This window comes from Eulemur rufifrons, chromosome 1 (assembly GCF_041146395.1).
Source record: "Eulemur rufifrons isolate Redbay chromosome 1, OSU_ERuf_1, whole genome shotgun sequence".
NCBI classification, from domain to species: domain Eukaryota; kingdom Metazoa; phylum Chordata; class Mammalia; order Primates; family Lemuridae; genus Eulemur; species Eulemur rufifrons.
The window spans coordinates 19697972-19770060 of NC_090983.1; the positions used below are offsets into that span (position 1 = coordinate 19697972).

Consider the following 72089-nt stretch of genomic DNA (forward strand, 5'->3'; position numbering starts at 1 on the left):
CATGATGGATCCATATCGTGTCTCCTCAGCTAAGTCAGAGGCCACAGGGACCTTCTGGTATTTTCCCTTACCCCTCAGTAGCCTCCCAGTGAACATGCACTTGATGAGTCCCCTCAGCCTCGTACTGTAGCCAGAGCAGGACGTATCTATGTGAAGTGACACACTTTTAAAAATAATACACCGCCCATGAGAATCAACACTTCTGAAAATAGACTCTCTCTCTTCCTCCTCACCCCTCCAAATCCGCTCCTCCCACACCCCTCCACCTCAGTCAGTGGCGATTCAACCTTCACAGCTTGTAAACCCAAAACCTTCAAGTCACTCCCTTCTTCCTTTCACATCCTCCTTACGATGCTTTGTCGAATCCTGTTGGCTCTACCTTCAATCAAATTCCATCCAGAGTCCAGCCATTTATTACCATTTTGACTGCCACCACCCTGGTATAAACCATTGTCACGTCTCTCCTGAATCATCAGAGTGGCCTCCATATGCATCACCCTAAAACAGCCTTTGGCACCCAGTTTCTTGTCCAGACAGCAGCCAATGGATCCTATTGCCATCTGGGTCAGACTGTATCGCTCCCTCTACTCAAAAACCTTCAAAGGTTTGCTCAGCTCACGTGAAGTAAAACCCAGAGTCCTTGCAATGTCCTATAAGGGCCCATATTCCACCATCTCCTACAACTCTTTCCCAGGCCCATTCTCTCTAGGGCCCTTGGAGTCCATACTCTTTCTCAGGCACCCTATAGTTTATTCTCTCTCTTCTGTGGTTTTCCACATAATCTTCACTCTACCTGAAATACCCTTCCCCCGGTATCCTGGCTAGCTTGCTCATCTCTTTTAAATCTTTGCTTAAATGTCACAGTCTCAGGGAGGCCATCCCCCCCCCCACACCACTTAAAAGTGCAGGCACCATTCTTCCTCTCCCCTCCCCCCCCACACCCACCCTTTCCTGACACTTCTTATCCCCTCCCCTGCCTTATTTTTCTCCATAGTACACAGCATTTTCTCACGTACTAAATAATGAACTCAGGTTTTTGTTTCTTTATTTTTGTTTGTTTGTCTAATTCTTCCACTAGAATGTTTGCCTCACGAGAATAAGGATTTGTGTTTTGTTCATTGCTGTATCCCCAGCTCTCAGAACAGACCTGCTACAAAACAAATGCCTAATAAATATTTGTTGAATAAATCAGATTGGCAAAGACAAAAAATTAGATTGCACCTTGTATTAGTGAGGGTATAGGGATATTAATACTTTCGTACGTTGCGGGTCAGAGTATAAATTGGGATTATCTCTTTGGAGAGCAAAGATCCATCAAAATTGGCAAGTTCCATCAAGATTGAGTGCTATGACCAGCATTCAACTGCCAAGCATTTATTCAATGTCTCTTGCAGAAGTGTTCAGATACATTGGTTCAAGGATATTCATGGCAGCATCATCTTAATAACAAAAGGCTGGAGTCAACCTAAATGTCCATCAGTAGGGGTCTCATTAAATAACATGCAGGCATCCCAAGACTGTAGCATGCAACTGCTGAAAGGAAAGAGGAAGTACTGACATGGTACAGCCTCCGTGATATACCAAGCCAAACATTCCAGGTGCAGAATGTGTGGGGTATGACACTATTTGGGTAAAAAAGGAGGAAGATATGTACATATATTTACGAGTTTGTATAAGCACAAATAAATACATCTCTATATAAACAAACATATTGTGAACTAAAATAAAATTTTAAGGGTCACCCCCCCCCAACACCAGCTGACTGCAAGTACCCCCTCGTGGCCAAACGAATATCCTAAAACTAAATTGCCTGCCAGGAAGAGGGAGGTCAGACATGCCTCATCAAGTCCCCCTCCCATCTTGGAAACATCCTTTGTAACCCATTAACAAGCCTAAGGGTATGCAAGACAAACTACAGGTCCTCAATTTACACAACAAATCTCTGTCAGGTGGCTTGGCTCTGATAAACAGCAACTGTGTTAAAACATTCCAAGCCTTTAGACAAAGCTTCATGTCTTTAACCAATTACAAGCCAAAAAATCTTTAAACCCACCTATAACCTGTAAGCCCCTACTTCGAGATGGCCCACCTTTTTGGGCCAAACCAATGTATGATTCCCACGTATTGATTTATGACTTTACCTGTAACCCCTGTCTCCCCGAAATGTATAAAACCAAACTGTAACCCAGCCAAAGCCAGTCTGGGCGTGGCTCTGGGTCATGGTCCTCAAATTTGGCTCAGAATAGATCTCTTTAAAATTATTTTACAGAGTTTGGCTTTTTTCCATTGACAAGATAAACAAACACATAAATAGATCTGGAAATTCACAAGTGGTTACCTTTTTAGAGGGGGCTGGTTAAGGACTGGGAGGTTTGAAAACAATTTTTCAAATCATTGTGAATATATTACTTAAAAATAACCCCACCTCTATAACGCCTTAATCCATATTCTTTTGCTTTTACTCTGTGTGAACCTGACATGTCAAAACTATGCCTTAAACCCTGCTTTGAAGGCGTGTGGAGGCTAGGGAGGACCTTTTATTTCCTTGCGCAGGGAATCCCGTAAGAGGTATGAGTAGATTCAGCCCGACCTCGTGCTCTGTGGCCCGAGGGTTTTCCCCTCCCTGCCCGCTCGCCAGCCGTGGGTGCCCTGGGATTTTGCGGTCTGGCTGGAGTCCTCGCCTCCTCCTTAGAGGGCAGCAGCGGGGCGCCTCGGGGACGCATGCGCCCCAATTTGCGCTCCGGGAATTAAAAGGGGGGGGGGGAGCCCCAGGGAAACCCAAGCCCCAAACAAAACGCAAGCGAAAGGCGCGCGGCCTGCAACCCTCGCTCGCGTCCCCGGCCACAGCGGGATGCGCACGGACCGGCCGGCGACGCCCGGGCCGCCACTGTCCCCGCACCTGGACGCCGGCCCGGTGGCCGCGCCCCAGCCGCGATCGCCCACTGCCGCGGCTTGTTCCGAGGCTCCCGGCGCCGGTGGGGCCGCAACTCTCCATGGGGCTGAGGGACTGGCTGAGGATCGTGTGCTGCTGCTGCTGCCCCTGCAAGTGCCTGGAGGAGCCCGCCCTGCCCGAGAAGGAGCCCCTGGTCAGGTGGGTGCGCAGCGGGGCGGGATCCGGGGCCCCCTGGCCGTGGCCGAGCGTCGCGGAGGGCGGGTACCTGTGCCTGCCAGAGTTGGGGAGGTGACTTGCTGTAAGGGCACACTGAGGCGCCAGCTCAGCCCCTTGGTCCCTTACGTACAAGATATCGTGGGATTGTTCCTTGGGTAAGACTTTTGCTTCAAAGCACAAATCCTCAGGGGCACCTGAGACCCAGCTGGATGCCTGAGGACAGTGCCAAGAACTCAGTGCCAAGAACTTGCCTGGGCGGGGAAGTTCGGGAGAGAAGTTTCCGCGGGGGTCTAGTATATTCCTGTGGAATAGGCGACTGAGGATTTCTGTTTCACTCGGCAGAAAAGTTGGATACTTCTCATTCAATTGTATGACCAAAAGAAGCCTGTTTCGGTGACTGAGCACCAGGAAATCTTTTTCACACGATAAATGCCTATGTTATCAGGGGACAGCCTATCCACGAGGCTATGTTGATTCCGCTTAGGTTAAGCTATGAAGTGTGAGGAAATTGAATGCTCATTAAGCAATACGCTAGGAAGCTTTGTGAAGAGACCATAAAATACAGGTTTGTTGAGGGCTGTGATTTTAAGCAATGGTTTTATATCTCGAGTTTACTGAAATTAAGGTTTGACTAGGTTATGCCTCAGGGGTGGGTATGACAGAAATAGAATATTTAAAATGAGATTGGGAAACAGTATATAAGGCGAAATTCCAGGGTTGGGTAAGCAAATACTGAAGCCAGGGTTTCTTTCTTATGAACGTTCGCAACTTTTTCTAAAGAATGATTTACCTTTTCTTACTCTGTCAAGTCCAAACACTTCCCTTGACTTTGGAGATCTTACGTAACCCCTTCCTGCCTGTCCACTCTTATTTTCCAGCACATTCCACTCTGCACACTCCTTGCTGCTGCAGGAACAATCCACTCTTGTTCCCTCCAAGTAGCCTCGAGTGGTGACCTTTATCCTTAGTGCCCCTTCCTCAATGCTGTTTCTCAAGGCTTCTCAAGCAGGCTTCTTTGATTACTTTGCCCTTACTCATCATCCTGTCCTATGTTTTTTTAATCTCAAAATATTAATTAAAGGGGTAGGGGTACAAGTGTTTTCATTACATGAATATCTTGTATAATGCTGAAGTCAGGGCTTTTGGTGTGCCCATCACCAGAATAGTGTTCATGGGACCTAATAGGCTAGTTTTTATCCCACACCCCTCCCCCTTGCCTTCTCCCATTCTTGGTTTCTCTTGTCTTTTGTGTCACCTCGTGCCCATGTGTACCCATCTTTTAGCTCCACTTATTAGTGAGAACATATGGTGTTTGGCTTTCCATTCCTGAGATACGTCACTTAGCCTCTCCTGTGATTTTAAAAAGACTTAGAATTTACCAGCTGCTCCTCACTGTTTAGTGAGCACATGAGCATAAACATGTATGTCATTTGTATTATATGTATATAAACAGTCATACATACATACACAATGTTTTGATTGCTTTTGCTGATGGTAGTCCCACTTAGATTTGTAGATTATCATAGGCAGGGAGAAACCCAATTATCCCTCGTCTAAAAGGTAGTGGGAAACAGTCTAGAATTTTATGCTTGAGTTATTCTGTCAACTTGTCAGTGCTCTTAGTAACAGGAAGTACAGCCTTCAGCTTAGTCTCATCCTCAGAGCCCTGAGTATTTCCAATTTTCTGTCCAGGACTGATATTTCAGTTAATAGTTTTGTTGTTTTAAAATCTAGACCCTCTCCTCTCTTGGCTTATTTCCAGTGAATGTAATAAGTCAGTGAATTTTGCAAGTGATTTTAGGAAGACAGGGCCAGTTGGAGCAGAATAGCACAGTGCCCATGAATTAGATTGCCTGGGATGAATCAGTTCATCCAACTAGGTGACCTGACACGGTTATTAAAATTATTTGTGCCTCAATTTCCTCAACTGTAAATGGGGATAATAGTACATACCTCAAAGGGTTACAGTGAAAGATGAAAGGAGATAATACATATAAAGTGCTTAGTATAGTGTCTGACATGTAGTAAACACTCAATAAATTTTAGTTCTTAATTATCAGTGTTATTATTCTGAGCATGTGAATATGAGTGGACTGGGCTCATGTAGATTAGTGTCATTCTGGCACCATTTCAATATAACAATATTACGGAAGAGCAGCTTATTAATGGACATGTGGAACAGTGGTGGGGGTGTGTGTGTGTGTGTGTGTGTGTGTGTATAGGTACCTGCATGATATTTCCTACCCAAGTCATCCTAAGGTCAAGTGTGAAACTTTTTCTAAAATTTATTTTTAATTTTTTCAGAAGTGTGCAATTCAGTAGTTTTTAGTATCTTCACAAAGCTATGCAACCATCACCACTGTCTAAGTTTTCATCATCCGGGAGGGAAAGAAACAACATACCCATTAGCAGTCACTCTTCCCACTCCCCCTACCTCCTGCTCAGGCAACCTCTAATCTACTTTCTGGCTCTATTCTGGACATCTCATATAAATGGAATCATACATATGTGGCCTTTTGTGTCTGGCTTCTTTCACTTAGCATGATGTTGTCAAGGTTCGTTGTGTTTTAGCATGTATCAACACTTCATTCATTTTTATGGCTGAGTAATAAATATTCCATTGGATGAATACTTCACATTTTGTTTATCCACACAGCAGTTGGTGGACATTTGGGTTGTTTCCACTTTTTGGCTGTTATGAATAGTGCCAATTTGATCATTCACGTACACGTAGGTTTCTGTGTAGATGTCTGTTTTCAGTTTCCTTGGGTAAATACCTGGGAGTGGAATTGCTGGGTCATATGGTAACTGTATATTTAATTTTTTTGAGAAACTGCCATAATGTTTCCCAAAGTGACTGGTTTGAAATCTTAATGTGGTGAAATCATATGGGCAGATGGACTGAATTATTATTTTTATTTATCATCCTTTATGTCTTTGTTTTTAATCTATAAAAAAGTTTTGTTCATACATCTCTTTTTCCCAAGCCAAATTCTTTACTGTCCACAAGAATGGTTTTCAAGTTTTATTTTACTCCCCAAGGCAACTGTGCCTGGACGAGATAGGGTCAGGGGAGATGACATTTGTCCTCTGTGTGCATGATCATCTCCAATCCTTTTCCAAAACGCACCAGGGACTCTTGTTAGTTCAGGAAAAACAGCTCTTGGTCTCAGCTTGTTTGCTAGTCTGATAATGTTGCTTATGTCTTTGACCTTGGTCCTTTTGCTTTTCCCCGGGAACCTTGTGCCTGAAGGGGAATGCCTGTGCCTTCTCTGATTTGTATCTGTATGTTCTCTCTGTCCCACTAGTTTGTTTTCTTTCTTTCTCTCTCTCTCTCTCTTTCTCTCTCTCTTTCTTTCTTTCTTCTTTTTCCAGAAATCTGCTGAGTAAATCCCCTGACTAAAAATTCATCTTGATATTGCCATGCCCTTCAGCTGCTGTTCTCTGCTGTCCTTTGTGCCATGAACAAACATCTTTAAGGAATAGTCAACTGTACCCCCACCTCGTTCTTCACCATCGTTTTTTTGCCCTAGAATCACCTGTTGGACTTGCTTAAAATTCTGCTCTGGAGACCCCTTCCCAAATACTGTGACTCACTGGATCTGGGAAGGGGCCTCTCCTCATGCCAGGAGGTTTTGAGGCAGTTGGTGTGGGGACACCCTTTGAGAAGCACAGCTTTGAAAGCTTACATTTGAGATGGGATTGAGGGATTACTGATCTCTTTCTGGGGGCGAGCCCGTTTAGGTAACATCCATTTATTAAGAGAGTAGTTATTAGGCTCTTACTGTTTGCTAGGCACTGAAATCTGGTTTCTGCCCCCTTGTATAATCACATGAAAATTGTTCTCCTGAAAGTTACAAGAGAAAGAAATTGGATGTCCTTTTCTCGGTGGACATGGAGTACCTCTGTGCAGGCCATTCATCCTTTCTTTCCCATTTCCTCCTCCCCTGGCTTCTCAGATTTTGCATTCTCTAGTCACTTTGTCTGTGACCAACCTAATCATGCTGGTCTCTCTGGTGCCATAATTGTTAGTGGAGACACCTTTCTGTTTACTTCTGACACTTTAAAGACTCTGCTCAGTTTCAGTCGCCACTTTTCTGATGAAGACTTAGAAAGTCTAAGAAGTTAGGGTGTCTCTTTTCTTTCTTTTTACCCCTCAGGTCACTCACTGCATCCTGCCCGGCATTACAGTGAGAAGATGGGTGCTGTAATCCCAGTGAGACCAGAGGTTCTAGTCTGGATAGCTGGGGGTGGAATCTTACTCACTTTAGTTCTCCCTGTGGTGCCCAGCACAGTGCTTTGCATGGAATAAGAACTACTTTTTGATTAATAATAATTATAACAACTGTTCATTTATTAATTGCTTCCTATGTGTACATTTTTCAAACACATATGTAGACAAAACATTATGAAGAATAATAAAGCAAAAGCAGTATACCCAGCACCCACCTTAAGAAGGAAAATATTCACGATAGAGTGGAGCCCCGACATATCCCTCCATGGCTGCATCCTGTTCCCAGCACCAGAGGTGACCTCTATAGTGAATCTGTCCAGCATTCTTAAACATGGTGCATACTGCATGTCAGGTCTTGCATAAGTGAGATTTCTGTACATGCATTGTCATTTAATAGTCACTATGACCAAGTGAGATAGGTGTTATCTCCATTTATAGAGGAGGAACTCAGGGCTTAAAGAATTTAAGTAATTCAGGCTGGCTGCAGTGGCTCACGCCTACAATCCTAGCATTTTGGGAGGCCCAGGTGAGAGAATTGCTTGAGGCTAGGAGTTCAAGACCAGCCTATGCAACAAAGTGAGACCTTATCTCTATAAAAAATTAAAAAAAAAAAAAAGCTAGGTACGGTGGCTCATGCCTGTTGTTTCAAATACTGGAGAGGCTGAGGCAGGGGGATTGCTTGAGCCCAGGAGTTCAAGATTGCAGTGAGCTATGATTGCATCACGGCACTCCAGCCTGGGCAACAGAGTAAGACCCTGTCTCAAAAAAAAAAAAAAAAAATAGAATTTAAATAATTCAAAGCCACAACTAAAAGTAGGAGAATCAGAATTTGAATTAGTGTCTGTCTGACTTCAAAGTCCATGACTTGCATTGCAGAAAAGTCAGAAAAATACCAAATATTTTCCAAAAGTAACATATGCTAGAAATCACTGGATATCACTGGCCTTAGCCCTGCCCATTCTAACCCCTTTCTCCTTCCCTTTTTCCGTGTCTTTCCGTATTATTAATTCTTCCATCTAGATATGGAAGCAACCTGGCTCTGTAAGCCAAGTCCAGTGGGAGTTAGGAGACCAGAGTCCCAGCCCCAAGTATTATCCAGCTGTGAGATTCTGGGAAAATCTCTTAACTTCCTTGGACCTTAGTTAGTTCTTCTGTAAAATGGGGAGATCCGACTTTAACCGTGATCTTGGAGGGCCGTTCCAGACTCCCTCATCCTCTTCCTGTGGACTGTGTCAGCTGACATTCTGTTTGCCCTGCCATGGAATCCAGGCACGGTGGTGCTGTCTGCAGTACCGGGAAGGAGCCTGAAGACCCAAGAACAGTGAATCCTGAACTTTTGTCCAACTCTTCAGCTGCCCAGGGCTGCCTTACCAGCAAAAGGTTCCGTGGGCATTTTTGATGCAGGCAAGCTTCAGAACAAGTCTGGGCCTGGAGAAAGCACACAGGCCTGACCCTAACGCAGGCCTCCCATAGGAAGCCAAAGGTCTTGTTCAGCCTTTGAGTTGTATACTCACTGTTTTCTCTCCTTTATCCCTATTTTAGGGCTGAGTCATGTAAGAGTCACCTTATCAACCATCTCTGTAAGGTTTGGGGTTCTGTATGCCACTCTCCCCTGCACATTTCTCAAGTAGGGTAAATAGTGATCAGAACAACAACAAGAAGCCAGGATGCATTGAGAAGAGAATAATAGTGCTATGGATTGTTTTGGAATGGCCAGATCATTGATCATTCGCCTGTAAACTAGTGAGTGATTTTGTGTTCGAAGGTTTCATGTTACTCATTAAAAGAAACATTTAGGGTATGTATTGTTAGTTTCCTGGGGCTACCACCTCAAATCGGAATGCGAAGGAACCAGCTGCTCTGTGCGCGTCATGTGCCAAAGCATCTTTCACAAGAATTACTTTGAACTCTCTCAGGGATGTATAGTTGTTAATAATCTTTAATTTTTATGGGCTGTTAATTACTGATAAGCATCATCATGACTGTCTGGTTGTTCAAAAGCAAAAGAAGAAATGGAAAGAATGAGCAACCTTGGCTGGGTTTTTATTCGTGGCACTCTCTTAAGCCACACAAGCAGACCCTATCGTGAGTTTCCATATCTATTTTGCCCCCTGTTCATCTCAGTGCCCACTCGCAGCTGCCGTGCATAGCAGAATTGATGCCCTTATCTGCGGGCGATGAATGGAGAATAGACGTCAGTGTTTCAATTCCCTAGTGTCTGAATTGGTATTAGGGAAAAGTGAAATAAAATCTCAGTTTGCTCTAGATGATTGTTTTGTGCCCACACAAGGGGTTGTTCTAAAGAGGAGTTGATCTAGGCCTGTGGCTATGGGCCAAATTCAAAACAGAATTGAATTTCCCTCCATGGCCCACAGGCTGTAAGGAAATGGTTTTGTTTGGGTCATACTAGATAGGGAAGAGACTGAGATTGAGGAGGAGAGTGTCTCTGACAATTTGTTCTCCTGATCCTTGGCAGGTTGGACTTAGTACTTATGGTGTGTGAGACACTGTTGTAAGTGCTTTATATCTGTTAGTGAGATCCTCACCCTAACCCCATCAGGTACAGCCGATACTTGTTGTTTGTGGTAGTTATGTTCTATAAAGTCACCTTGAACACTTAATTAGTGAATAATGAACCATTGTTCCTAGAGGACATGCAGGGTTAGGCTCCTGCAAGCTGATTGCAGGATTAGATTTCTGACAACTGATCAATATATAACCTTGTTTTATGTGTTTCTGCTTAAAGACACCTTATTTAATATACTATATTGTTGATTCATTAACATTGACCGCACAGCCAACAGCACTATATCTCATGTCTGAACGAAGCCTGTCTATTTAACATGTATTTTAGCACTTCAGCACTATGCTTAGGGGACATTCTAAAGAGTGAGATCACCAACAAAAAGTACAAAAAAGCAAAAAAAAAGTGACACCAAATAGGCCATAAAAAGGACGCCTGTTTGCAGTCTGAGAGCTGAACCAGGAAGGCAGAGCGTTGCCTGTTTGACCTTGGCTGAGCATGTGCACCTTAGGCAGCTCTAAATTTTTTGCCACTCTGTGCATATTCACGAATGACCTCGAAAACATCACTAGTACTGATTTGGGGGTTACAGGTAAATCTTCGTGCATAGGAGAATTCGTAAGTGCAGAATCTGCGAATAATGAGGGTTGACTGTAATTACGTCCGTAATCCCCACTGGGTAGTTGAAGAAACTGAGGCCAGAGAACTTTAGTAACTTGCTCAAAGGCACACCTGGCTGAGCTGGTATTCACATCCTGTTATATTTCAATGCCGTGGAAAGCGCAGAGCCCGTCTAGGACACAGAGACGTGTATAACTAGCTGCTTATGTGGCGTGTGCTAGAAATTCTGTTTGAAGTATGAGACTTTCTGAAGAGGCACATTTTTCTGCATTGAGGCTGGCGAAACCAGGTGCCAGCGGGAAAGAAGGATGGGGGCAAGGGAGGGCTCGTAACATTTAAAAGGGGATCACCACCAGCTCTAGAGGTACAATAATCTTTTACATTGGTGGAGTTTTTCATTTCAGTGTGGGCTCACATGACCTTTGAGCTGATCAAATCATCTTCTATTCCTGCAAGGACTCTTAAAAAATGTTGGTGAATGTGTTAGTGTCGGTGACATCTCTCAGACCGGGGCCCAGATGGCCTGGCTTTTCCCCCACAACATGCTGTTGGGTTTCCCGGAGCCAGGTCTCTGAGCAGATTGGGAAGAGCTGGCACACCTCATCCCTGCAGAAACCTGCAGTTTGCAAAGCCTGTAGCCCTGGGGCCAGACACAGGGGCACAAGGGCTTTTACTGTAGGAAGGTGCCGCTGGCTGAAAGAATCCCCTTCCAAGCTTGGCACTTTTTCCCTCTTGAAAGACAGAGGAGAGATGGGGCGGGTCAGAGGGCCATGGGTGGGGTGCTGTTCCTCGAACAGGGCCTCGGGCCCAACAGTAGGAGCTGAGTGCGTTATAGGAAGTCAACTGTTCAGAAGTCACAAGGATGACTTTTAAAGGTTTTCTTCTCAGGCAGCCCACAGCATCCCTGTTCTCTTTTTGTGACTGGCATTAGTCAGTCTTAGTGTCATTGGAAGTTCCCTAGAAGATGAAATTTCTTTCTCTTACACATTATGTGATCTAGGTTTCCTGAAACTTTTTAGTCTCTAGATATCTTGAAGTGGTTGTGTCACTACACCTTTGTTTAAAAAGTAAATTCTGCTTAAGTGCTGGGTAAAATAGTATATTCTGTTAATGAATGAAGTCCTTTTTAGTCTGGTTAATAAATGTTTGTTTTGTGCCTAGTAAATACCATGTACCCTATGCTTTTGTGCCCTTTTAGTAAATAATTTTGGTGAGACAGTGTGTATATCTTACAGAGCCCCTGAACTGTTTGACAGTGTCCTGAATTACTTCTTACTTAGCCTTAAAAAAAAAAAAAAACTTTTGAAAACCTGTGTTTGTATGTGTAATATCACAGACAACAAACATACCAAAGTATGTACTGTGGGAAGAACAAGTATAAAGGGAACACTCCGGTAACCACCTCCCAGGGCAAGAGATAGCGATTGCCAGCCCCTTGTCTGCTTCCTGATCACACGCAGACCTTTGTGAAAGTCATTTCCTTGTTTTTCTCTCCAGCTTTATGATCCATGTGTGCACCTTAAAGATGTACTTTAGTTTTGCCTGCTTTGAACTTCACAGAAATGGGATCAGACTGTGTGTTCTCGTATGACTCACTCTGTTTGCCCCACTTGGTGAGAGTCATCCATGTTGCTGTGCGTAGCTTAGTTCTTTTATTGCTTTATAGTATATTCCGTTTCGTTCATCCATCCAACTGTTGGTGGACTGTTGGGTGGTTTCCAGCTGGAAGCTATTTGGCATGGTTTAGACTTCAAAGTCAGCACAGGAGGAGAAATTAATGGTCATCCTTCAGCCATCCTGGCCTCCTCCTGGTCCCTCAGATGTACAAAACACACCCCTGTCTCAGGGCCTTCGTGCTTCCTGTCCTCCCTGCCTAGAATATTCTTCCTCTAGTTACCTGCACGGGTAGCTCCCTCACTTTATTCAGATTTCTGCTCGAAGCCATTGTAGCAGAGAGTTCTTCCCTGACCCCCTCCCTTACTCACTGTGCATTTCTTCATAGTCCCGATCGTCATCTGACATGAGCAGACGTGCTCATCGTCTGCTTCCTCCCACAAGACTGCACGCCTGACCTTCACACATTTAAACAGCTGAAAATGTTAAGAGCTCATCTAGGAGCCCGGAGACACAGATTCCAGCCTCACCTCTACAGTTCAGAGCCCTGTGAACTTGGAAAGCAAGAGTTCGTTCGTTCGGCAAATATTTATTGATCATCCACTATGTGCCAGGTGCTGCTCTAAGCCCTTGAGATACATCACTGAGCACAATAGATGTAGATGCCTGTCCTCGTGGGGCTTCTATTCTAGTGGTGGTGGGGGCACAAGAAATAGTAAACATTGTCAGTAAACTAGGAGATAAATGACTACATAGGAAACAGAAAAGGTAGAGCAGGGAAGGGGACATGTTTGCAATTTTAAGTAAATTGGTCAGGGCAGGCCTTGGTGAGGAGGTGGTGTTTAAAGAAAGATTTGAAGGAGGGGAAGGAGTGAGGCAAATAGGTATCTGGAGGAAAGCATTATAGGCAGATGGGTCAGCCAGTGCAGGGGTCACACTCTGAGGTCAGGGTGTGACTGGGGGGCTCAGGGAACAGCAGAGAGGGCAGAGTGGTCGGGTGTCACGGCTGGCCTATGGACCAATGCAGAACTTTGGCTTGTACTCAAGGTCAAATGGGAGCCACTGGGGGGTTTTGAGCTGAGGGATGATATGATCTGATTTACACATTAAAAGAACCACTTTGGCTGTTGTGTTAAGAATAGAGTTGGTGGGAGGCAACCGGAGAAAGAAGTAGATGAGTGAAAAAAAAAAAAAATTGCAGGAATTCTTGTGTAAGACATGAGAAACTTTGGCTCCGGGTGTGGTGGTAGAGGTGGATATGTTTGGAACGTAGAGCTGATAGGATTTTCTGATGGATGGGGTGCAGGGGGGAGGGAGTTGGGGATGACTTCCAGGGTCTTGGCCTGAGTGATGGGAGGGGTGGTGTGGCTGTCATCTGAGCAGGGAGCCTGCTGGCCGTTGGGGTTAGTGGGAAGATCAGGTGCTCGGCTGGGACCACCTGGAGCTCGGGTGGTCTGTTAGACATTCAAGTGGAGATGGAAAGTCTGAAATTTGGGAGAGAAGTCTGAGCTGGGGAGACAGGTATGGGTTTGGGAATCTTCCTCATGTAGATATTTAAAGACATTAGACTGGATGAAATGACCAGGAGTGAGTGTAAGCAGGGAAGAGACCAAGGACCGAGTCTCATCCTCCTGAGCCCAGCGTTTTCTCAGTTGGACAAGGTAAAAGCCATGGCTGCCCCGCCTGCCCCACAGAGCACCTGTCAGGACCCTCTTCAAGCCTTGGGAGCAGAGTACCGATGATGGCACAGGACTCACGGGGCTCTGCCTCAGCCCTGAGGGTGGGAAGCCGAAAGGGTAGGAGCACATCGGAGAGGGGTGTGAGCCAGAGAGGGCTGCACTGTGCTCTCCGTCCTTCATGTCAAGGTAGGCGTATCTCTGATGCTGAAGGAGTCAGGAGCCTACTGGGTTAAGTGCTGAGAAAAGCTCCAGAATGGGTGGCACACCGTTGAAACTTGGGGATAAGAAATGTTTAAACATTGGATCAACCAGGTAAGAGAAAGGAGCCAGAGTGTCTGTCCTGGAAGCAGTAAAGAGAGAAAGAATGAAAGAAGGAAGGACGGAGAGAGAGAGAAGGAAAGGGAGAGGAGAGAGAGAGAGAAAAGGGGGAAGGAAGAAAGAAGAGAGGGAAAGAAAGAGGAAAGGAGGAGAGGGAGGGAGGAGGGAGAAGGACAGAAGGCAGGTGGGCAGGAAAGAGGGAAGGAAAGCAAGGATGGAGAGGGAAAAGGTCTTCGTTTCACCTGCTCTTCCCCAGGGATATTTCCATTGAGGGAGGAAGAAGAAGGTCTGGAAGCCAGGGGGCTGACGGCCCGCCAGTCCCTAGTGGGGAGTCAGACAAAGAGGCCTTGAGCAGTCAAGGGGCTGGAACAGCCTCTTGAGGTCTGTTTTCCTAGACCTTGGGTTACTGTTTACTGGAGAGTTTTCAGAGCTTCTGTCTTAAGCTGACACACGGCCTGTGGGACAGCAGTAAAGCCACAGGAACTGCGAGTGCCAGCAGCCAGGCTGTGTGCACAGCATTTAGTGGGGCCTCCTGAAATCTTTCACACGCAGCCCTTGTTGTCAGTGAGGAACCCCGGGGACCTCTTGGGGAATAGCTGTGATGCCGACTAGCGCTTTGCGTCCCCGGGCACAGAGGTTAGTACTTTGAAACCTTGAGTCTCCTTTTTGCTATAGATCACCCTGAAATTAAAGACTCCAGATCCACTGGGTCTTGTGCCCCTGGGTGGGATTAGCGGTGAACTCTGAGACTTTTCTCACCCTACTGTTGGAGAGTAAAAGCAGCTTCTGCTTAGCTTGTAACATCAGAGCGACTTCTCAAATGCCTGAAGTTCATAAAATATTCATCAGCAGCAGATGGTGGCCGGGGGCAAAACCGCCGTGCTCGCTCGCTTTCTTTAGAACCTTTTAGGAATCATTATGCAGGGGAGGGAGAGAAAGAGAAGCTCTGGACTTGCAGCCTCTTCCTCCCTCCCTCCTCCCAGGGCTCCTCCGGCCCAGACCTCAGGGCCTTTGCACTGAATTCTCTTTACACGCCCTTCGTGGTCAGGGATACACAGAGGTGCCCACGCTGCTTGTCCTCAGGCTGCTTGCTGCAGGCTTTTCTCTGTTCTGGTCTCTCCGCCTGAAGGGTCCACAGTTTTAAACCAAAGTGGCTGGTGCCCCGGCTGGGTGGCAGAGCAGGCGTGAGAGAGAGCAGGCTGGGGCGGGGGCTGTGCAGGACCCGGGTCGCAGGGCCTGGCTGCTGTCACGGGTACCACCGATGCTGCTGAGTGAGCTCATGACCCTCCTGCATTTTCACCTTGACCAGTATTTTGGAAAAATTCCTAGTTTTTTACTTTAATGGTAGAACTCCGCCTTTCCTGTGCCTTGATGAAACCTGACTTGTGAGTACTGAGTGAGAAGACCCTGGTGGGAGTGGGGTCCAGGGGGAGGGAGGCTGCAGGCAGGAGGCTGCCCTTAAGTGAGGACTGGGTCAGACCTTGCGGGGAGGCCTCAGAGCTCGCTGCTGGGAGGCACTGCTCGTGCAGGCCCGAGCAGTTGGTTCTTGTCCCTGTTTTATGGTCCCCCGAGTATCAATGAGGCTCATCAGAGGCAGAGTTGGAGGCGCGTCAGAGGACACCAGCAGATCACCACTGCTAATTAGGGCAGGCTGGATGTGGGGAGAACTCTGGGGACACTTATATGTCTAGAGACATGAGCACTTCTAAACAGGCCGGGAGTGACCTTCCTGTAGAGCTTCACTCCGGTTTGTAGATTGAGTGGCTAGTGTTTTACATTGGCTGGAGGCATGTGAGTGTGTGTGTGTGTATGTGTGTATCTTGGGGAGTGGAGAGAGGGAGAGAGAGAGTAGAGAGAGACAGAGAGATACAGAGACAGCTAGAGAGAGGAGAAATAAATAGGAGAGCAAGGGAGAGCACAGAGAGAGAGATAAAGACAGATGGAGAGAGGAGAGAGAGGTAGAGATAGAGACAGAGACAGAGAAAGAGAGAGAGGTTGTGAGAGGTCGGGGGACTGGCCAGGGAGACAGCTTCTCAAAACAGGAAAATCTTCTCAAATATGATAACCTTCTCAAAACAGGCAAAGAAGTTGTGGTTTAGTAAAGCAAAAAGTGGCTAGATTGTTCATGGTCAAATCTTACTTTTACTGATTATTCATGTAGATACTGGCTCAGTTCTAAACCTCCTGCTTTAGAGAAGTTTTTAAAAGTGGTGACAATGAGTTATGTCTGGGCTTCCTTTGGCAGATTAGGATCACAGCTCAGTTTGTTCCACTCAACAAGTACTTTTAAAACAACTGCTCGGTGCTAGACCCTGCGTGGTGATCTGGGAGTGGGAGAAATGCTGGGTACGATCCTTGCCTTCTAGGGACTTCCCAACCTGTTGAGGAGACAAGACTTATAAAAATGAAACAAATGTGGGGAAAGATGGAAGCCCAGTGTCAGGAAAGTACTAGGGTTTCATTGCCCCAAAGGTGCATCTGCGATGTCAGCAGCTGTGGTCACAGCTGCTGGTGGAAGCTGTGTCCCCATTCGGGGGACCTGGAGGAGGGTGCTGTCCCTGCGAGAAGTCATGGAGCATCTGTTGGTTTGCACAGGGAGCATCCATACACATGGTCGTTATCCCAGCTGACTGTGGTGCATCCCAGGCAGGGCATTTGGGTATCGAGTGGAATGACACGTGGCTGCTCTGAGACTCACCATCAGGGACCTCGTGCTGGGAGGACTGTCAGCTGGCTGCCTGGCCAGGGAGAAGCCAAGCAGCTTGTCCCTATCTGCAAGGTGGGCTAATGCCACCCATCCTTCCCTCCTGCAGTGGTTGTATAACACCAGGGAGGGGATGCAGCACCCTTGGTCCAGGCACTGAATATATTATAGGATATAGTGGTGGTTTATCATTGGCCACAAAAAGAAATTGGAGTCTGTGCCCTTCATGTTATTGGCATCCCTCTGGTGTCCACCTGCTGTCCACTTGACTCACCTGTTCTCTCCACTCTCCTGTTGCCTTAAGGTCTTTCCCCACTCCCGGTCTCAGTCTGTGCTTCTGATCCTCTGATGTGCTCCCGTGGTGCCACGAAATGCATGTCCATTTCTCCACGTCTAGATCTCTGCCCCGTCCTCGCCCCTAAGCCAGATCCCTGACATCTCCCTGAACGTCCTGCAAGCTGAAAGGTCAGCCTTGGCTTCTGCCCCATGTGTCCCAGTTAAAGGTGTCACCCTCACAGATGGTCTTGAGCCCTCTCTCTGGCACCTCTGTGCTGCCCCCAGGAATAGGTCCTGCTGGAATCGGACCTCACACTTCCACTCTCACTGCTGTTTCCCTGGCTCTCAGTCTTGCCTTCTTTCATCCTAATCACTGTTCCCAAACATTTACAATTGTGTATCTATTTGTTTAGCAATAGATCGCACCTCTCCTATGCCTGGAAGAATCTTCCCTGCAGCTCTAACAAAGATGGTGGTAGAGCAGCTGCTCTGGCTGTGGTTAGTTTGTGGGCTTCTTTCTTTCTCCAGCCAGGACAGTCCATCTCCTCCACTCCTGTCCTGCCGTGGCCATGAGACCCCTGACACTGGGACCTCAAGGAGCATGGCGTGAAAACCACACCTGCTCTCTCGTGTGACTGTAACAACCTCCTAAACCATCTCCTTGCTTCTTCTTCAGCCAGCGTTGTTGCTGTAAAGCCCAGAGCTGACAAGGCTCAAAATCCCTTTGCTAGCCCATCACAGTCCACAGAATGAAGCCTAGACTCCAGCGCTATCTTTGCTCCATCTCCAAATTACCTTTTCTTCTTCATGTCCCTCTATTTTCCTTGCTCTGTGCACCACGTACTGTCGTCAGGCAGGAATACTTGGAGTCCCCAGCCTGTGGGCCGTCGGAGCCACCACATGCTGCTCCTGCTCGAGCTGACCCCTCGCTTTTCTTCCCGGTGAAAGCCTGTGCAGTCTTCAGGTCGAGCTAGATGTTGTCTCTCCATGAAACCCTTCCTGAACTTCCTTCTCATCCCACGAAATTTATCACTTCTTCCTCGCTGCTCCTCCAACATTCTGTGTATAGTTTTACTAATAAAAAAATTGTACTTATGTCATTGCATCGTAGTCATGTCAGAGGCAGAGAGGATGTCCTATGTATCTTCACATCCCCAAAGCACCCAGCCCAGTACCCAGTATTCACCCCAAGTTTTACAAGTGGGCCCTGGTTGTCTTTGCAAGTCCGAGGCCGTGATTGGCAGCCTGACCTGTACCCCATCACTAGCACTGGAGCCTGTCCCCTGCTGGGCAGGTTCCTGCTGCTGGACCCCAACCCGGCGACTGGCGCTTTGCTTCCTGTTGCGAGATTTCCTTGGTGCCAACTTCTGAGAATCTGGTGTTCACTGACGTTTTAACATTTCCGTCAGCCCAGCTGTCACTCTTACCCTCCTTCCCGGTGCAGTCTGCTTCTCTGGGTGTCTTCTGCCTGTCCTCTGTGCCCTCATGCCACACCTGCGGGTGAGTTCACCAGCCCGTGGCCATGAGTCATCGCAGCTCCACCTCTGAGCATGGCATCTGTCATCACGCGGGCAAATAAGCCAGAGCGCGTGGTGTGGTCATTCACTTCTCCCACCACCGTCCTTGTGGTCCTCCCCCTCCCCGCTGAGTTCACCCCCAAATCCCCAGGACTCTACCTTCCACAGTCCTGAATAGTGCACTTTTCTTGAGCTCTGCACCATCATTCTCATGTTCATGCTGTCCTGTCTCACCCCGGTTGCCTCAACTGCTTCTTAGTGAACCTCCCAAATCTACTCTTGCTACCTGTGACGCATCCTCCACACTTTAGCCAGATGTAGCCTTTTACAGATGTAATACTGTTCGTGTCACCTCTCGGTCCTGCTTAAGACCCTTCCCAGTCTCACCATGCGTTTAGGAACATCGACCACAGTAGAAGAATGTTAGAAAACGCAACCCACAAAGCCGTGTGTGTCTAGCCCCAGGCTGCCGCCCCAGCTTCCCCTCCGTGCTCTGGGCAATGCTCAGCGGCGCACACCCCGTTTCATCCCACCCTGGCCTTTAAACGCGCCGTTTCCTTTGCCTGCAACTCTGTTCCTGTCTTTCAACTTAAAGCTGAAGCACCTCGTCGTAGCAGCACCTCTCTGATGCCCACCTGCTCTAGGACTTTCTGTTAGCATCTTGCATGTGCTCTCACAGCTCCCCGAGCTTCCCCTTTATGGTGCTTATCTCAGTTTTTATTATGTAGTCAGTGATCACTCATTAATGTGTTTCCCATACGAGACTCCAGTGAGGTCCAAGGACACGAATCGCGTCTGTTTTGCTCACAGTTTTATTGAGCCCCGTGATTACCGTGTAGTCAGTGCTTCATACATATTATTAGAAGTAAATAGCCCCAGCATGGCCCTGCCTGCCCTTCCCACGGAAGTTGTCTGAGGCTGTGTGCGGGCAGGTCCCAGATGTGCCTCCCTGTCGCTGGCCCCCTCTGTGAGCCCAGTCACAGGTACTGCCTTATGAAGGATAAAACATAAAATAGACAAAACGGGACCACTGAAATTCATACTCAGAATCTTGCATTGTTTATTGAAAGCATTTGGATATGCATATTTTTACTTAATTTTCTTGGTGTAAGAAATTTGATAGATATTATATATCACTATCCTCTAAGTTTGCTGTGCTCTCTTGAACTCAGAGCCAGTAAAAAGTTCTTTTCTTCATGTTGTTTTCTTCTTTTAATCACATAAGAATTCTGTTCCCCATTGGATTTCTTGTTTTGTCTTAGCTGCTGGGGAACTCAGTGCTGAATGTTATGTTTAACTGTGGTGATTACCTCTGCCCAGGGGCCTAGGTACCTGTGTTCTCTGCTCTTTTTAAAGTGACTTATTTATTTTTGGTTTATTTTCACTGTTCTATTGTGATGTGCTTAATTATTAAAGACAATTCAGATCTTTTCGATATAAATATATATTTATAGATTACATTACATATTTTTATTTATATTGTATGTTGCATACCTATGTTATATAACATTTGATAACAAAAAGCGCTCATCCTCCCTTTTTTCCTGCCATAGTGATGGCAATCCATATTCCTCATTCGGAGCAACTCTGGCAAGAGACGATGAAAAGAATTTATGGAGTATCCCCCACGATGTGTCCCACACGGAAGCAGATGATGACAGAATCCTGTACAATTTGATAGTCATTCGTAATCAGCAGTCCAAAGACTCAGAGGTAAGCACCTTTGACATCTCGCTGTGTGCAGATGGCGCAGTATACGGAAAAACAGCAATTCCGGAGAAGCCCAGCGTGAAATAACAAAAAGAATGAAAGACGAGATACTTGAAATGAAGGACAGCTATTTTAGCAGCATCTATTATCACCAGTTGCTAACTATAGCTAGTCTTGATTGACCTGCTTCATACACAGATACGACTCATTTCTAATTATTACCTGAATGGTTCAAATTACATGCAAGGCAATGTTGTTGAAGAGTGTGAAGATAGTTTAACATCTTAAATGGCCTAAACAGTCCATCTCTAATCCTTCCAGTTGGTTAGCGAGCTGCAGTTAGATGATTCAGACTGAAATGTGGAGAGTGCTTTGTGTTATCACCAATTCTGAATTTGTGAGGCCTGAGAGTTAGGTGTGTTTTTTTTTGTTTGTTTGTTTGTTTGTTTTTTTCCTGTTTAAAGCTTCTTAAATTGTGCATATTGGTCAGACATAAGTGGATCCACCATATTTAAGATCATTCTTGTCATAAGGCTTGAACCCTCGTAATGACTCTAAATCCGAAGTTATGGGTATGGGAACACTAGAATATAAAAAGGAGAGAACTGTATATGGTAAGAGAAAACAGCAAAGAGGATGGTGTTTTTTCTCCTTTCTTTTGGAGGTTGTATCAGAGTACTATGTAGAATGCAGGAATCATTTTCCAAATCATGCCGCCTAGGTTTTCTGGCTTCTGTGTTGATCAGTTGGCTCCGAGTGGACGCCCGTGTTAGATACACACTACATGCTTCTTTGTGCTTGATAGTAACGGGGAAGAGCAGGGAGACAGAACCCCAGGCTCTGGCTCTGGAAAAAGTACCAGGGAGGATGGCCCTGTGGGGCTCCTCTATTCCCTATCTAAGTTTCTTTATTTTTGCTAAGTAATTGCTAACTGTTTTCCCCAAAACACACATATTTTAGCAAGAGGTGATAACTTCTAGAAGTGCTATGTGTCCTGGTTCTTTTATTCTGGTGCGACTTGGATGCCTTTGAAGGGATAGAGGTGGGAAATCACAGGGTGGGGGAAGGGCTGATGGTTGCCCCCGGTCCTTGAGGCCGAGGGCAGCGTGGGCTGGAGAGTCCCTTGGTGGCTATTATGTATAGTATCCCTCTAGTGACCAAGCCTCTGCCGAGAATAGCACTCCCTGGCTATCCTTCTTGAGCACAGGGAATGCGTGGCCTTGTTTTTCCTTTAATGGGAAGAGCAAATTCTTACACTCCTGTATTGTGTTGACCAATCAAAGTTTCTGCTGGTGTAAATGGAACTAGTGCTTTTCTTTTCTTCCTCTTTTTTCCCCAGTCCTGCCCAAAGCAGTAACAGCAATAGGGAAATAATGTATAGCATCTTTCTCGCTCGCTCTCTATCACTATTTCTGACACCAGGGCCCCGTGAAAATGTGAAAGGGGCTTGAAAAGGCACTTGGAGCTGGGCCTGAGAGCTCTCCCTGGAGGAGTGCCTGCCTTTCTGCCCTGCTTCTTTCTACTTTTCCAAAGAGAGCAGGGGAGGCAACATGAGCTCCAAAGCTCTCTCAGTGAGCACAGCTTCCCCAGCGGCCCTTTGTGTCTTTTCTGGGCTGGTCCTTGGGCCTGGTGTGAGGGGCCATCCAGCAGCCTTTTCCTTCTTGCCCAAGACAAGGAGTCAAGCTTGACTGTGGAGGAACTCTGTTACCAGGACAGGCAACCAAATAAATAACATGAAGATGTAATGATGACTATTATGAAATGATTTGACATATCCCTGTTCAGAGTGCTTCCTTTTAAATATAAAAGTAATGTGGTTAAAAAAGTTGCTTCTACCTTGTTCTAAAATTTTGAACTGCATGCATATATTAATGTATCTAGTCATTTTCCCCATAGATCAGATCATAGATTACATACTTTTCTCTGCTTTGCTTTTTTCCAGTTCATGTATTTTGGACATATTCCCATTTCAATATGCTTAGATGTACCCTATTGCTTTTGGGAACTCTCTAGCGTTTTGCAGGGATTGGCCATCATTTATTTCTTCAGCCAGTCTCTACTGATAGGCTGATTTGCTGTGAGAAGCAGTGCTACAGTGGACACCCATACGTACGTGTCTGCTCTTCCATAGCTTCTTCAGGAGTAGAACTGTTGGATCAAAGTATGTGGATTTAAAATGCTGGAATCATGATGGCACCTCATCCTTGGAGGAAACTAAGAAAAGCACTTCAGGCCGGGCGCGGTGGCTCACGCCTGTAATCCTAGCACTCTGGGAGGCCGAGGTGGGTGGATCGCTCAAGGTCAGGAGTTCGAGACCAGCCTGAGCAAGAGGGAGACCCCGTCTCTACTAAAAATAGAAAGAAATTATCTGGCCAACTAAAATATATGTAGAAAAAATTAGCCGGGCATGGTGGCGCATGCCTGTAGTCCCAGCTATCCGGGAGGCTGAGGCAGTAGGATCGCTTAAGCCCAGGAGTTTGAGGTTGCTGTGAGCTAGGCTGACGCCACGGCACTCACTCTAGCCCGGACAACAAAGCGAGACTCTGTCTCAAAAAAAAAAAAAAGAAAAGCACTTCAGGGTGGAGAACAGAGGTTGCAATCTCAGATCCCTCTAGGGATTAGGCAGTAACATCAATGGGCGCGATGATCACCCGCTCCCACCATACTGAGTGGCGTAGGAAACTCACACTGCCTTTAAGGGGAGCAGCTGTTCACCTCCAGATAGCCGTTTGCCATGTTGAGAATGTGGTCCTACAAATGAGGGAACTTGTGATTTTTAAAAGGAAATAAAATCCAAATTTTCATATCAAATGTCCAGATTTTAAAATAACTCACATTTAAAAATGTGTCAGCTAAATAAAATATGTTAATGGGCTACTGATACATAAGGACATTTATAGTGAGGACAATTGCTACTTCTTACTGTTGTTTTGTCCAGGATGATTGAAAAATGATTTAGAAGGTAAAGCTGGGAAGCTAGTAGGAGGCTGTTTTAAGTTTCAGCAAGGTCTGTATCTGTTACTATTGCTTGTTTTCTTTTCCACACAGGATAAAATTGGTACAAATTTTAATAAAACAAAGGATTTTGGTTTGGAAAGAAAATCAAATTCTACATACTAAGGAACAAGGAACCCCAGATATTTTTGTATGATACAGTTTAGAACTAAGCAAGGTATTAAGGAAAACTGAACATGATGTTTTTCCTTAAGTAGCTACAGTGCAGAAGACTCAGGAATGTCCATATTTGGAATTCTCTGAGTAATGAAAGATAACTTCAAACAGTGCGTGTACTCCCTACTTTCCCATATGAATCTGAAGCTGGTTTGTTAAGGCTAGATTTTATGGTGTTCCAAATTGAAAACAAGTCAGAAAAGAGAAGATATAGGAGAGCAAATAATGAAACAAAGGGGTAAACTTAAAGTGGCTTGCAGTGTCAAAAAAATATAAAAAGTAACATTGTTTAAATTTTATAGACAGAATCCACTATCATTTACACAAACCTTCAAGAGCTGATGGAGGCTCATGCCTATAATCCTAGCACTTTGGGAGGCCGAGGTGGGAGGATTGCTTGAGACCAAGAGTTTAAGACCAGCCTGAGCAACAATAGTGAGATCCTATCGCTGTGAAAAATAAAAAAAATTAGCCAGTGTAGTGGCATGTACCTGTAGTCCTAGCTAATTGAGAGGTTAAGGCAGGAGAATGTCTCGAGCCCAGGAATTTGAGGCTGCAGTAAGCTACGATTGTGCCACTGCACTCCAGCCTGGGCGACAGAGCAAGACCCTGTCTCAAAAAAAAAAAAAAAAAAAAAAAGCGGATGGAAAAAAGACTTTTTAGTGGAAGAATGATACATTTGCAGACCTCCGATTAGTGGAAAAATTATTGCTTTATCTTTGAATGATGCCATAAAGTATTTTATGTTTGACTAAGAAATAGTAAACAACCTCAAAATCATGTAACTAAATCGTTACCCTTATGTTCGTTCTCATTAAGCTAGTTGTACTTTATATAACACACTCTGTTCTAAAACGCTTAATTGTTAATGTTATATGGATGTAGCTTATTTATTTATTTAGTAGTAATTGTAATCGTATTGAGTGATCTTATCGTCCAAGATATTTATAATAATGAATATTATATATTTATTATATAATATAATACATAATATAATAACAGTGCCAAGCACTGTTCTGACCACTTTGTGTATATTAACTATGTCCTCTTAACAACTCAATGAAGTAGGTACCATTATTATTTCCATGTTAATCAGCTTATCCAAGGCCACACAGCTGTGGAATTTGGAGCCAGGATTTGAATCTGGGCTTTGTGAATGCAGTGACATACAATGTAATGAGTATCATGATGGAAATCGTGAGAGAGGAACAGATATTGTGTGTGATGAAATTTAGATTTCAAAATGCATAAGCAAAGTCTACCCAGAGCCTGTCTCTGTGATTTGTTGATGCCAATGCATGTGAAAGGCGTTTTCATGTCAGGGGGATGAGAGCAGTGTTTGGTCTGAGGATGGTGACCACATTTCAGGAAGTGTTCCCAGGCACAACACACGTTTCCCGGCTGGGTAAGAGTTATTCCCCAATAGCTCCAAAATGTTTTATTCTGCTTTATTCCAGCCCTTCTTCCCTTTGTTTAGTGTTCTCTGACCTGTGTTATTTGGTGCCCCTTCGGATGGTTCGGCAACGATTCCTGTATGAGTTGGTACATACCTTCCATGTTTTCACTCTGCTAAAAAAAAAAAAAAAAAAAAAAAAAAAAAAAAACGTTTACACTTTTGATTAAGAAAATAGATGCTAAATATCAGATCATTCTCATAAACACTTTCTAGCATTGTTTTGGTACAAAAATAGGTGATGTTTATTTGGCATAATGAGTGATGGAAATTCTGTGCTTCGTTTCATAGCTATGGAGTAACTGCTCGCTCCAAAGTGCATGCAGTTCTCGAGACCAGTGCCTGCCCCCTGGTCACTGGGAGAGGCAGGGTTTTTCTCATCAGCAGGGACCACATGGTCACCAGATGCCTGTGCGGCCGGAGTGATCCCCTGAAAGCCACCCTCTGCAGGACCCTGGGGAACAGCTAAATATTATTTTTTAAAACTCCAGAGGCAATATTTCACACAGTTATTACATGTCAACTAAAAACAAAAGGAAAAACAACAAAACTACAGAGGTAAAACCATAAATGTACAGTATGTTTGTTCTTTCTGTGCATCAAGACCACCTGCTGCCAGAGTACTGCTAGATATTGTAAACAGTGTCTATAAAATATTTAAAATAACAGCAGGCCTTCCCGGGGGCTGGATTACACACTTAGCCTATTGTGTCTTGAATACAGAAAGAGGCTACACAGCAGAGTTGACTGGAGTCTCTGGTGGGAGAGCGTGAGGGTGGGGAACAGGGGTTGAACTGATCGTGGACCAGCCCTGGAGTCCTAAACACTCGGAGAACAAGATATTCCAGGTGGGCTCTGCATTGCTGTCTCAGCAGGTCTCCGTGGAGTGGACAAGGCCCTCTGTTTCAGGGCCATCTGATTTCTCTGCAAGTGGGTGAACATCGGCTACAATTGGAAACGGGACTGCAAGTTTCACACCAACCATGGAGGAGTGGAAATAACAGTGGAAAATTGAGGCAATTCTGTAGATAACACTGGGTTCCATTAACGCCTCTTTCTTTCAAGTCTGGATCATCTGCATTATTGAATGCATTTATTCTTTATTTCACTTTGCTAGTGACTATTTGGGTTTAGAGAATTTGGAGGGTATATGAAAGCTTATAGGATCCAAGAATCAAGGGTTCTTGCCCTCTGTTTTCTAGGTAATAATAGTTATTGAGTATTATGCTGTGTGCTAAACAGCGTGCTACATGCTCTCCAGACAAATACTGAATTCTTACAGTAACCCTAGGAAGGAAGCATTTTGACTCATACTATTAGAGACTTTTAGTCATCGAGGTACAGGTGTTGGAGGAAATGACTGGGAGGATTGGAATCCCAGCTCAGGTCTGTATGAGCCAGGAACCTGTGTGACTTGAAACACTACTCCAGTTTCTCTAGTAAGTTTAGAAAAAGCTTCAGAGGAACCTTTTTGGTCAAAGACAAAGTTACCAAATGGATGTTGGTTTCCTGCCTCAAGTAGACACTCTGGTCTGTGTGTTTGCTCATCATTGCTGAATCACAGAGCGACCCATTTTGGTGTTTGTATCAACACTGCCTATAACATGTCCCTGAGGGCTGTTGCACCATTCTGGATACTAAAATCCATTGGATTATACCAGAAGACCTTCTGTTTATCTGTCTGTGATGTTTCTTTCTATTCTTTGCTCACCCTCCCCTTTAAAAAATATACGAGCATTTTTGGAGATTAGCAGTAAGAGAATCAATGTTTCTTACTAAGTAGGTAGCAGGCCGGTGCTCCATGAGAGCCCACAAAGTTGAGACAATAGATATTGGCAAATTTGATATACAGGTGGGGAAACATCGTCAGAAATTCAGTTAGGTGTGTAGTGGCGAAGAACATGGGCTTTGGAATCAGGCAGCTTTGTGGATAAGAGTTATATCTTTGCTGCATTCTAGCTACATGACACTGAATAGTTATTTAACTTTAGAGTGATTATACTGTTTGTTGTCCATTTACGGACACAATCACTTAAGGTCTTACCTGGGAGGAAGGGGGGCACTAATATTAAGTATGCCAGGCCAAAAGTTTCCACTGGGACTGCCCCAGAAAAGCTGGGATGTATGATCACCTTCTTTTTTTATTATAAGGTATACATAACAAAATTTACCATTTTAATCATTTTAAGTGGTACAATTCAGTGGCATTAAGTACACTCATATTGTTGGGCAACTATTACCACCATCTACTTCAGAACTTTTTCATCTTCCCAAACTAAAACTCTGTATCCGTTAAACGATAAGTCCCTATTTCCTTCTCCCTCCAGCTCTAGCAACCACCTTTCTACTTTTCTGTCTCTGGGAATTTGACTGCTTTAGGTACCTTATATAAGTGGAATCATACAATATTTGTCCTTTTCTAACTAACTCACTTTACTTCACATAATGCCTTCAAGGTTCACTCACACTGTAGCAACTGTCTGAATTTTCTTCCTTTTTAAAGCTGAATAATATTCCATTGTGTGTATATACCACATTTTGTTTATCCATTCATCAGTTGATGGGCACGTGGTTGCTTCTACCTTTTGGCTTTTGTGAGTGATGCTGCTACAAACATAAGGGTGCAAATATCTGTTTGAGTTCCTGCCTTCAGTTCTTTAGAAAGTTTTAGAAAAAATGTAAGACATTGTTCAATTTATTTCCCTCTTAAGAAAACTGCAATGTGTGATTATTAATTTCAGTTGTATCTAGGCTGTTCTCGTACACAGGGCATGTTTTAACAAAAGCACAAATTCTGCCTGATGTGTCCATTAATCAGTTAATTTTATTAAAAATTGTGCATATTATGTTAAATCAAGCAGATTTGATTTGAAATTAGAATGTTGTCAGTTCTTCATACACCTGAAAGCTAATATTTTTTAGTCCTGATGTTAATTTTGTGTTAACGATGTAGGAAATTCTTTTCTATTTTTCTTAGATTCTCCATCTCCCAGCTCAGCACAAGAATGAGCTGGTTGATATTACCATGCATTAGAGTTTCTCCTTTCATCCCAGTATAGGCCCATTTCCAGTGTTGCAGCTATTCTTAGGGAAACATGATAGACATGTCAGTGAGGGAGGCCGGTTGACTGACTGCTCATGCAAAGTTCACAGGCTTGCAATACCGTGGGTGGTGTTTCTGCTTAAGATCTGGTGATCAGCTGTGCAGATCTCTGAACTTGATTTTTTCAGGGCTAAAGCTATTTGAACGTACTTAGTGGGTGTATTAGTCAGGCTTCTCCAGAGAAACAGAACCAATAGGCTGTGTAGATAGATAGAAAGATAGACAGACAGATAGATTATACAGACAGGGATTTATTTTGAGGAATTGGCTCACATGATGTGGAGGCTTGGCAAGTTCAAAATCTGGTGGGGGAGGTCGGCAGGCTGGAGACCCAGGGAAGAGCTGTAGTTCAAGTCAAAAGGCAGTCTGCTGGCAAAAGTCCTTCTTGCGGGAGGTCAGTCTTCATTCTGTTAAGGCCTTCAACTGATTGCATGAGGCCCGAGCCCCCCCAACAACATGGAGGGTAATCTGCTTTACTCAAAGTCCTCGGATTTAAATGTTAATCTCATCCAAAAACACCTTCATGGAAATATTAGAATAATATTGGACTGATTATCTGGGCACCATGGCACAGCCAAGTTGACACATAAAATTAACCATCACAGAGGGTTTTGCTAACACTGACCAAATTCTCGGGGGACTGCCGTATAAACCCAAATGCATGTAATCCTCTGGTGGGCCATAAACTTGACTGGTCAGTACAGTCTCCCCCCTCTAATAAAATCTGTAAGAGAAGCCAGTGAACCTACAAGAAAGTGGCTTGGTCAAAAGGAATCAGACAATAAGAACAATGGCAACTGACATTTATGGAGCACCTACTGTAGTCCAGATGCTGCTTGAAGTACTTTATGTATACTATACCAACTACCATTGTCCTCAAGATGTGATAACGTGGTGCTTTCATCTCTTGTATAAAGTTATTCATGTCATTTGGTTAGGACCTCCTGTCTCTTGATGGTGGTAGATGGAGATTTCTGTCCATCATCTCCAGATGAACAGTAGCTGCAGGCACTGGAGACAGGCAGGCATTTGGGAGGGCAGACAGCAGAATTTGGAATCAAGGGAAATCTAGAATAATGTAATGTTGGATGAATCTGGGCTGAGAGCAAGGGATGTATTTCAAATAAAGGCTCAACTTGAGAAGGCTAGGCAGATACCCAAACAAACAGACTAGGAGGGGAAGGCAAGAGGCATGGGATGCGATGGAGGGTAGGGATCTCTGGAAATTGTAATCCGAGTGAAACACACAGATTGTTGCAAATAGAACTGAATGCACTACCAAGGCTCAGCAAGGACATGGGGTCCTACTGTCCCATTTTTTTTCCCATGAGACTTCATAACTATCTTCCCAATCAAATAACGATGTCATCTCTGTAACCCATAGAGATACACTTTTCCAACTGAAGGCTCATTCCTTTTCTTGATTCATTATTTACTATATAAAGTTGACCGAGGGCACAGAAACCTACGAAGTTATTAAGCTTTGAGGAATCTCTGCCTGAGTGGACTGTGGCAGCTCTCAGTCAAGATTTACCTTCTCTCTTGGCTGGGCCCATGGGAAGTGGTTGCCCCAGAGAGGAATTCCTTGGGATCAGAACAGCTCCTTAGCAGTCATTTAGGCCTGTAGTCACCAGACTGAGGTTCTTCTTAAGGTGGAACAGCCTAAATATCGAGACTCAATTAAATTGACTCACCTGGCAGTTTTGCTGTTATCAGTCTACCCTAGCAATATTCTCTTACTGTTCAACAAAGATATATGTGATTTGCAGTATTGTTTTCAAAAGTAAAAACCTGGAAATAAAACTATCTGCTGAAAGTGCCAGTTAAATATATCATAAATAGCTATACTAATGAATGCTATATAGCTTGAAAAATAATGAGATAGGCTTTATAGGTACTGACTTGGAAAGACGGTTGTGCTCTGTTGCTTGGTGGGTACGTATGGTATTACCCCATTTGTGGAGAAGCGTGTATGTGCCAATGTGCAGTCATACGATTTGTGGAAAGGTACTGAGGAACTTGTTAGAAGTAAGTGGAGGGAAGGAGGCTTTGCTTTAACTTTACAGTTCTCTGTGCTGTTTGAACACCATTCAGATGTGTTATTGCATATACATTTACTTCATATAAAATAAAGTTTGCTCCCTGTTGTTTTGCTTTGTTTTACTGTGGGTGTGCTGGAGATGGTGGGGGGGAGGTGGGGAGAGAGAGAGAGAGAGAGAGAGAGAGATTGAGCGTGTGTGTGTGTGTGTGTGTGTGTGTGCATGTTTAGGAGGAGCTGGAGCAGGCTGTGAGGAATCTGCCAAGTGGACGGAGGCAGAAGTGCACGAAGCCATCAGTCAGCATGCATTAACAGCTCTTCAGCGTTGCAAGATTCTTCCTATACACCAGGCTGGAGCCCTCTTCCCCTCCCACAGCCTGAGAGTTCACGTGCTAATCAGCAGACCTTGCTGCTGGCTTTTTCATCCTCCACCCTCACCTCCACCCTTGCCCCTGCCCCTTCCTTTGGTTGCTCTGGCTCCACTTAGAATGAAGGAAAATGGCTTTTAATTGCACAGGGAGCTCTCAATACTGACGCACGGAGACTTCCTGACATGAGTGCAGCTCGGCTGGGGGCTGGCGGAGGATTCTGAGGAGTCCTCCCTAGTAAGAACCGCTGGCTTCTTTCTGGCTTTGATTGGACATGTGGGGAGACGGGAGCACCTGCCCAGTTCTGATGGGGTCAGACCTGCTGCTTCTCAGACTTACATCCCCAGGCTTCTGGAAGGAGATTGTGTTTTTCTTATCCTGAAACAACCCTTCCATTTGGGTGCCAGGTCCCTGGATACCTGTTACTACATAATCCTCACACGTGATCGTGCTATTTACAGCTCAGGAGCCGTGTCACTTTATAGTTTTGCAATCTAAGGGGCAGGCCACACAGCTAACGAATACGAGCTGGGCACACCCTCTGGAAATAATGGCCAAGCTTAGTAGCAAATTAGGTGAGGTGAAGTCACACCCAAGCCCTTTTACCAATTTGCTGTGGTCATTGTTGTTATTAAAGCAATTAAGTTGGGGCAATTTTCAGTGGACCTGAGTCCAAATTAGCCTAGTTCCTTCTTCTATAAATAACATGTTTTATGGTTTTACGGCAGGAGGTCACAAGCATGCGGGAAGTGTGTGTTGGAGCCACGGGTTGCCAGTCTTGGCTGTGGAATCACATTTTTCAATGAAGAACCAGAAGGTCCAGGTGCCCATACACCAGGCCTAGGTATCAGGCAGGTCATCAGAGAGGGCTGCAGTGGGACTCAGCCTTTCGTAGCACAACCAAAACATTTTTTGTTCCATTATACAACAGAATGATGTCCTTTAATCTGTTCTAGTTTCTTTTTTCTTTTTTTTTTGGCCAGTCTTGGTGAGTTTACCAGAAAGTTTTAAAAACAGGTCCAAGTGATGGAGATAAAATCCACAGCAGTCAGATGTGTTGATAAGCCCAGGCCATGCCTCAGGGATGTGGCCTTCTGTCTGTTTGCTCCGGTCTGTTTCCCAGCAATCACCTAAAATTTGGGGGACTCTGAGGAGAGCTAGGAGTGGGAATGGCAACAGCTTGTGAGAAAGGAGAGGGTGTCTAGTCTTTGAATCCAACCTTGGCAGTCTGTGAAAATACATTCAAAAAATACTCTTTGTAGTCTTATGGCGCATGTGCCGTTATCTGTCTAAAGTCGGCGAAGTGTCGGTATTTCTTCTAATGGGAGTGACTGCAGTACATGCTCGTGAGCCATTATCTGTTTGCTTCTCCAGGCAGAGGTTCGGAAGACATGGGCTTTGGAGTAGGACCAGGCTCCCCAAAGATGTATTTGTGGCCAGCAAGGCGGGCAGCCTTTGCGTGCAGAACCGTTGTGCCTGCCGTCCTGGGCTCCCCTCTTAGCTCCTGGAGGGCCCCTCTCCTGACGTCATCCAGCCTCCAGGGTCCTTGTCATGCTGCCTTCTGGCTATGCCCCCTCAGCGGGCTCCTTACCAAGTCTGGCTCTCTCTCTACATACCCCCACCCTCAAAGTTTTTTCTCCCATTTCTTTCACCCAGTTAAATGTCCATTTATTTACTCTATATAGGCTTAGCTTAACTGAGAGTTTTAAAAAGCAAGTATTAGGAGAAAACCAGACGAATTCAGTGTGGGGTGTCAGAAACTGATGAATTTAACCTGCTTTACAATTTTGAAAGAGGAACGTGTGAACCCCAAGTCATTGTAATTGTTGAAATGTGAGGGAGAGGAGCAGTTTTCTGAACAAAGAGGCCAATTCAGCTCAGCGCGTGCTTGCTGGACTTCCAGATACATCCGTGGATAACGTTGCTGCAGGTTTTCCTGAATTGGGTTTGGAGCAGCCTCATCACCTTGGAAACAGTGCCAGAGGCCTGGGATCCAGGATTCTGGGGAAGGAGACTGGGTCCTGAGGGTAGGGGCTATGGCACTGGGGGAGTCAGACGTCTTCTTTTCCCCAGCGACCTTTTGGGGCCCAAGGACTGAAATGTTCAGGGGGTGGACCCTGGTGCGAGTGGGCGGTCAGTGTCTGACACGTCTTTGAGTTGCGTGGTAGGAGAATGTGGACACCTAACTGTGGGTGCCCAGATGTCTTTCCCCTCCGACGGGTCAGGTGAGGCAGGGTGTTTGAGAAACCGTCGCCCTCCTCGCTGGCAGATCCTTGGCTGATGTTGAAACGCTGACTGTTGTCATACATGCCACCTGTTCCTCTGCCCTAGTTTCCAAAGGTCTTTTCTTGTTCTCTTGTTTCTGCTGCTTCCAGTTCCTTTGGACTCTTCTTCCAGCTACACATAAAAAAGATAAATACCATGTCATGGACTAAAGTATTAAGGTGAGGACTGAAGAGTCAATGAAATGCTAGTTCTTCTAGATCTGCAATCTCCAACCCTCAGGCCCCAGACCAGTGCCGGTCCGTGGCCTATTAGGGGCTCACAGAAATGGCATAGCAAAGGCTGATCGGGGAGTCTTGTGGCTTTTGCCAACACCCGTGAAATTGGCAGGAGAACTTGTTAGCTTGTAAGGGGCGGGGGGAATCTCAGATGCTTCGCAATTCCTGACACCCTTAAATAGCTTCTGTACTGGCATTGTGGTGACTGAGATCTTGATCGTGCCTGGGTCAGTGCTTAGGCATATGTGTGTGGTTTTAAGCTTTTTTCCGTTCTCTCTGGAACTCTCTCCCCACCCTGTGAAATCTAGTAGGAAACCAATAAAATGAAAGCTTCTCTGGATGCCATAGAGGTAGGGGCCTAGATTTCCCCATCTTAGGCAGCTCCCCAAGCATCTTTGGAGAAGCCGCCCAACATAGTTTCAAAAACACTGTGTTGAGCTACTAAAGGCCCCTTTGAAACTCAAATCTGGTGTCTGGGAAGAATAAAATATTAAAACTCTTATCAGAGATAGATTATTTATGTTGTAGCAAAGAAATTAATTTACTGGTTATTAATAGGTCAGCACAAATTAGTTTGTCAGAGGACTGGGATCCAGTTTTAAGTAAGTTTTGACTGCAGTTAGTGGAGGGGAAGGCTGGGAGAGAGGGCACTGCCACAGGGGGCATTCAGGCGGGGCTGGGAAGTAGAGGGGGCAATGCTAGAGGGTAGAACTGAGAGGATAGTAGATGGTAAATAAAATCACTTTTGAACTACTTGGTTTCCTTGCTTGGTCATTAGGATGCCTTCTACGTGCCCCATTAGCCTTGCTTGGGGCCAGGCGGGGGAGAGAAGCACCCTTCTTTCATGTGTGTTTTACGTTGGTGCTCTGTGTGAGACAGCATTTGAAAAAATTACTCTCCTGGTGAAGCAAGGTTGAAAGCTCATCTTTTTCACTCTCTTACCTGGGGCTCTGGTAATGGGTATTAAAAAGTAAAACAGGTGCTTATTTCCTAGAGCACAAGGAGGAAGGTGGCTCAGCAGAAAAGGATTCTTGGGGTTCAGGCCCAATTCCACTATAATATATTTTTTAAGATTTACCCTTTATATTTTATTTTGTTTAAGAAATTTTTTAATTTTTGTGGGTACATAATAGTTGTACACATTTATTGTTTCTTGACTCTATTGCTAATTTGCTGTGTGACCTTTGGCTGACGCCTCAACCTCTCTGGGCCTGTTCTCTCATCTGACAGAAGGGAGGTATGGAGGACATGATCTCAGAAGTTCCCATATTTAAAGGCCTATGAACTGTGGAGCAGAGATGTGGCTTTTAACCCAAGAAATATTAAATATTGCATTTCTATGTATTTGCCTTTTCAAGAAGCCAGACCTCATTCATGCCTTTTGAGCAGGATGTATATACTGGGCCTGGAGTAGAAGTTGGGAGTATTTTTCAGAGTAAAAGAGGTGGATTTAATTCTTCCATGATATCTTTCCCTTCACATTCAGGATGAACTATGACCCCTACACCAAATCTAGTTTGCCATATGTTTTTATTAGAATACAGTCGTGCCCTTTTTTTTTTGTTTGGAGACAGGGTCTTACTCTGTTGCCTAGGGAATCAGAGTTGGATCGTAGCTCATTGCAGCCTTGAACCCTTGGGCTCAAGCGACCCTCCTACGTCAGCCTCCTGAGTGGCTGAGACTACAGGTGCACACCACCATGCTCTGCTAATTTTTCTATTTTTTTATAGAGACTAGGTTTCGCTATTGCCCAGGCTGGTCTTGAACTCCTGGGCTCAAGCAATCCTCCTGCCTCAGCCTCCCGAGTAGCTGGCACTGCAGGCACCCACCACGACACCTAGCTAATTTTTTCTATTTTTAGTGGAGTCGGGGTCTCGCTCTTGCTCAGACTCATCTCGAACTCCTGAGCTCAAGTGATCCTCCCTCCTTGGCTTCCCAGGGTGCTAGGATTATAGGCATGAGCCACCGTGCTCAGCCAATATAAAAACTCTTAATGAGAGATTTTACATTCTTTTTTTTTAAGTCTTCAGAAATTTGATACATATTTTACACGTACAGCACATCTCAGTTTGAATAGCCACACTTCAGGTGCTTAGTGGCCACGTATGGCTAGTGGCTGCCATGTCAGCCAGTGCAGGTCTAGGGGCTGCTGGTAAATCGCCTGATCTTTGAGATGTCTTCTAGACCCTGGGTGTAGACAATCCACTGTTAAATCTAAATTTTGGTCACCACTTTGAAGAAGCGGCCTTCCTTCCTCAATGGTACGTACTTAAAGTAATTGAATGAACTCGCTGTTTTTGCCTCGTTAGAAATTTAAGTCCTTCTTTCCTCTTCATGAGCAGGAATTTAGTCATGTCATCTTTTGTCTTTGGTGACAGGAATTCATTGTCCCTCTTCCCTGCAGCGTCTGGAGCCCCAGAACCCTGAGTTGGTTCCAACTAGTTGCGTAGGAATAACAATGTCACATGGAAGACTCCAAGCCCCAGTTTTTCCCACTGGCAGTCAGCATCAGCAAAATCACAGCCTCGGTCAGGCCTTTCCAACCCTAAAGCCGTGCATGGGCTGGAGCCCCTCAAATTAGAGGATACTAGCTGCCGTCTCATTGCTTAGCCCCTTTCTGTGGCTTTGCTGGCACACTTCTTTGGCAGCAGGAGCTAGGGAGCTATCCCTTGGCTTAATCTGGTTAAAACCAGATAAAGAATTAGGTCAGGGGCCTCCGGCTGCAAGGAATTCTGTTTCCAGAACTCAAGCAGAGCTGTGGAATAAAAATAAACTGCGAGAGTTGGACAAGCGCTACTCAGCCTTCGCGTTTGACTGGTTTCAGGTCAAAACTCTAGCTCTGATCAGGATCAAAACAGAGGAATACAGCAAAAGGCAGTGGAACTGCATTGGCGTCCAGGGTGTGCACGGGCTGTTCCAAGGGGCTCCAAGCAGTAACTCCAGGATGAGATTAATATTTGGGGTCTGAGGCTCTGCATGGTATGTAGAGATGAACTGCACTAAAATTTCACTGTATTAATCTTTTAAGTATCAGAGCATCTGGGAGGGGGCCTCAGGGCCTAGTGGTCAGAGCAGGAGGTTGATCCTAGGCATGGAGGCATCATGAACTCCTCTAAGACCCATATTCCTCTGGGATTCAGAGAAAAAGGACAATTTGATGGCTCTGGAAGGTCAGGAAGGAAGAGACCCAGATGCAGATCTGTCACCAGAAGCTGATTCTTGCCTCACTGGATAGGTATATCCGATAAAGCCTGGAGAGAGATACCACATCAGAGTTTGACCTACCCAGGTTAAAATTCTCATTTCCATTGGCTCTGGTTACCTTTCTTAGAGCGAGTGCTCCAGGGTGATGAGATATCCGGGCTGAAGCAATAAAGCCACCCACACTGGGAGCTGCTGAGGGCCCCTCCAAGTCCTGGAGCTCCTGCAGACTTAAGTGCCTCCCTGGGCACAAGCCCCTCCTGGCCTCACTCCCTGCCACCCCAGCGTTCATCTAGTCTGATGCTTATCCTCTAATACACTGGGTTTCTCTGCTCTGTCATTTGATCCTTTGCCATCTGGGCTGATGTGGGGGCAGACAGCTAATGAGTGCACCAGCTGTCTAGGAACTGTGAAATATGATCCTATCTTTCCCACGTGCACACCATGCCTGGGGGAAGGAGAGAACGGGCTTTGATAGTGCTGAAAAGTGATGCCCTCCCGGGCAGGTGGCCTGACACTGTCCAGGCCCAGGTATGTTTAAAGGAAGCTCTGAGCTTCCTCTGCATAATCGACTGTCCACCCCCTTTCCTGCCAAGTCTCTCAGCCTGCACCTTGCACAGGTATCTCGTGGCATTGACCTTCCTCCTGCTGCGGGGCAGTGTGGAGGGTGCTGGTGAGGGCAGCTGGAGAATGGGTCCAGCATGCCAGAGGCCACTTTTGGAAAGAAAGTTCCTGCATGTTATGTTGCATTTCTGTCTTTGTGTCTTGGTTTCCCTACTGTGACTGGGAAAGACAATACAGTGGGCAAATTGTGGGCCTAATCGAGTGGCAGCTTAGAGTAGTAAGAAGAGCATGGGCTTTGGGGTCAGACAGACTTGAGTTTAAATTTTAGGTTCCCCACTTAGCAGCTGTGAGATCTTGGCTGAGACATTGAACCTCCCAGACCCAGAGCTTCATGTAACACCTCTCCAGAAAGGGATCCATAGATGACATGGGGTGCCTGGGACAATGCCTGCCAATGCAGGCACCCTGGGACAATGCACCCTCAATAGTTATGATTTAAAGAGACATATCCAAAAAGTACTTTTCAAATATCTAATACTTGATCAGGCATGGGGTGGAAGAGGTGGATGGATCATTTTGTTTTTATATCACCTTTCTTGAATTATTCCGTTTTCTGAAAATATCGGAATCAAAATATCTTTATTATATAAACCTACCTCATTCAGAATCAGCGTGGATTGTAGCCCAAGTGGCTTTTTAGAGTAAGATTTAGTGCTGCTTTCTACATTGAAAATAGGCGCTCAACTACTGGCAGAATATGGCTTTTATATGCATCATCTTGTGCAGTTGAGTTCGGCAAACCCGTCGGAGGACCTTCAGTGTACAAAGAATTGGGTAGGACATGGATGAATCCAGGTTCTTCTGTCCAAGTAGCCTACACTCTAGCAGTGAAGGAGACATTACAAATAACTATAGTATAACAATATCTGTGTAGTAAATAATTCTACATCAGTTTTCATAAAGGGCTTGAAGTTCAAAGGAAAAAGCAGTTAAGAAAGGTGGAGGCTGCTTAGAGGTGAATGCATTTGAGCTGAGCCTCCAAGGGTGAGTAGGATGTAAGTCACAGAGGATGGGGACATGAGTGAACAAGGGCAAAGGCACGCAGGTTCAGAGTGGGCTAGAGGATGGAGTGGGGGTCCCAAGTGTCAGGGGCTTGTTGTGCGTGGAGGGCTGTCATTGGCAACAAGACCAGAAAGGTCAGATCGTGGGTAGCCTGTTTGGCATTGAGAGTAAAGTGGGAACCACAGAAATCTGGGGGAGGGAAGTGACCTAATCTCATTTTTAGGAAGACAGCAGGTTGGGAGAAGATTGGGGAATTTAGCTTTTTGCAGCCATTCAGGACAATTAAGGCATAGGCGGTGGGAATAGAAAAGAGCAGGGGCCGGGCGCGGTGGCTCACGCCTGTAATCCTAGCACTCTGGGAGGCCGAGGTGGGCGGATCGTTTGAGCTCAGGAGTTCGAGACCAGCCTGAGCAAGAGCGAGACCCCGTCTCTACTAAAAATAGAAAGAAATTATATGGACAGCTAAAAATATATATAGAAAAAATTAGCCGGGCATGGTGGTGCATGCCTGTAGTCCCAGCTACTCGGGAGGCTGAGACAGGAGGATCGCTTGAGCTCAGGAGTTTGAGGTTGCTGTGAGCTAGGCTGATGCCACGGCACTCACTCTAGCCTGGGCAACAGAGTGAGACTCTGTCTCAAAAAAAAAAAAAAAAAAAAAAAAGAGCAGGAATCTTGTGCAAAGGGACAGTCACCAGGACGAGGTGCCTGATTTGAAGGTGGGGTGAAGGGGACATGAGTGGGATGGAGCTGGCGTGGTGGAGGGTGGAGGAGCAGCCTAACGGGGCTCGTCCACGTGTCAGCAGCCCGTCCACTGGAGACGTCCCGCAGAAAATGGACACTGAAACCTGGAGCTGAGGCTTGGGGACAGGACCAAAGAAGGAGACTTGGAAGTCACCAAGAGGGAAGTAGTGACAACAGGAGTTGAGACGTTAGGGAAAATTATCCAGGAAGGCAGAGATGAGAAGAGGGCCCAAGATAGAACCTCAGGAAAGAATTACGAGGAGAAAGAGACAAAGGAGGAAAAAGCAGCAAGGAAGAGAGGAGCGAGTGAGGAGGTTCGGCTGGAGGATGCACTTTAGGGGAAGCAGATCCCAAATCTCAGGCCTGCTGCTGACTTGACTCTGGGCAAGATCCTGAACCCCTCCTCTGCAATACAGGGGAGATAATGCCCATCTCACCGGAGGGCGGAGGACTCGCTGCCTGCGGTACTGCGTGGGCACGATAAATGCTCATTCCTTTTCCCCTTTGCCATAGAAACCTGGAAAGGTGTGTTGAGACGAGAACAGCTACCATGATTAAATGCTTTAGGAAGGTGAGGGTCTTGGGAAAGGACTGTGAAGCCCACCTAGGTTAGCTAGTGGGATGGGAGGGTGGGGAGAGTACCTTACTCCTAGAGAAGGCAGAGGGCCAGGGGCTGGTGATGAGGGGATGAGAGGAGGTGAGCTCGGCGGTGGGGACTCCTCATTTAAGCCACTTGGCAGGTGAAGGGAAGGATGGAAAATGGCCGCAGCTCAAGGAGGTGACGGGGTTAAGGGAAGGATATGGGGGCCGCCTGCGTCAGTGAAGCTGACTGTCACAGTGAGAAAAGTGAGCTAATTCCTTACAAAATCCTCTTTCTCTTGGGTTTGGCATATGAGGTCAAGCATTTGGGTGTCTGTTCAAATGTGCTGGCTGATTAACTCAGGGAGGAGGAAGCCCGTCATGTGAGTGAGTGAAACTGTGGTTTGCTGCTCTGTGGGAGGCTCTGCTGGGCTCCGAATCGGGCATTCTCGTAACCCTGTGATCTCGCAAGCGCCGGAGAAGGGTGCAAGCTCTCCGGGGAGTCTTCCAAGGAAAGGCTTCCTCTTTAGATGAGAGGTGGGGCCTCTAGGGAGAGAGCAGAGGGGGTCCCTTGGGGAGTCCTCCCCAGGGGTCTCTCAGTCCTGAAGCCTAGCTGCACAAGAGTATGGGGGAGCCTCACTGCCCTCCCTGCGGCGACAAGCACAGCTCAGTCCACAGTGTTTGCCTTTTCTCCTGGGTCCTTAGAATCTAGACCTCTGCAGGTTCCACCACCCTCCCCACCCCTGCTTCCTGAAGGGAATGGTTTGCCTTGTCTGGCCGCCCCAGGGCGGAAGTGGAGGCAGGTGGCGAGGCGGAGGAGGAAGGGATGGCCAAGGTGGGGCGTTGGGTTTGCTCTTCACTGTCTTTGAGGAGGAAGAGCAGAACTGAAGTCTCCAGAGAAGACCCAGAGCACTATGTCCCCGGGAATCTCTGCTTTAGAAGAAGAATGTTCTTGTGTTTGGCAGCATTCTTGCCTAGACACTGGGAATACTTGGCCTCTAGAAAAGTTCTGATTTCTCCCCAGACTTCAGTTGTGTCTTCCTGGTTTCTCCTCAGGCGCAGCTGCTGCGGCTTCAGGTTGGCCTCGTCTCTGATCACCTGCTGTCTCTGCCTCTGCTTCTTTTCCTCCCTTCCTGCCCTGCCCACCCGCTCCCTTCCTGCTCTCAGAACCGGCGTGTTGGTGGCACAACCGGGCCACCTAGGTTTGAAACCCCAGCTCCTCACCTACTGTTGTGCATACCAGGGCAAGTTACCTAACCTCTTCGAGCCTCAGTTTCCTCATTCTTAAGATGGATTATAATAGTATCCATTTCATAGGGTAACACATCACAGTATGAGGATTAGTGGAGTAAATATATGTAAGGAGCTTAGCAAGCAATGCCTAGGAAGTAGTGAATGCTCTAGGAACATTACCTTTCTACCAATCATCGTTTATTTATCTATTATCTCTCTATTTTTTTGCAAATGACTTTAAATCCTTTTTGGATTTTGTCAGGTGATAGAAAAATATATGAAAGAGCCTGTAGAAATTATAGAATCTACATTTCTAGAAGTTAAAAATGATATCGTATATTTCTATCTGAAATATAGAAATCATACTTTAGCATTCCAGTCATTATCTCACGGAGCTTTCATTCCCAGTAGAAAGTTCCTCCTCACATTGATCTTGTTTCTCGTGACTTCCACCTGTTAGTCTTAGTCCTGCATTTTGGAGCTCTGCAATTTAGAAAAAGAAAAAAGGAATCCTTCTTCCATATAGCACTGCTTAAGTTTGAAGGATGTTTGTCATGTCCTTCAAAGTCCTCTAATTCCCAGATCTGCCAGCTGGGTCACCATGCACGGTTTCCAAGTACTGCACCATCTTAGTTGCTTTCTTCCTGGCTGCAGGCTGTTTGACAAAATCTCTTGAAAGGCAGTTTCCCCAGGTGTTCTGTGAAGAGAACACTGATTGCTGCTTCCTTTCGGGCAATGCTTGTATGAATGCAGTATAATATTATGTGATTTTTTGGGGGCTACATTTTCATTCCTTTTTAAGATCTTTGTGCTATTCATTCTCTGTAAGCCCAGTGCTGTGCTTGGCACAGACTAGGTGCCCGATGAATGCAGACTGAATGCCATATGTTGGGTGGATTTGAAGCTTTTGGTTTATCCAAACCCTGGGCCTCTCTTTCACATGACCTGCTGTGTAGGCACGTCCCTGCATCTGGTGCTTTGGCTGTGTTGATTTTTTTCAGCCTAAAAATAGGGTTTATTTTAATTTGTTCCAAATAAATTTTGACCTTCAGGTTTTATACTTCATAGGGCTTGTTATATGTTTCCAATCATGATGCTCATTCCATGTATTAGTAATTCTTCCTACTTTTATGACCTTTGACTTCACCATGTCACTGGTAAAAATGATGATATGCCTTGAAACTGAGCCCCCATCCATGGGGCAGACCTTTCTCCAGACTGACATCCACAGCTCTGAGGACACTGCAGTAGCTGTAATACTACCCTGGTCTGCTTTATCCGTCTCGAATTCCTCTGTGAAAGGCACACAGGAGAGGATTTCTTAGATGCATGTTACAATCCAGACTCCCACCTTGTATTTCGTGTCCTGTCTTTCTCCTCCTTATCTGCTATTTCCCACTACCTTCAAAATGGGAGAAGACTAAACTGTAGAGGCAGTCAATACGATTTCTTTTTTAGAAAATCCCTCTTTGTTTTAAGTAGAAAGTAGCATAAGATTATGTGAATTGGTGAAAACTGAAAGGAAAGAGATGAGTTACCATGTTCAAAGAATGCATTTTACTAAGAAGCTACTACTTTCAAATAAAAGTATTTGCTATGCAATTTATAGCTCTCTGATGTGTTTAATTTTTGTAATGTAGTTTTGTTATTGTCCCAGTTGTATGGTGTCTTCCTTTCATGTTACTGTGGTTTCAGTTCAAGTGGAAATTCCCAAACGGTTGTATATAGTGCACAATACACTTGGGTGCTTAATACTTTTTGAGGTGATATTGGAAAGAATGACTAGGAAGGAAAAAGTCATAAGGAATATTCTAGTTTTAAGGCACATTGAGGAAAATATTGTAATTTTGGAGGGGACCCATTTTCTACAAAACTGTTTATTCTGTTTCTATCTATACCAGATGGTCAAAAAGTCAAATTAAAGAAGGATCCAAAATCTTATATTCTAATACAAAATCATTACTAAAATATATTAAGTGACAAGTGCAGGGTATAGTGTGCTACCATTTTTGGGGAAAAAAATGGAAGGATGTAGAAAAAAATCAGTTACATTAGTTACCTATAGAGAGGACACCCATGGGTAGAGGACAGAGCCTTTAGTAGTCTTCAAATTGTGAATCATATGAACGTATTACCTAACTTAAACAAACAATAAATCTATAAGAAAAAAGAAGCTGAGTTTGGGGAAGCAACAATAAGTACTCATTCTTTCCTCTTTCTTTCTTTCTTTTTTTTTTTTTTAATTTTTTCAGCATTTCTTTTTTTTTTTTTTTTTTTTGAGACAGAGTCTCACTTTGTTGCCCAGGCCAGAGTGAGTGCCGTGGCGTCAGCCTAGCTCACAGCAACCTCAAACTCCTGGGCTCAAGCGATCCTCCTGCCTCAGCCTCCTGAGTAGCTGGGACTACAGGCATGCGCCACTATGCCCGGCTAATTTTTCTATATATATATTTTTTAGTTGTCCATATAATTTCTTTCTATTTTTAGTAGAGATGGGGTCTCGCTCTTGCTCAGGCTGGTCTCGAACTCCTGACCTTGAGCGATCCACCCGCCTCGGCCTCCCAGAGTGCTAGGATTACAGGCATGAGCCACCGTGCCTGGCCTCTTTCTTTTTTTTAAAATGGTATATACATTTTGGAATTAGATGCTCTTAGATTTGAATTCTGGTTTAACTGCCACTGGCAGTTGGGCATGGGGCAAGTTACATAAATTCACCAAAGTGTCCTCTATAACATTTGAGAAAGACCTTTCTGGTTGGTTCTTTTGTACTTATCAACTGTAATAAGGACCCTTTCAGCCTGGGTATGAACATCTTCCTCTGAAGATGGTTTTTAACCGTCCAAGAAAGACAAAAGACAAGATCATCTTAATGCTTGGGCTTCCGATGGTGAATAGAGTTTGGCTCAGAGTTATTAGGAATCGAAAGTTAATTTTGAACTGATCATTAGATCCAGCCAGAAGGATTTAACATGTCTTCATAAGGGCATTGAATGGTTAAGCCAGTTGGGTAGAAGCCACCTCTTTCCCCTGTTATAACAACAGTGTTGTGAGAGTGAGAGACTCTGCTCTGCTAGACAGAGTTCAGGGAAGGCACCAGAGAGTGAGCCCTGCACACAGGGGCTGCTGGTATACCTGTGCCATTGCCTACATGCTCTTGGGACAGAACGATTGGGGTCCAGGCAGAGCCATTAACATGACATACTCTGTAGGCCATATCCATTCCTGCCATTTGTGACAACATGGATGAACTCAGTTCCCTCAGTTACTGTGCTGAGGGAAATAAGCCAGATATAGAAAGACAAATACGACATGATCTCACTTATATGTGGAATCTAAAATAGTCAAACTCATACAGAGAGTAGAATGGTGATTGTCAGGGGGTGGGGGTAGTGGAGAACTGTTGGTTAAAGAATCAAATGCTCCTATCTGGGGAACAGACACGCCTGGAGCTCTGACTTGGGGGGAAAGGTGGTACATGGGCAACGTATGTAACCTGCAATTCTGTATCCCCCATAACAATAAGATGAAATAATAAAAAAAAAAGAATCAAATGCTCTTAATTTTGTGCATGAAAAAGTGATCTGAGGAGCTTAAGTCAGGACTCAAGGTCAAGGCTGGCTCACGGGAATCAAAAGCTGGAGGAGAAATGGCTGTTGATGGTGGCAGGACATTGAGCTTTTTCTGCCTTTCATGTTGTTGCCTCAACCTTCCTATCTAGTGGTTCTAATCTGATTTGGCCAACAGCTGGAGAGAACAACCTCGAGAATTCAGCTATCAATGTTTTCAGGAATTCATTTTCAATCATATGTTTTTCCATTTGACTTGGTTCCCAGGTATCTTATGAAACTAGATCTGTATTATTTCTTTTGCTACACCTTTACTAATTTATCCATTGTTAAAGTTCAGAGCCACAGCTTCATATTGACTGCAATATATTATTTCAGAAATTATAGGGAAATAAAATATTCTTTCGGAAAATAAGACTTTATCTTCTGATATCCATTAGAATTGAAGTCACTTGTGAAGAATATTTGACGATCTTTGTTGTTTTCATATTATTTGTCTCAAGCTTAAAAAGTAAATTATTACAACTTAAAAATTGTAGGGGGATATCAGAAGAGTTGCTCTTCTCTAATACCAGGGAGTAGGGGAGTTAGTTTTTTTAGTTGTGGAGATGAGAAGTGGTGACGTGCAAACTCTTATTTGCTGCATTTAGATTCTATTCTTTAGGGTCATATGTTTAAGAGGAATTCACGTTCTTTTCTTACCATTTATTTTATCAAATGCCAATTCTTAGTTAAAACCCTATCCAAGCTTCTGCTGGTTTTAGAGCTTTAAATTTTGCACAAAACTTCCAGATCCTTTTATATATGACCATCCATGATTGTTCTGTCAAAAGAAGACAGTACTACTAAGTATGTGTGAAATCTACAGTTTCATTCTACTAATTTTAAAAAGCACGTATCACGTGAAAGTTGTCCACGAGCCACAGTAGGAGAAGGTGGGATCCAAAGATGGGCCAACTATGCATCCATCCTTAGCAGATCTTTAAAACTCATATTGGTTATTAGCCATACGTTACTTCCCCAAGTGTTTTATTAGAGTAGCAGACACTGAATGAATTTGTGTAACATTCAGTGTTGATACTTAGGAATAGCAAAATGACTGACAGATGGACAGCAGGAAGGGAAAGGTTTAAAAAAAGTCCAAAGCCTGGATGATCCAATGATGGATGGGTCTCTGAAAAATAGAGATTTGGCTGCACTTGGAGAGAAGAGGGTCTGAGGCATCAGCCTTCAGAGCTAAAAGAAAAATTATTAGAGACCTTTAATTGCAAATTAATGAAGCCACCTAGTGGTGTGTTTAGTAAGTTAAGGTTGTGTGAACATAGGAAGCAACTTCTCTGCAGATTGTGTGCGTCTCTAATCAAGTGTGACTGAATCTGGTCACTTTTCATTAAGTCCAGAAAGCAGGGTCATTTTCATTGAGTCTAAGCGCAGTGTGGCTCTGTCTAATATTTTGTTTATACTGTCGTCTTTTTATCTAAAAGGAATTAAGGTAACTTATGTGAAAGTATAGTAAGATACCACAAACTAGAAGAAAGTGAGGAATAAAGAGAAAAAAATATATGAATAAAGACATAAATGTAGCCAGAAATGGTAGGAATTAAAAAATGATTGCCAAATCCTATATATTTTCCATGAAAGGACTTTAAATTTTCACATAAGAGTGGAAACTGATGACTTAAAAAATTCATAATGTCCAGAAAGATTGCTTCTTAATTGTGCCTGCACTGATTTGAAGAATGTTCACCAACCTCCATTCTGAGAGCTTGTATTAACTCATTTGAACCTCACAATAAACCAGTGAGGTGTGAGGTAGTTTTATTATCCCCATATTGGAGATGAGGCAATTGAGACACAGTGAGGTTAAGAACGTTCCCAAAGTCAGGCTGTTAATAAATAATGGAGCTGGGATCCAAACCCAGACCCAATCTGCTATCTTGAATGCCAGTTAAGTACAATAACACCCATCCAGTGAAAACAGCAATGCTTGAGTTTTTTCCTCCACAACTGACACAGTCTGTGGGGGATGAGATAAGGATGCTTTAACATGATGCGAAAGATGAGCCAGGGTTGCATGTTTCTGTCCCTGACTCCAGTCACCGCACACTTGTGCACATGTGTGTGCGTACATGCTTTGGTCAGAAAAAGAGGACTAGGAAAGAGTACTCAAACTCCCCACTTCCTGACTTCTAGAAAACATCTGAAAGTCCATGCCCTGTTGATGGCATATCCTCAGATACAAGATCTAAAATGCAATCGTAACAAAACACACTTTGTTTTGCTAGCTTTTCTTTTTCAAAATGGTGTCTATAAACATTTGTGAATGGCAGCCAAATTGACTTTTCTTAACCAGCCATGAGCAAGACAAGCCTTGAAAGGAACTTAGTAGGGAAATAATGGTATCACTGAAACATTTTCAGTTAGAGGAGTCAAAGTATCATATAACTTGAGTCTTAAATTGGGCATTTAGAATGATGTTCTTTTAAGCTGTGTGTTAGGGTAGCTATGTGGCTAATGCCTTTGCTAAGAAAGACGAAAAGGTATGCTCTATAAAATGACTGTTTTATATCGACAAGGCTCCTTAAAAATAAATTTTCATGACATTTTAAAGGAACACTTATCTCCATGAAGATTCTAATGCTCCTAAAAGATTTAAGTTTTTTACTGGGGGCAGCATGAAACACATAAGACTGATAAGGAATTTTCCAGAATGATAACCTTTTAGTAGTTTTGCTGAATTCTTGACAGATTCTTCCTATCAAAGGAATATAAATAAAAAAGATCAGTGCTGAGATACGGTGATGGAAACACTGGCTAGGTTTCAACTGCCTTGGGATTCCCAGTTCTCCTTTATTCTGACAACAAAAAAGGCAGAGATTCTTTGTGTGTCAGTTTCCTCATGAACTTTGGAGCCAGATTTGGGTTCAAATGCCAATTCTGATACCTGTTAGATGGGTGATACTGGATTAGTCAATGAAATGAGTCTTTGGGTCTCAGTTTCTTCATCTATAAGATGGATTTAATAATACATGGATTGTATTAGGTGCCCACTGTGTGCAGGTGTTGTGCTTTTGCATACCTTCAATCTTTTTTTTTTTTTTTGGAGACAGAGTCTTACTCTGTTGCCCAGGCTAGAGTGCCGTGGCGTCAGCCTAGCTCACAGCAACCTCAAATTCCTGGGCTCAAGCAATCCTACTGCCTCAGCCTCCCGAGTAGCTGGGACTAGAGGCATGCACCACCATGCCTGGATAATTTTTTCTATGTAGATTTTTAGTTGTCTAGCTAATTTCTTTCTATTTTTAGTAGAGACAGGGTCTCGCTCTTGCTCAGGCTGGTCTTGAACTCCTGAGCTCAAATGATCCACCTGCCTCTGCCTCCCAGAGTGCTAGGATTACAGGCGTGAGCCACCGTGCCTGGCCCCTTCAGTCTTTATAATAGTCTTAAATGGAATATTTACCATTTTTAACCCCACTTTACAGGTGAGATCACCGAAGTTGAGAGGATATATAGCGTGAAGAGTTTCAATAAGATGATTCATGTGAAGTGCCATATCACTTGGTCCAGAAGATTCTCCAGAAATGGCAGCTAATAGTATTCCTATCAACTTTATTGAATCCAGCTCCTTCTCTTCTTTTAGGCATGCTTTGAAGATTAATGAAAGAGGAACCACATGTTTAAGCAACATGAAGTTTAGGAATGAGATAGAGGTTTAGGCCAGAAGGTATAAAACCAAATTTTTATTTTCCTACAGGAGTGGCAGAAACTCAACTATGATATCTATACCCTGCGGCAGATTCGAAGGGAAGTGAGAAACAGATGGAAACGCATTTTAGAAGATTTAGGTGAGTCTGGAAGAAATTGTAAAATGGTAAAAATAAGTAGTTGTGATGATTACTCTTCACTTGCTCCACCATGGGTTTTATAAAAGGAGTGTCAGTAATTTACTAATTAAGGCTACTGTGGTCTAATTATTTTCCCAATCTTGCCTCAGGCATAAACATCTGATACTTATGTTGTCACCAGCCCATGTCTTGGGGACACACTCTGCCATGTGTTACTCCATCTGTCCCCAGTATAGGGCCGCGCAGGGCAGTGCAGTCATGTGGGCATCACCATTGACTTTTCTGGCACTGTACATTGATTGGATTAGATGAGGGTGATTGGCCAATTAGTAATACCTTTATAGGATGAGGCAGGTGGGGAGAAATAAACAGGAAAACTCAGTGTAGATTTCAGAAGATGTAAAAGGAAGAAAAGCTTCAAAGTTGGGAAAATACGTATGGCATTATAGTAGATATCTACACTAATGGTTAGTGGTTAAAGGTAATGGTTTTTCTTAATTCTACCAGGATTGTGATGCAGTGAACATGGCTCCCATGCCATAAAATGAGCTTGTTTTAATGTTTAGAAAATGAATTGGTCTACTTTGAAGTCCTTAATCATTCTGCTTGGAAAGAGAACATGACACCCTGGTATCATAACTTTTCAAACGTGGGGTGCCACATTGCTAGCCCCTGTTGCCTTAGTTGGGATACAATGGGATGGGACTTCTGCCCTCCTTGCTCACCCAATACTGTTGTGAGCTAATAGTCTTCTTATAATGTAAGTTACTCTAAGCAGGTTTAAATCTTTGAGTCTTTTACACCTTTGGGTAAGTAAATTTCAGCAGCTGACCATATTGCCCTGAGCAAGGAAATCTGGGCTTGGAGAAGTAGGGCCTGGAGGGGTCCACTTTGCAGGTTGGGAGGCAGGTGGGAGTTCTGGGCACAGGGGAGAAAGTGAAGAGTAGGGAGGACAGGAAAGAGGGCTTCAAACCAAAGTAAAGGCAGGAAGCAGCCCGTGGATGAGTATCTGAGGCTCCAGGTGAAAAAGTAACAAAGAAAGTTAAATAAGAAAAAGCATCAAGAGAATTTAAAGACCCCACAAGTCACATTGAGCTGGGCAGCAGTACACAGAGTAGTGCCTCTGGCTTCGGTTTTCTGATGTTTGTACAGAATCCACATTGCGGTCCCTCCTTAATCTCCTGCAGGGACATATTGCAGGACAGTTGTTACCTTGGGACTACTTTACATGAGGGACAATGTTTTCCACCTTAGGTTTCCAAAAGGAAGCAGACTCTTTGTTGGCAGTGACTAAACTCAGCACCATCAGTGATTCCAAAAACACAAGGAAAGCTCGAGAGATGTTGCTAAAACTGGCTGAAGAGACCAATATTTTTCCACCAAGTTGGGAGCTCTCAGAGAGATATCTCTTTGTTATGGTAAGTGGATCCCTTTTGTCATCTGCCCTAATTTTGCTTTACATTTGCCTTTTTATTAGTCCATATACATAAGTCCTCACTCAATGTCATCGATATGTTCTTAGAGACTGCCACTGTAAGTGAAGCAATATACAGCAGGTCCTTGAATAATGTTTTGTTATAACGTTAATGAGGAAAAAAATAATTGGTTTTGTTATGTCATTTGGCTTAAAGCTGTAGTTTCCAAGAACCTCTCAATGATACTAAGTGAGGACTTACCATATTCCCCGTTCCAGTACTAGCAGCAGTGCCGCAGTATGAGGTGGCAGGTGATGCTGGCGTTATATGCACTGGTTTCCCGTACATCAGAATCATCTGAAGAGCTTTAAGATTCAGATTTCTGGATCACACCTAGACCCACTGAGGCTTGAGTTCTGGCTCGAGACTGTATTTTTCAGCTGATTCTGTTGTATAGTCTGCTTTTTGAACCGTTTGTAGGTCCAAGAGATGTGAGAAGTATTGTTCATATAATCTAAGACTGAAAAATAATTTGAATGGACTCTAAGAGAGGCGCAGTGTTTCTCGGATGATGTAAATAAAGGATTAAGGTGTGTCTATGAATTTGCTGAGAAAAAGTTAATAAATGTTTTACTTGCTCCTTATGATTTCCAAGGTAAGTTTTGTTGTTGTTAGATTGATTTTCCCATTGACATGTCTGCGTTCCCATCTTGGCAATACTTATTTGTTTGGTTCTATTTTTTTTGGCAGGACCGTCTCATTGCACTCGACGCTGCAGAAGAGTTCTTTAAAATTGCCAGTCGAACCTACCCCAAGCAGCCTGGCATCCCATGCCCGGCAGATGGCCGGAAGGAACTGCGCTACCTTCCATTTCCAAGTCCCTAAAAGAGAGGCTCTGCGGCAGGACAGGAATTCTTCCACCAGGGCTCAACAGCCAACCAAAGTTGAACAATTGCACGTAGAAGAGATTGAGCAAATAGGAGGTTTGCTAAGTGAAAAATGATTCTGAATCCCACAAAAATATAAGGTCTTCGTGAGGACCCTCCTCTCTGAAATGCTCAGGTTGCATTGAAACACCCTGGTGATCCTACATCTAGAAAGAAAGATGAAGAGTTGGTCAGTGGGACGGTTCATCATGGTGATTACATTCCAAGAGCCCATCGCCCCAGGTTTAGTTTTGGTTGTACAATAAGCTCTGAACTTTAATTCTATTGAGAAAGTGGAATATTCTAGTGAATAAAAAATATTATTTATAGAAAGAGCTATCATTGAGCCCAAAGATGGATTACCAATTTTAAAATAATTATTATAAAGTATAGGCTAACCCCCAAATAATACTACGCATTATATGGCCTCTCTTTGATTTGGAAAAACCTGCAGAACCTTGGAGGGTGACAAGGCCTCATTTTAAGCATCAGTTATGACTATTCACAACTGTAGACACAACAGATAATAGAAATAACTAGGAATGCCGCTCGGAAATCAGTTCCAAAAAGAATGACCCCAAGCAGAACTTCCTGCAGCTACATGTAAAAAGTTCTGTTTTCACTTGCGGTACGTGCATCTTAAATTCCTAACATTATTGATATCTGGTTACCTCATTTTTGCATATTGTCCATTTTTATTCCAAAAGCCCTTGACATTTTATCTGGGGTAGCATCTGTAAACTGAAATATTTGACATCTATTTCCTTTTCTTTAATCTGTTTCTGACTTGACTGAGAGTTGCACCTGCCCGGGGACCTTTTGTGCAGAGTTGCAGCTCTATGGGCAGTGTCGCATTGAAGAAGGTCATTGCTGGATTTTCTTCTGCTCTGAAGATGATTTTCAAAGTGGAGCAATGATGCCCATGGAGCTTGCTGCTGTCCACAGATTGAGAAGTCCAGCTTCAAAAGTTACTTGCCACCTAAGCAAGGAGCTTGTCAAGAGACTGTAGTTTATTTATTGGAAAGGCTTTAAGGATTTATAGGATTTATCAGGAGTTTGCTAAGAACAATGGCAATATTTTTATTTTTATAGACTTTGCACTTCTGACTTCAGGTGAAAAACTAACTTGTATTTAGTCTGTCCAGGGGACTGTGATTTTAAAATTTTCATATTCTGATTAGATTTTTTGGCAGTGTATGCAGTGTTTAAAATATTTCTTAGAAGAGATCCATGTTGTCCATTTATTAATGCATTACAGACCAATTTAACTGATATGTTTCAGGAAAATTCTTCCTAGTTTAATAAGTAAGCTAAAAGTTTTATTTTTTATATTTAATGCTTAATCCCTTTCTCAAGTTGTTTAAAATTGGCCTGCAGATATTTTCCCTCACCTCTGTAGGCTCTTGGAAGATAAACATACAACAGTGAAACAAACAATAAAATTAAAAATCTTAGAATGTTGTATCGTTTTAATCTTTGTCCTCAGAGTTTGTGTTTTGTCTTTTCCGCCTTTTTTTGATGTCAAAATAAATGAAATTGTTTGCATCTATGAAATATAAATTGTTACCATAGTATTTATTTTTGGTAATGAATAAGGATAAGATTGTCTCTGTGATTATTAAAACACATGGAATTATCCAGGAATTCCTTACAAGGAATTAAAAGGTTTCTGTGTTTACTTTTCAGTTCGATGTGTGTATTTTTCTTTCTTTCTTTGTTTTCTTTCTTTTCTTCCTTTGCTTTGATTTTCTTTCTTTTCTTTCTTTCTTACAGGGTCTCACTCTCACTCTGTTGCCTGGGCTAGCATGCACTGCTGTCATCATAGCTCACTGCAACCTCAAACTCTCCTGGGCTCAAGCAGTCCTCCAGCCTCACCTCCCCAGTAGCTAGGACAGCAGGTGTGCACCACCATACCTGGTCTTGCCATGTTGCCCAGGCTGGTCTTGAACTCCTGGCCTCAAATGATCCTCCTGCCTCGGCCTCCCAAAGTGCTAGGATTACAGGCGTGAACCACTGTGCCCGGCATGTGTTAGCTTTAGGTTATTAAGTATGAAATGTCCGATTTCCTTAAGTTTAACAGTTGATATCTCATTTCACTTTGACACCTCTTGTTTTATTTTTATTGTGGAGGTACATCCTCATTCTTTCAAATGCACAGTTTGGCTTGTGATTATCTGTCAAATTTTTTTAGAGCCATTTTTGTGAAACCATGGATAAGTCGAAAATTCGTGTTATTTTCAAATATGAGCTCCATCGTGGAACCAATGCAGCACAGACAGCTTGAAATATCAGCGAAGTGTTTGGGAAGGATGTGGCTAATGAACGCACAGTACGTTGATGGTTTGGAAGTTCTATTCTGGTGATTTTAATCTTGAAGATGAGCCATGTGGGTGACCTGAGACCAATGTGGATAATGATGAGCTGAAGGCTGTAGTGGAAGAAATCCATCTCAACCTATGTGTAAATTAGCAGCAAGGTTTGACGTTACTATTTCAATAATATTGGAAGGTAAAGAAGCTGGATAGATGGATACTGCATGAATTAAATGAGTGTCAGAAGAGAAATTGTCTCAAAGATTGCCTTTCTTTGCTGTCACGACATAAAGGTGAACCATTTCTATACCGTATTGTTATGTGTGATGAAAAATGGATTCTTTTTGACAATCACAAGCGTTTGGCACAATGGTTGGATAAAGATGCAGTGCCAAGACATAGTCCAAAACCAAATGTTCATCAAAAAAAGCTAATGGTGTCTGTTTGGTGGTTCAGCACTGATATTATCCACTACAGCTTTATGTAGCCTGGTCAGTCAAGGACAGCCAATGTCTACTGCAACCAGTTGGACAAAATGATGAGGGTGCTTGCGATTAAGTAGCTGAGATTGGTCAAGAGAGACAGGCCAATCCTCTTGCCTGTCTCGACCACATGTTGCACAAACAACACTGCTCAAACTACAGCAGCTGGACTTGAAAACTCTGTCATCCGCTGTATTCACTAGACCTTGCACCAACTGACTACCACTTCTTCCAGGCTTTGGAACACTTCTTGTAAGGAAAAATATTCAGTTCTCACCAAGCTGTGGAAAATAACTTTCATGATTTCATTGCCACTTGCTCTCCAGGCTTCTTTGCTGCTGGTGTAAACAAGCTACCATTGAGACAGTAAAACTGTGTGGATAGTTTAGGCACATATTTTGATTAATTGTACTGCTTCTTGTTTGAAATATAAATTAAACTTTTTATTTGAAATCAGACATTTCATATTTAATGACCAATATTTCTGACAAGAAGGAATAGATAATTTTTCCATAATCCTTTAAAGGACAGAGAAGCTGAGGCATGATGGATTTAAGGACCTCCCGTCACCCTAAAGCCAGTCAGGAGTGAGATGTGTGCTCAAGTCCAGTGGATGCTACAGTGTGTGAGAGGGGGGCTCACAGTGACTGACGTGGCCACTTCAGAAGTCACAGTGTGTGCAGCAGGGTCAGGAGCCTCGCATACATAGGAGGCTAGAGGGTTTTCCTACTTTGTAATTATCTCCCTGTTGACTACTTTAATGCTTCTCAAAGGTTCATCTGTGTATACAGGCTGCTTTCAGGTGGGAGATGGATGGAAGTTCTTAATAGTTACTTATTTTAATGTGCACCAGGGGAAAAACCCTGTAACTAGTAGGTCAAACACCTGGTTTCATATTTCATGGATATTTTTGCACAGAACAATAAAGCATTTGTGTTTCCTTAAGGTGGGGAGGGGGCACGAGGAAGGACACATAGACCAAAGTGATAAGGAATGCATGGGTGAGGGGCACCAGCTTCACCGAGAAGCTCAGTGGTAGCTCTGTAGGCCAGGTGCTGCTGCCGAAGGCGGCTCCCTGATGGCCATGGACAGGGAAGAACAGACAGACCCAGTGGCAGTGCTTCATTATCAGGAGCAAAGTGGACATGATTATCATGAGTGGCCGGGTCTGAAGGATACCTGCAGAGAGCTTTGGAGATGGTTAATAGGACATGGCACCCCTGGAGGCAAAATAAATAGGCAAACAGTGAGTTATTGTTCAAGCTATACCATCAAAAGATCTTAAGGATGGATGACTGGGAGAAAGGGCATAGCTACCATAATAAAAGGTTCTGATCTTTTGCCAACTTTCCAGACCTTTGCTCTTTTTCAAACTCAGAAACTCCTGACTGGAGGAAAGGCTGGATCCCCAAGAAGAAGGTCTTTGAAACACCACTGCAGCTATAGATGGCAATGATGCCCCTGTGGTTATTGACTTGGATAACTGGACACTGGTGAAGGGAATACACAGACACTCTGAGGACCATGGAACACAAGGTCCAAGTTGACACTGAAACCCAGGGCCAGAATGTCATTATAGGCCATCTTTAGAGTGGAACATATGGGATTCAGATACTATATGGAGTTCTTCCCCAGGTCTTCCTCACAGTAGGTCTGTTGAATTTATGGGTCTATTCAATGACCATCTTCCCATTTTCAGAATAAATAATTGGTCTGAACATACTTGGGAGTTGAGAGAAGTACTATTTGTTTCTTGGCCTGTGTATTAAAAACTATCTTACTGAGAAAGTCAAGTGGAAGCCTCTGAAACTGCCCCAAACCCTGGCCAAGATGGTAATCCAAAATCAATATTCCACCCCTGAGGAATGCAGAGATTAGTGCTACCCTTAAAGACTCAAAGGACACAGGGATGTTGTTCTTATCATAATTCCACTTAATTCATTCTGACCCCTACAAAAACTAGACACTGGAGGCTGAAAGTGGACTACTGAAAACCAAGTAGTAACCTTGATTGCAGCTGCTGTACCAGGTGTGGGATCTTGGCTAGGATCGATGAAGCCAGTCTCAGCTACATGGTATGTGGTCATTGATCTGGCAAATGTGTTCTTTCCATATCCATTAGAAAAGTAGATCAGAAACTATTCAGTTGGGATGGATAGGAGTACATATGATGGGTATAACTATATATATATTTACATTGTTCCAGAGCTATGTAAACTCTCCCACCCTCCATTATAGCCCAAAGGGGCTTGGACCATCAGGACATTCTGCACAATATCACATTGGTTCTCCATATCAATGACTTTAGATCGTATGAGTACAGTGGCAAGTGCATTGGAGGTCTTGGCAAAGGATGTACGTCTGGCTTACTACCAGGCTATAGTAGAGATGGAGCATCTGACCATGGAAGATCAAATAATCACATGGCAAAATCTGCCCATCATGAATTTTATTTTTTCAGACACACCAAGTCATAAGTTAAACAGCAACAGCATTTTTCCCCTGTTACTTAAACAAAAAAAACCAACTTTTAATTTCAGAATAGTTTTATAGAAATATTGCAAATATAGCACAGAGAGTTCCCATATACCTTACACCAAGTTTCCCCTATTATTAACATCTTACCTTGGTATCATTGTACATTCATCACATCTAATGAACCCACATTGATACATTATTAACTAAAGTCCATAGTTTTTTAAGTGGTTGTATGGCTGTTTATTTTTTCCTCTTTTATTTTTAATTGACACATAATAATTGTATGTATTTATGGGACACAAAGTGATATTTTGATATGTGTATACAAAATATAATGATCAAATCAGGGTAATTAGCATATCTAGTGCTTCAAACATTTATCATTTTGTGTTAACATTCAAAATTCCCTCTTCTAACTTTTTGAAAATATACAATAAATTATAGTTAACCATATTCACCCCACCTTGCTGCAGACCACCAGAACTCATTCCTATTTCGCTATAATTTTATATCTGTTAACCAACCTCTCCCCAACCTCCTTTTTCTCCTACCCTTCCCAGCCTCTAATACCCACAATTGTACTCTCTACTTCCATGGGCTCAAATGTACTTTTTTTTTTTTTAGCTCCCACTTGTGAGTGAGAACATGCAGCATTTTGCTCTCTGTGCCTGACTTATTTCACTTAACATAAGGTCCTCCAGGCTCATCCGTGCTGCTGCCTGAAGTTTGTAGTTTATCCTGATATCCTTACTTTATACCTAACATCTTTTTATTGTTGTTTTTGTTCCAGGATCCCATCCAGAACACCATACTGCATTTAGTCATCATGTTCCTTTGAGCTCCTCTTGGTTCTGATAGTTTCTCAGGCTTTCCTTGCTTTTGGTGACCTTGATAGTTCTGAGGAGTCCGAGGCAGGAATCTAGAAGAGAGAGGGGATGAGTATTAGTGTTGCTTGGAGACCAGCTGTGACGGTGGGACTGTAGGTTGCCCTAGTCACCTTCTTCATGTAATTTTCCTTGGGAAAAGAAATGTCCTGGAGATGACTCTCCCAGAACTGGCCATAAAAAGCCAGTGGAGCTGGATACAGGGGCTGGCAGATTACAATTGTAATTACAATTACAATTGGCCAATTACAATATCATTTACATTGTGGTTTTAAAAGTCCTCCGCCCTTAACATCGCCATGAGAGTTCCAAAACGATTATATAAAGTATAAAAATGGGAGCAAACCCAATTCTAGAAATCACTACCCAAAATCTTAGTCAAAATAATACTTAGCCTTGAATATTCCTCCCCTCAATTAGTGAGACATCAAAGAGCCAAAGACCCCTTCTTTTGGGGGCAGCTACTCTTTTCGAGCCTGCCCTCTTCTCTTGAGAAAGTACTTTCACTTTTGCTTTCAATAAAATCTTCTTGGTTTTGGATTATGTGTGGTGTGTCCTAAAATTCTTTCCTTCTAATGATCACCAAGGACCTAAAAAACCTCTACTGGGAGGCTGGTGACATCTCTATGGCGACCAGGGCAGGACTTGACTTGGCTATATCACACTTTGGGGAAAGCACATTCTTGTTTCTTGCTGCTTCTGCAGTTTCTCAGTGAGTTACAGGTGCATAACCTCCCTCTGTGTGGCTGACTTCGGCTGCCCCTAACTGGAGTGGTAGAGGGTCACTCAGGCCCTGAAGATTCAAGCAGTTGCCAGATGTTGGGTGACACCAGCCTAGGGAGCTGGCAGGATGCGACCATGGACCAAGGGGCCACCACCAGAATACATGTTCCTTTTCCTGTGCCAGATCTTAAACAGTGCTGCGCAAGCCTTGGCCAGTTTTTTGAAGACCCTGAAAAGTTTAATCAAAAATTTTAGAGCTGACCTCTTTCCTTTGATCTCACATGGAGAGATATTAATGTAATTCCCTCCCATTGTTGCACCCCAGAAGAAAAAATGCACATTTGGAACCAGGCACCAGCTTTTATGGACACCTTAAAATGCTGCCTGACTTCTCCAATACCCTGTGGGAATGACAGCTGGACCTATCAATGGGGATTGCAGAGGGTAAGACTCAGAAGCTGGTAGTACTTTGAACTTCCTATTTACGATGTTTCAACAGGTGTTATTAGCTTGCAGAATATTTTTCCATCTTCTGTTTTGACACATTACAGAGGGACACTTGGGTTCCCAACTTTCAAGTCACTTAATGTGTGGGTTTAGAAGACTGGGGGTTGTGGAGAATTAGGTCAGGGAATCAGGTTTTAGCTTGGGTCTTGCCTGTGGATCACTTGTTAGCCAAATGGGATTTATTTGATATCACCTCTCATCTATATTCTAAGTATTCAGGGGTAATAAGTTTGGAGAAAACAGAATTATAAATCCAAAAATAAAATTATGACACTTATAATAGATAGAGAAAGCATAGACCTATAGACCATACTTTTTTAAAAAAACCATTGGCTCTAGTTTTTAGGTAGCAATTTACTTTAAAAAATTTTTAGCATTAGTTGTGTGCAATATGTATGTGTGTAACTCAACTTTATCATATATTCTAGAGATGTGTAGTTAGCATTAGCATTTAAAGTATCCTAATCAGGAATCTACTTTCCAGAGGTGGTTGTTTAATCATTTCAATTATCTTCATCAAAATTTACACCAGAAAGTTCATTAAGTTGCACAAAAGATGTTAAGAATAATTTTCCATTTATGAAATGAGCGGTAGGCAAGATAAGTGGCTAACTAGAAAAACTGGTCTCCATCACCTTCTCAGGAAGAAAGTACTAAAAGTCTGTTAAACACAGCAGTGCTTGAGGCCTAGAGCCCCGTTTGTTCTTTACCCTGTATTTTCTACTTCACAGACCTGTCAATATGTTGTCTGATCTTGTTATCAGAATATTGTGTCTGCCTAAGAATGAAACTTTCACTCAAGTTTCATTTAGACTTTTATTTCAGTATTGTGTTTCTGAGAACAGAAAGCGGGGAATTATCTGGGATTGCAGGAAGCGAATGTAGAATCTCTGTCTCATAACGGTTGTATGTTTAGAAGAGTTTGGGCTAAGTCTTGCTTGCATTGCAACATACCACCTGGTTGCAAGATTATGAGGGAGAAAATATATGGCCTCCTTCGTCTTCTTGTTGCTGGAGATTACTGGTATTTACTCAAAGATCAGACATTCGCTGCAAGGTCACATTGGCTTTGTCAATTTCTAACCCATTTTCAAAATAAAAAGGTAAAGCAAAAAATTTTAAAACAGGAAAAAGAAAACCCAACTATACCACTAGAACTCCAATACAACCATTCATAGCAGGTGGGGAGATTTCAGTCTTTTTCATATGCATATTGGAAATTTATATGTACAATCCGCAATTTTATGTACTAATTTTTAAATTTAGGTCGGGGGTTATGAATGCAAATGCCTCCAAGGGCCACTAGGCTGGGCCTATGGATCAGAGGAGCTTATATGTTCTTTGTCCTACAGGGAATAGTTATTACTCAGCTGCAAATAATTGCTGTGATGCAAAAGGGCTCAGTTTTGCCAGTTATTCTGATTTTTTGAGTAGAGCCAAATATGATTTTTTATGTAAATGTTCTCAATTTAAAAATTTTGATTACTAAATTAAAAGCCAAAGATATGTACATGAACTGATAGTTTACCACATTTCACAGGTCATAAATATTTTGTTTTACTAAGTAGCCTCTGAGAATATGATTTTTACAAAGCTGCATAATATTTAATCAAGTAGATGTAACAAACTTTACAATCTTTCATCTGTTTTTGGATATTTAGGGGTTGTTTCCAATTTTACTCTGCAGTGAACATCTTTATGCATATTGCTTTGTCCTGTGTTTTGAGTGGAACTACAGATTCAAAATCCATGAATATTTAAATCATTCTTTATGCACATCATTACATATTTTCCAAAAGGCCTGTACTAATTTATGCTTTCACTTAGCAATGATGTGTGAGAATATAGTTTCACTCTATCTTTGTCAACATTGGAATATATACTAGTAAAAAAATTGGCAAAGAAAAAAATGCTACCTTCTTGTTGATTTAATTTGCATATCTATTAGTTAGGTCAAACATTATTCCATATGCTTGTTTACCACTTTTATTTCTTTTGTGACTTGTCTGTTTGTTTTCATTGTCCCTTGTCTATGGGGAAAACTTCTACTTTGAAATTTTAACAATGTCAATCTATGCAGCAGCCAGGTATAAATAAACATCAACACCTGCTTCATGTTTAAAACATCTGTTTTATGGGGCTTTTCTTTTCTCTACTAGCTGTCAGCTTTTATCCCTGGGTCCCTCACTGTCTCACATGGCAGCATCTGTAACAGAGGCCAAATGGGCTGAAAGGCATCTTTAAATAGCCTTTGATACTGGCTGAGTCCCTTTAATTCATGTTGTAGGATTATAATTCTCAAGGATTAAGACTTCTCAAATTTCGCATTTACATTTTATGATTAGTTACCGAATTATATTCATTATGAACTCTTTTGAGTTTATAAATAAAAGTCTTAACACTGTGATATTGGGTGCAAGACTAACTTGGGACTTTGAGATTCCATAATCAAAATTCCAGAGGAAAATTCCAGGTGGGTCTTACAAGTCATCTATTCTACACTGCTCATTTTGCTAATGTGGACATTGGATTCAGGTTACTTCTCCAAAGTCACATAGCTAGTAAGTAACTGCAACATGATCTACCACTTATGACTCTGATCTCTAGTTCAATTTTCTTTCCACGTCCCCATGCTCTCTTCCTCTGGCGCTGCATGTTGGTGCTACATTTTGCAATACAATTTGATCTTGACAGATCTTAATTCAAGTAATGAATGGCAGCATTTCTGTATATTCATATCAGAAATCTGTTACAGAAAAATTGTTACTTAGGTCTTTCAAGCCTGATGAAAAATTTCTATAGAGCCATGGAAAATTTTATAAATGTTGATCATTCTTTTACTCCAAGAGATAAGGTGGTAATAGTTGAAGCCAAGATGTAAGAAAAATCAAATCATCAAATATGTCACATTGTTAATGACAGAAGTGCAAAAATGCAGTCCAGATATTAGAGGTAACTTTATTGTTACCATGACTGAAAGAGGTTCAAATCCAATTTTGGGGTAAACCATTGAACTGGTGATTTCTATCCAAAGACATTTTGTTTCCATAAAATACACATGACAAAGGAACTGGCGGCTTTGTTCTAGAAGCTGAATCTCTAGATCCTGAACCTCTCTCTGTTGAAGGTTCTGCACCTTCCTTTTTGGCAGCTGAGCAGGTGGCTGGAAGGGTCTTGCCTTTCAAGGATAACAGGAGTTGCAGTTAAGCCTAAACTAGTAACTTTCAAACCTGGGGAGTCTTGCTAGAGATGCAGGTGCCTGGGTCCCACTCAAGATAATCTGATTCTGTAGGACTAGAATAAGGCCTGAAAATATGTATTGTAATAGACTTTCTATTTTAAAATAGTTTTAGACTTCTAGATAAATTGGCACAGAAAGTTTTCATATATCTCACACTCAATTTCCCATATTAATAGCGTCTCACATGCGTATAGTGTTTGCCAAATCTAGGGAACCAATATTGATACATTGTTATTAATTAAAGTCCATACTTAATTCATGTTTTCTTAATTTTTACTTAATACCCCTCTCTGTTCCGGGATCCCATCAGAATGCCACGGTGCATTTGGTTGTCCTGTGTCCTTAGGCTCCTCTCGGGCATGATACGTCTTGGACTATCCATGCTTTGGAGGAGTACTGGTTAGAAATTTTGTAAAATGTACAATTGGGATTTGTTTGCTATTTTTCTTGTGATTAGGCTGGGCGGAAGACCACAGAGGTAAAGTGTCATTTCCATGGCGTCATATGAAGGGTGCGTGTTATCAACATGACTCGGTATGATGACGTTGACCTTGATCACCTGGCTGAGAGACCACGCAGCTTTCACATCCCCCGCTCCAGGATGTTTTGATGCAGGTGATTTCTGGAGCACATTTGGAGACAGATCGGATGTTGTGTCCACTTGAGGATCCAGGAATGTCTGAAGATGTCTGAGGGATTCGTGGGTGAAGTAAGGATCGGGTTCAACTGTGAGTAATAGAGACCGTACACACGGGGCTTGTTTGTTTTATACAACGGGAAGTCCGTGGGTCAACTGTGTAATCTGGGGAATATCTAACTTTCTGCTCCTCATCCTCAACTAGTGACCTAAATCCTCATGTCTCCAAAAGGGCTTCTACACCTCCAGAGATAGCATCTACATCCAGGGAAGGCAAAGGTGTAAGGGCAAAGGATCTAAGGTCATACTAGTTGTGCCTGTCACTTTAAAAAAGAATTCCACTTGTAAAATATGATTGGCTAGAACTGGGTCACTAGGCCAGCCACGACGGTGACCAAATCAGAGGCTGGGAAGGTGAATAATTTTAACTGGGTACATAACCACCTTGAACAAAAACAGAATCATGTAAGTAAAGAAGAAGGGGAAAATGGCTATTGGGTAGGCAACCAGCAGCATCTGTGTCAGTGGTGCTACCACTGACTATGTATTTATATTTTATAAATAGTTTCATACCCTCTCTTCATCCTTCCTGTCTATTATTTTTCATAGAAAAAGTGATCTTTTAAAAATTCAAATAGGGTCATGTCCCCTCTTGCTTAAAGCAGTATCTTAATAAAAAGACCAAAATCCTAAACATGCGCATGCGTTTCTACAACATTTGGACCTTGTTTGTCTCTTCAGACTCACTCGACAGTAAGCTACCATGGCCTTTACCCTTAGCAGTGTTGATAGGCTTTGCTCCCTCTTCACGCGTCGTGGCCTGGACTCCTGTTGTTCTTTCTTTGGAACATTCTCCAACTTTACATTTCAGTTCAACATAAGTTCCTCAAAGCCTCTCCCCAGCTCCCCAGATTAGCTCAGCACCTCTGTTCCCATAATATGCATAATCTTACAGCGTTATCCTGTTTTCCACTACGGTTCTCGACACAGCCGCCATCTTGCATCTGTGTGTATGATTGTTAGATTAATGGCCGTCTGCTCCATAAACCGCAAGCTCCATGAAGCAGGCAGGCACTGCATCTATTTTTGCTCATTATTCTGTTATTCTCAGTGCCAAGTGGAGCGGCTGCTATATGGAAGATAGTGAATAAATACTGGCCGGGAGAATGAATGAATGGGAAAGCTTGTGTCCTGAGGGAAGAGAGAATCAAGGGACAGAATTTGATTCAAGAACAAAGGACCAGTGATGGAGGGGAGATGTTCTGAGCCTAGCACTGGTTTGTCACTGATGTTTTCCTTCACCTTTGCCACTATGGGCTCACATTTGACTCCAAAAGTAAGGACACACAAAAAGAACAGGGAATGACTAACCAAGCTGTTGCCTGTGTCCTGTCAGACACCAAAGATGCCTGCTGTCTTGGCACCAGAGGCTTTTATAGTGCATAAGGATGGGTCCTCTGTGAATTGTCGGTGTCCTCTACAGCAAGGGCCATGACATTAGCATGTTGGTTGCTGCAAAGATTGGTGACACAATGGGTGGCCAAGGGGAAAGTTTATCTTAGTGGTTAAAAGCACAGGCTTTGCCATTCAGATCTCAGCCTTGTCGCTAGCAAGGTGGCTGTGATGTTAGTTTTATGTGTCAATTTAGCTAAGCTCTGGTGTCCAGTTGTTCGGGCAAACACCAGTCTAGATGTTTGCTGTGAAGATATTTTGTAGGTGTAATTCCTGTTTAAATCAGTAGTCTCTGAGCAAAGCAGACCACCCTCTGTAATGTCGGTGGGCCTCATCCAATCAGTTGAAGGCCCGATGAGCAAAGATTGAGGTTTCCCAGAGAAGAAGGAATTCTCCTCGAGACTGCAACATAGCAATCCTGCCTACATTTCTAGCCTGCTGTCCTGCAGAATTTGGACTCAAGAACCTAACATCCGTTCTTACCTAAGTCTTCAGCCTGATGACTTGCCCTGTGGAGTTTGGGTTTGCCACCCCACAATCACATAAACTAATTCTTCAGAGGCTCTTTCTCTCTCCCCCCTCCCTCTCTCTCTCTTTCTGGAGAACTGTCACTAAGGATGTGAGTGACCTTGGGCAAGTTACTTAACCACATTAATCCTCGGTTTCCTCTATAGTTAAATGGGTAAAATACTTGTTATGAGCTTTAAATGAACTAATATATGGAAAGTGATCAATTCAGACAGCACTCACTAAAATCTCACTTGTAGTGGCTCCGGCTATGGTCCCTGAGTAAATAAGGAACCCAAAGATTTTGGAAGGTTTTAAAGGTGGAGAGGTGGAATTCCATAGAGAGTTGAGATGAAGCTAGAGAAATTTTGTTTCGTGATTGCTTTTAAAACTTTATAGTAACCTCCAAGCTGAAACGTCCTGAGACATACAGTTTCACACACAAGGGCAAAGTTGAAAGAGATCTAATTTGACTCTTGTTTTTCTGTTTACTGTAGAGGCCTTGGGAAGAGGCAGGAAGTCCTCAGCAGACAGTGGCAATACCAGGGAAATGACCAGCTCTTCTGGGAGTTTTGTTGATCCTGTTTAATAAACTGGGGCTAGGAATTTCGAGGAGGATGCAGGAGAGCGGTTGAGAATGTAGAGTCTGGGGTGGGACTGCTGGGGTCTAAAATGAGTTATGAAGTTGTGAAATTTACACAACCTTTTGTGCTTTGGTTTCCTCAACTGTAAAATAGGAGAAATAATAATATCTAATTCGTAGAGATTTTTGCAAGAATTATATAATTAATTTATATGAAGCAGTGATTCTCAACAGGAAATGGGAGCAATTTGCCCCCCAGGGGACATTTGGCTGTGTCTGGGGACATTTTTAGTTGTCACAGCTTGGGGGTAGGGGGGAAGCAATTGGCATCTAGTGGGTAGAGGCCAGCGTTGCTGCTAAACTTCCTGCAACGCATAGGACAGGCCCCCCTCAACAAGGAATTATCTGGCCCCAAATGCCAGCAGTGCTGAGGTTGAGATCCTCGGATGAAGTATTGGGAAGAAAGGCTGTCTCGCAGCAGTTGCTCAGTGTTAACTATCATTAATAAGCTTTGAGTGAGAATGATCATACCTCTGTCACATAGTTTATCAAGTGAAGGAGACTAAGGGGAATCCTCTTCATTTTACTGTCTGATAAACCACACAAATGACCTTTTAGCCATAAAGAGTGGCTTCCGATTTTTTTTTGTTTAGAAGATGCTGTTATTTTTATAATCTAGGGAAACAAGTCATTTCCAACCATAAAAAGCTGGTCTTTGGGTTTGAATAGTTTGGAAGATGCTCAGTTATGCTCTCCTAGTGGATGAAGAAGTGAATGAGTGAATAATTACGAAGAAAGCGCCAAGGTACAAAGTGTTAGGAGAATGTCACAGACAGGCCTGAAGGATGGGACTGGTGGCGGGATGTGGCACCTGGAAAATTGGCCTTGAGATACTGACCATGGACGCTCTTTCAGTAAACCTCCAGAATTTTGCTGGCATTGTCACCAAGTTACTTGCACCTATGGGCAGACAGGTGGGTAGCCCTCGGGAAGGACCAGGAGGGTATAAAATCTCCCAAAAGAATGGCAAAGAGAGTTTCCCAAAGGATCTGATGGCATCCTCATCCAGCGATGTTGTGCCATCTACAAACAGGTGAGGATAAGGGTGGGGCACCATCTTGATTATAGAAAACAAGTGCAGCTCATCTTTTCAATTGGAAAAGTGCGGCTAAACCTGCTTTTTGTAGCTTTCTGTATTAGCTAAGTTACATCTTTATATTAAAGGACCTACACCCTTGGCCCAGGTTTGCAGCTATCTGTCAATTTTCACCTAAAGAAAATAGATCCAAGTCTGAAAGGCTTGTGTTAGGACCTAGAGCTCTACAGGGAAGCCTCAGCAGCTGCAGGTGGGGCTCGGGGCTCAGGTGAGGGCGTGAGTGGCAGGGGGGTCAGGTGAGGAGGGGCCAGAGAAGGGTAGGGTTCTGCAAGGTTAAGTGGCTGGGAAGGTAGTTTTTCTACACCATCCCTCCTTTAAAGAGAGCAGCTATATCTTATCTGTATTTATCTATTCTTTGTAACATTGTCAGTTCAAATAATATTTCATGTTTTCCCCCTAAAGGATTCCACTGCTGGGGGAAAAATGGTGAAAATCACTGGCTTACATAGATCCCAAATCATACCTCATTTATAGATTACAGTAGATTAAATAGTACCCCACCCCTGCCCCGAATTCACTATTCACTGAAGAGTTCAGAACATCTAGGAAAAAGTTTAAGCAAAACCAGGATTAATTTCCCCAGATTAACACAACCTATTTCGTTCACTTGGGAGGACTTCTGTCCTCCAGAGACACCTGAGGCACATAATGCTGTCTTTCTAAGGTGAGGCGGAGATGGGCTCCAACGCCAATTGATGTTCGGTCTCTCTGGAATCAGGACAACCTGCGTTCTTTTCCTGTAAACATTTGGAGAAGCAGCACTATAATAGCTACCGTGGGTGCGGCTCAATGATCTCAGTCTGTTGGTAAATGTAACTGATTTGCATCTTACAATAACAAACAGCTCTACCTGTCTCCATCCAGGGGCTTTGCAGGATTCTGATTGAACACTAGATGTCGCTGTCGTCCCACTCTGTTGTCTCAGCTTCACGCTTTCCACCCAGTTTCCATCAAGAGAGTTTTTAAAAGCCTGAGCTAATATACAAAGGTCTGTTTATCTTTCTCTTATTTAATAATTGATTTCGAGGGTTTTAAAATATTTTTTGATGAATTTCAGGGGTTGTCTTTTTCTGGAAAACATTTGACAATTGGCAGAAAATGGAAAGATGAAAAGGTGTGGATGTTTCGTAAAGAAGAAAGGTTAACTCAGGCTAAAGGTTTGCAAATAAGATCGTTTTTTGGACCTTTGAGTTTCTGCCCAAGGAAAAATTCAAGTTCATCTCAGACTGACTTGTTTCTCTAGTTCTGTGGTATACCAAACTGGTTTTGTCTTAGATATTTATTTGAGAATCAGAATTTGAGATATGCTTGATGACTGCCTTTACTGTGTTCTAGGTTGTTAATGTCATTACGGGTTTTTTCACTTTAAAAAAGAACTTTACTTTGGCAAATTTTTAACACAAAAGTGGAAAGATTAGTAGTGAAGTGTGCTCTGTATACCATCCGTTATGTAAAAACGACTAAATTTTACATAATCTTCCACTTAATCTATCTCTTAGGCAGGTTTTACTATCTTCATTGTATAGATAGTAAAATTGAGGACCAGAGAGAGTAAGCAGCTAGTTGTACAGTCTGATTCAGACCCTTACTTCCAAAAAGTGTTTCTATGACACTACTCTTCAACTTGATTTCTAGCAGAGCTGTGCATATCTGAAAGCTATATCCTCTTTTGAAGACCAGACCTACATATACATTTTCAAGAGCTTTTGCAATATATTTTCAGGGGTCTTCTAAAGAAAGAACAATTTATTGCTAGATTTAGCTACTGCTAGATTTATAATAGCTGTGCATATTGTAAATGTGTGCCTATTTAGGCATTTTATTCTATTTAATACAAAGAAACTAAAAAACTACCAGAATATATTTGAGATCCCTTAGAAGCTATAAACTGGCACACAATTGGATGTTGTAAATGACAAAAACAGTACAAGGTCCTCTCCAGCTTGCATTTCCAACCTGGAAATACCCCTTTAGGAATTTCCCTGGACACCTCACTACATTCACAGAACCTGAATATTTTAAAACCAAAGCTGTACTAATTCTTGTTCTCCATAATTAGTCACCTTCTGTCATCAACATTATCTGCAGCTCCTCATTTTTTATTAAAGTCCCTGATCCCTTGTGCAGTAGCTCCAGGCAACCCCACAGCTTGAGCCACAGAAAGCATGAGAGGTTGGTCTTCCGTCTCATAAGATGTAGTATGGGGTGCCATTTTATAAAACTTCTCAGGTTCTTTCAGTTTCCTTTCATTATTATTATTTCAGCAAACCAAGCACCAAAGGAACATGGGCCAGTTAGGACCAGTTTCAGACTCTCAGTGATCTGGTAATGGGTGGTAGAGGGGATGCCTCTCTCAAAAGGCAGGTCACTAAATGTTACTGGGAAATGTAGAAAATTGCAAATAAAATTGGAGATTTTTTTGCTCCATTTTAGTCCTCAAAATTCCCTAATACTTCCAGAACAAATACGACTCAGGCTTGGAGGCAGCACTATCTCTGTGCTCCCATGTGCTCAGAGCGTTTCTGCTATTGCATTGAAATACATGCTTACTTTACCGTGTCCCTGCCCCTCCAGGGCAGCACCAAATCCTGGTCATCTTTGTATTCCCGTGACCCTATCTTTTCATAGTACCTGGTCTACAACGGTGTTTTTCAACCCTGACTTCATATCAGATGCCTTTGGAGTTGCAAACCTACAGATCTCCAGTCCTGCTGAGCGAGACTCTAGAGACGGCACAGTTCAGCCTGGTAGAGGAATGAAAAACAAGAACTCGGGCCATTATAGAGCTGAATCCTCAGAACATCTGCCCAGCAACTTCTTTTCCCCCATCCTCCACTCCCTGCACCTCATTTAATTGAAGCGTGGGTAATCTTTCTCACTGAAATCCATAAAGAATTGATTCTACAATACTCTGTATTCTTTTTCTACAAATGTAAAAATTTTGGAAGAATGTACATGAATCGCTAGCCTCTTTGAGTCGTGACTTGGGAAAGGTGACTCAAGGACCCTGAGATATTTAATTTTAGAAAACCGTCCAGATTTTGGATGGAGAATCATGCCCAGAAGAAAACTGCCTCATTAATTAATATTATCTGCATGCAAAGCAGAACAAATTTATAAACATCTCTTTAGAATGATGTGTGAGGGAGATCCCAACATGTTGAATTCAAAATAGGATAAAAATTAGAGAAATTAACTGTACTATATCCAATATTATGATTTTACATTGTGTAAAAAATTACAGATATTACCTTTGTATGCTATTGTTATTGTTTTAGTTCAGTAATATCTCCTTTTCAATCTCCTTTGCTGGATTCTTCTCTAAGCAATCTCAAAATGTAGGAGTTTCTATAGACTTTCATTCACTCTTTCATTCACAAGAAATGTTTATAGTAAGTGTTTGAATAAAAAAGAAAACATTAAAACTAGTTCCTTAGGTAGAATCCTGCTATAATCCCAGTGCTTTGGGAGGCCACAGTGGGAGGATTGCTTGAGGCCAGGAGTTTGAGACCAGCCTGGGCAATATAGTGAGACCCTATTCCTACAAAAAATTTAAAAAATTGGCTGGGCATGGTGGCATGCACCTGTAGTCCCAGCTACTTGGAAGGCTGAGGCAGAAAGATGGCTTAAGACCAAGAGTTTGAGGCTGCAGGGAGCTATGGTTGCACCAGTGCACTCCAGCGTGGGCGACAGAGAAAGGCCCTGTCTCTAAAATATACAATACAATAAAAAACTAGTTCCTAATGGATAAGACAGGTAAGACCAGAGCAGATAAATAAACAAGGTCACTACAATTTACAGTAAATGCTATAATAATGAGCACTGGCTGAGATATGGTGGAAGTGGTTGGGCCCCTCTGCGTAGGGTAGTCAAGGGCATCCTCTTTGAGAAGGGAGGTCTGGGCTGAGACCTGAAGGATGAGTGACAGCTGGTCATGCAACATTTGAAGGAGGAGCGGCCCAGTCAGAGGGAACAGCAAGGGCAAGGGCCTGGAGGTGACAAAGGTGTTGGCATAACTGAGGGCAGAAGGGAGAATGGTGTGCCTGGAGAGCCATAAGGGTCACAGCAGTGGGCCTGAGGCCACAGGGGAGGGTGGGCCTTTAGTCCCTGCAGTGGGCAACCAGGGAAGGCATGTGTGCCAGGGAGAGCCACCAGCTGACCACAGCTCTTGTGATTTATTGGGACTGGATGGGAGTTTGCCAAGAACAGGAGCACGCTCAGGAGTAAGAGAGGGTGGTGGTTTGGACCAGGGTGGGGGCAGTGAGGATGAGATAAGTTGGTAAAGTCTGAGAGGTACTTTAGAGATGTAATGGAGGAGAGTTGCTGATGGATTTGAAGGTTAGGGGGTGGTGCAAGAAGAGGAGAAATCAAGGATGACTCGCTGTTTTCCTGCTTTGGAAGAGTGTGGTGCCATATGCTGGGATGAGGATGACTGGGGAGGAGGCTGGATCAGTTTTGAAGAAATACCATGAGTTTCCTCCCCAATAATTAAATAATTCATTTCCTTTCTAAGCACGTATATAATATTGTTTATCTGATAACAGTTTTATTGAGGTATAATTCATATACTATGCAATTCACCTATTTAAAGTGTATAATTCAATGGTTTTCAGTATATCCACAGAATTATGCAACTCTCATCACAATCAATTTTAGAATATTTCATCACCTGAAAAGAAACTCTGTACCCTTTAGCAGTCCATTCCCCCCTCATTCTTTACATGTGTCCCCCACCACACCCCAAACCCTGGGTGGCCATGGATGTAGCTTCTCCCTCTCTAGATTTGTGCTTGTGGATATTTGTAGATAGGAATCATACAACTTAGTATATGTCTTCAAGGTTCATCCACATTGCAGCAGGTATCATTATTTCATTCCTTTGTATTGTGGAGTAATATTTCATTGTGTGAATATATCGCATTTCATTCATCCATTTGTCAGTGGATGGGCATTTGTGTTTGTCTTAGTCTGCTTGGGCTGCCATAGCAAATGCTGTGGCCTGAGTGGCTCAAATAACAGACATTTATTTCTCACACTTTGGAGGCTGGAAGTCCGAGATCAAGGTGCTGACTGACTCACTTCCTGGTGAGGAAGTTCTTGCAGCGGGGCATCTTCATGCTGTATCCTCACATGGCGGAGAGAGATCATCTTTTTGCTGTCTCTTCTTGAAAGGGCACTAATCCCATTCATAAGTGCTCCACCCTCCTGATCTAATTACCCCCCAAAGGCCCCACCTTTAAATACTATCACACTGGGGATTATTAGGGCTTCAACACGTGGATTTTGGAAGGTCACAAACATTTATTCCATAGCAAGGTTGTTTCCACTTTTTGGCTATTATGAATAATGCTACTATGAACATTTGTATACAAATTTTTTGTGTGGATATCCAGGAGTTTTGTTTGCCTATGGGAGCATTTGCAGTATTTACAGGACAAGTGGAAGAGGCAGGTTTGTGACTATGGTTCCATGCCTTCTTCTTACAGACTTTTGTCATGGTGTTTAGGAGACTTCATTCCTATAAACTATCCAAACTGATCTTTCAGGTCTCCACCTCAAGTCTCTTTCCATTCTGTATTCAGGCGGCTGAATATTTGGGGAGGAAATGCCTCACACTTAGTCCATTGGTGGGCATTCCACGTGGGAGTTAATGCACACTGTTGTTATTCTCACAGGTAACAACATGAGAGGAAGGAGGACAGCCCAGCAGGTATCATGCAAGGCAAGATATGAGCATAGGAGACGTTGGGTCTGTGAGGCAGTCCTGGAAATCCTAGCTCTCCGCTTCCTAACTTGGGCAAATTTTGGCCTTCATCTGTAAAATGGCAATACTCAGTAAGATTTATCTTACTCAGCTTTTGTTAGGAGTGAATAAGATCATGCTGTGTCCTGGCATGGAGCAATTTCTCAAGAACTGATATTTATTATTAATATTATTGTGTAGCCACCGCCCCTTGGGCTATAGGTCATTCAACTCAACAGGAATTTTCTCTCTGGTTTGTGTGGCCATTTGCCAAGTCTGCAGACTGTCACTCCATCTGTAACACATGGATAATAAAACATACCTCTCAGGTTATTATAAAGACTAAATGAGATAAGAATTGTAAATGATTTGGCATAAACTGTATCATCAATAGATGATAGCTATGACCATTCCTTTGTTAAACATGCATCTCTTGAGCACCTGCTGTGAACCACTGTTCTAGTCATGGGAACACAGCAGTGAACAGAATAAAGTCTTTGCCCTTGTGGAATTGACATCATCACCATCATCATCATTATTGCAAATCTGGTCTGTGTTGTCATGAATAGAAGGGAAAGGAGAACTGGACATGTCTCAGGTGACACCTAAGGGACATTAAAGGCATTTCTACTTCGCCTGTAAAAGCAGGCTCAGAGCTTTGGCCTTTTTTCCCTCATAGAAACAGACAAACAAAAACTTGTAAAGAACGCAGGCTGTTAGGATCAGAGCCTGTTGACTTTCCCCCTTGGACTTCCCCACAGCCCTTGCCCGGGTCTCCGGAGAGTCCCACTGCTCAGTCAAGGCCGGGGGCTCACAGACCGTGGGGATGAATTCTGCGCTGTGTGTACCCTTTTAAGTTGGATTGCCTGCAAACTTGGAAATTATTATTGATGTTCTCAACTGTTTACTAGGATGGCAGCGACTATGATTTGTGCTTTAATATTTTTTTAAAAAGCCCGTTTACTTTGTAAGTGCAATTCTAAAGTGCTCAGGGGACTCCCAAGTGGCAGGTGCTGATGGACGTGTGTGCTGGGTGGCCCATCAGAAGATGGCAGCAGAGACACGCGCACACGGTTCCCCATCTAGGGGCCCTGGATCTTTCAGGCACGGTTTTCTCATACTTGCAGAGTGTTCAAAAACCGAATTTTTTGTTGTTCTTGTTTTTTTTTTTTTTTTTTTCACGTATGCGTCACAGATAATCCACTTAGGTGCTGCTTCTGGTGCATCCAGAGGTCTCTGTTTCTCCACGAACAGGACACTTTCAGGGATCCATTCGGAAAAGAGAACAAGATTCTTTGTGGATGGGGTCTCACACCCC

The 72089-nt window shown here is 43.4% G+C and overlaps 1 protein-coding gene across 1 annotated transcript; it reads left to right on the top strand.

Moving 5' to 3' along the window:
• Positions 1-2993: 2993 nt before the first annotated feature.
• On the top strand, positions 2994-50025 carry MREG (melanoregulin). Its single transcript, XM_069467430.1, has 5 exons — positions 2994-3091; positions 20150-20309; positions 47635-47725; positions 48980-49143; positions 49891-50025. Exons 1-5 carry the CDS (start codon positions 2994-2996, stop codon positions 50023-50025), a joined length of 648 nt encoding a protein of 215 aa, XP_069323531.1.
• Positions 50026-72089: the final 22064 nt, after the last annotated feature.

Bases quoted from the DNA above. Each gene is read 5' to 3' on its own strand.
- MREG (XM_069467430.1), top strand. From the start codon at position 2,994: ATGGGGCTGAGGGACTGGCTGAGGATCGTGTGCTGCTGCTGCTGCCCC. The intron at 20,310-47,634 runs GTAAGCACCTTT...ATTTTCCTACAG, and splicing joins AGCAGTCCAAAGACTCAGAG to GAGTGGCAGAAACTCAACTA. The intron at 47,726-48,979 runs GTGAGTCTGGAA...TTTCCACCTTAG, and splicing joins ACGCATTTTAGAAGATTTAG to GTTTCCAAAAGGAAGCAGAC.